This window comes from Hemiscyllium ocellatum, chromosome 1 (assembly GCF_020745735.1).
Source record: "Hemiscyllium ocellatum isolate sHemOce1 chromosome 1, sHemOce1.pat.X.cur, whole genome shotgun sequence".
Classification (NCBI taxonomy): Eukaryota; Metazoa; Chordata; class Chondrichthyes; order Orectolobiformes; family Hemiscylliidae; genus Hemiscyllium; species Hemiscyllium ocellatum.
In genome coordinates this window covers 139,992,724-140,064,812 of record NC_083401.1, presented here as the reverse complement: position 1 = coordinate 140,064,812, position 72,089 = coordinate 139,992,724, and positions in this window count along the sequence as shown.

Genomic DNA, 72,089 nt, shown 5'->3' with positions numbered 1-72,089 from the left:
AAATGAATGAACGTTGCAATGAACTGAATTTGAGTTTTTCATAATCGTAGATCATTGTTTGTAAACACTGTGCTTAAAAACACTATTATTAATCCCATGCCTTTTCATCTGGCTAATGTAATTTGAGTTTGTGCCAATGGGTTAACACATTTTATCAAGTTTCTCTTTCTTTTCATTGATAGCAATTCTTAATTAAAATGGTTGATAAATTAATTTTTCTGCCAATTTTTGAGAATGTATTCACTGTCACCATTGCACAGTGCAATTTTAATTCATATTTATCTGATTGCTGTACCCAAGCTGACCAAATATCCAAGTGTGATGGATGGAGACATGAAATAACTGATGGGAATGGTTTATTATCCATATGTTTCTTTAAACTCACTGGTGCACAAGGATTAATAGTTCTTCAGGAAACAGTGTGCTTGAATATGAAATTAGATGGAGAAAGTGAGGTCTGCAGATGTTGGAGTATCAGAGCTGAAAATGTGTTGCTGGAAAAGCGCAGCAGGTCAGACAGCATCCAAGGAGCAGGAAATTCGACATTTTGGGCATAAGCCCTGAAATTGGATGGGAAAGGCAAGTGACGATCAAAGGACAGGGCTCTCCCCACATACTTTGGGACCCTCCCATTGGGGTTAAATGATGGCCAGAAGCCTGTACCATTGCCCCTGAATCAGACGACTGGTGGGCAGGAGCAGGCTTGCTGCCCAATGAAGAATGATGGGAGAATGATGGCGAGCCAATGGAAGATCCTCCAACTTGGAAGATTCTACAGGTAAGAAAGAATTTGGGTGCCTCAAGGTGGATGTGTCCTTCCCCAATTTTAAACTTTGATACAAAAATTAGGATTAGCAGTCAGACATTAATTGTGGATTCAGACAGGGTAGCCCGTGGCTGCACTTAAAACTAAGCAGGGAGGGAGGATGGGCATTACAACCTCCTTGAAGCACTGGTCAGCCTCTGACATTAAGTCTTTAGAGACCTTTTAACAAATTTATTTGGCTATTTAATGCTTGGCCAAGGGATGGTTTCAGAAAACACATCCCTCTTGCCTCTGAGGTTGCTCTATTTGGATCCAAAAATCCTTGCTAAATAATCCAAAAGTTTTGTAGAGCATGCCATTCTTAATGTAACCATAGACTGATTTCTGCATGACGAGACTTTTGTGCATGAAAGAAATTGTTAGAAAAAGTATACATGATTGGGGTGGGGAGGAACAAACATAAATTCTAACGAGATTTGGAATATATTGGCTTGACTTGGATTGAGCATCAGGCAGAGGGATGTTATAAACCAACAAGGGGGTATGCTGTACTAGATATAGTGATGAACTACACTTACTTTAATAGCTCAACAGTGAATTAACATTTATCAAAATCCTTCATGTGTGTTTGAATCCAATGTAATGTTTGAAGTTGCTAAAACTCTATACTTAGGTAAAGATGATGTGAAATGCCAATAACTGTCCAAACTAAATTGGGTAGATCTGTCAATAGTTAAAATGACAGAATGTCATTGAAAGGTGTTCAAAGAAGAAAAAAATAAATGTGATGTAAAACCAGAGCATATTCCTAAGGGGCAAGGGTTCTACTTACCAAGAACAGCCACAGGGGACTAAAGAAGCAAGGGATAATATAAAACCTAAAGGGACAAAAGAAGAAAACTGCAAATAAAACATTTTTTGGCAAATGAGAAATATTAAAGCACAGTAAAGGGGGGGGGGGCAAAATAAAAAGGTGAGATCAATGTATAAAAATGTGCAATGACAGTGGCAAGAGAAATCAAAAACATTGTTCACAATTATGTTAAGAAGTGAGTGGTCAGAAGCAATGTGGGAATCCCTGACAATCGATAAAGGCAATATTGTTAACAAAGATAAGGAAATAATGGACATGCGCAATAATTACTTTGCATCAGTGCTTATGGTTGAGGAAGGAGTCAGCATATCAAACATTCCAAATATTCAGTCAGGTATAGAGATTCACCAAATTGGACTTAAGCAAAAAGACATCACTGGAGAGAATATTGGCGCTAAAGTGAGAGAAATTCCTGGGACCTTAAGGTTGCCAACACAGACTTTTAGGATAAGAATAGTGCAGGTACTATAACTAAAGTTCTCCAAAGTTTTCTTGATTTATAATTCATTCCTGAATTCCAGAAAATTACTGTGCTGTTCTGTTATTTACAAAAGTTGAGAGAGAGAAACTTGAGAGTTATAGACCGTTAGTCTGTCTTCAGGAAGTTACTAGAATCTGTACTTAAGGATAGATTGTCTGAGTGCACATCTTGCGCATTTTTAGCTACTCAGAGGATTTGTAATGGATAAGTCATGCCTGACAAATCTGATTGAATTTTTTAAAACATGTCTAAAGTGGTGCAAAAGAGAATGTCTAAACAGACATCCACAAGACTTTGATAAAGTTTCTCTGAAGAGGCTGTAAGTTCAATTCCATGGACTTCAAAGCAAAATAGCAAAGTGGCTGAGGTTCAGGAGCCAGAGAGGAAGGGGTGTTATTTTGTGTGCTGTGTCCTCCACTGTTTATTAACCACTTAGTTGATGAGTTAAAAAGCCAAATATCCAATTTTGCCATGACTCAAAGATTGATTACAATGTTCTCTATGCAGTTGGGAGCAGACAGTGTCAAAAATATATTTATAGATTAAATGATTGATTTAGCATCCTTCCTCCAATGAAGAATGATGGTAATAGAGCTTCAGGACTTATTAAGCTGCATAAGGCCAGAAGTTTTAAGATACAGGAGCAGAGTTAGGTTGGTTGGCCCATCAAGACTGTTTCACCCTTCTATGGCTGATAGGTTTCTCAACCCCAAAGTCTTACCTTCTTCCTGTGACGTCTGATTTCTTCACTAATCAAGAACCTGTCTTAAATATACTCAACATACTTGGTCTCCATAGCCTTCTGTGGCAATGAACCACCCCATAGCTGAAGAAATTCCTTCTCTTCTCTGTTCTAAAGGTTTGTCTCTTCACTCTGAAGCTGTGCCCTTAGCCCTTGTTTCTCTTTACTGGTGGAAGCATCATCTCCACAATCACTTTATCCTGGCCTCTTGGTAATCTGTAAGTTTTAATGAGATGTCCCCTCAGTCTTCTAAACTCGGGTGAGATCATCTGCTCCACTTTAAAGACAAAACTGAAAGAGTCTATTTTATCTTGGCTCTTATAGCAACATAGAACTTAGACACTGGAGTGGAATATTTGACCCTTTGAGCCCTGTTACACCAATCATTAAGATTGTAGTTGGTCTTGTTCTTTTCTAAATTCCAATTCCAATAACATCCTTGCTCCCTTTTCAATCATTTAGTACTTTGATAATCATGTCTTGAGCACACTTTTTCTTTAACATTCAAGGGTCTTTCAAGTGAGCATCACATCATCCAGCTTTTTGCATTCATTCTTGTTTGACTACCTGATCTCAAGGTTTCAACTCCTAGAGGGACTTTGACATTCCAAATTTGTCTTTTCACATAAGTAAAAAACTATCACAGACATTCTTCAAGGTATCCATTGTTAGCTGTAATAAGCTGCTTAAAACATGACATAACCTCCCAGAATCCCTCCATCTTAATATTTGTTCTAAACTGCATCCCATGTGCTACTACCAAAATATGCTTCTAATTAACTTCTATGTTAAGAATAAAGTTAGATTTTAACAATGAGTATTCTGATTATAAGCCAATAATCTTTCACCAACTCATTCCATTACAGATTAGAACAATACAGTTGGAAGATTCCGATTTCTCATCAAATGTTTTGTGCAGTTGCTGGAACACTCTAACATCCTTGTTTTGAATCTTTATCAGTAAAAGAGAAGAGCTTGTAATAATGTCTTTCACAATTCCAAAATGCCATCAAGTTGCTATCAGCCACTGAAGCCCTTTTCAAGTGTGATGTTGGAAATGCGGTAGCCAATTTGCACACTGCATGCTCAACAAATAATTTGTTAATGACTGGATAATCTGCATGTTGTACTGATTGAATATTCACTATTAGCTGGGGTACTGGGAATAATTCCCCTTTTTTCTTGAGAGTGCTGCCAAAGAATCTTTTGCACCTATCTGACAGAACCTTAGTTTTAGTCTAACCAAAAAAAAAGCAGCTCAAAGTACTCCCTCTCTCTGCATTGGACTGTTAGCCTGGATCTTTGTTCAGAGGTTTCTGCAGTGAGTCTTGAGCCTTCAACCTTTAAACTCCCTGTGGATAATACCACTTTGACATGATAAATTTATAGGCAATATGTTGGATTTTCCATTATGCTACCATTGGTGCTCATGGCTTTAGCTACTGAGGTTCTTAAGCTCTGAAATGTCTATATTAAAACTCTTTTTTTTTCCATCCTTCTCTATGTTCATCCTCACAATCTATCTTGTTGATAAATCTTTTGTTAATCTAATAACCTCTTGTGTGGCTGGTGTCTAATTATAACATGCCTTTGAAGTGCCTTGGATGTTTAACTATGTTAAACATGCTATATAAATGCAAGTAGTTATTACTGAAATAAATGAGTAATCCTAGTAGTATGGCTGAAAATTAGTTTGAATTAGATGATAAGTTGCCAGGCCTTATTTTAAACTGTTGTTCATGCCAGAGAAAGCTGCTTTGGTTAGTTGCTGCAAAATATTTGGAATATTATAGGGTCCTTTCCGTTGTTCAGTTTTTGCTTTCTTTTGTACGTTCCACACTTCAGCAATCCCTAATAATCAATTATGTTCAACCATGATTTGTCCCGAGCAACATGAAGACTAAATAGGCTTTATTATGAATGGGTTGTTTGTTATAATCTTATCCAGCTCTGCTTCAAGTGCACTAAAAAGGAAACAAGTCCATGGCAAGTTCTGACTTGTCTAAGGCACCCCATCCATTAAAACTAGACAGAATGAGGGAGGAAGGACATAAAAGTCAAATAAAGACATCAAGTAAAAGTAAAACAAAGAGAAAATTAAAATGAAAACCAAACTAATTTTACAGGAGCAATGAAGAAACTAAATAAATTGGTAACAAACAAATGTGGTAAAATGGGGGAAAAAAACATAGTTTTATTTCAGAATTCCAGCAATTAAGAATTAGAAATAAACATTAGGCCACTGGGCAACATGTTGGTGAACAATAGGCTAACATTGTGGGGCCCTTCATTAGGATGTGAGTTAGAAATAATAATGATCAACTGTCTTTTTTCAGATGCTGACTAAATTAAAATAATTTTATTAAAAGTAATGACTAAACTAAATTAAGGTGCTGACTAAGCAGTAGTGGATCTCGAGAATTTTGCGCATTTTGTTTCCCATTGTAACCAATACTTGTGAAATGAAATTAAATTAAATCAACCTTTATTTTGTTAAATGCTTTGGTTTTTCTTAATACTTCTCTTTCTGTTGTACCTCCCTTCACCAATTGATATGAATGTTTAATTCATCCCTGGTGCATCATAATAATTTATTTCAGATTTGGAATTGATTAGCTGGCATTATCTCTACCAATAATTTTCTGCTAAACAGCTGAACTATTCTGACAAAAGCTTTTTGGACCCAAAACATTATCTCTGTTTCCATTTGCACAGGTATTGTTTGTTGAATATTTCACAATTTTCTGTTATGTCCCATTTTCAGAATTAAAATGGTGACAATTTATTTAGATACAAAAAAAATCAGAATATTTAAGTATTCAGATATGCCAACAATATGTATGGATAGACTACTATGGAAAAAAGAGGATAGAAGGAAGAACTATATGATGAAGTTGAACAATTTCAGTGTGCATGGAGCGATGGTAGAAAAGTGAAAGGTAGCTAATATTATTTTGATCTTTAATAAAAGGTCAAAAACATAATCCTGGGAATTAACAGCCTTTAATTTTGACATCTGTAGTGAGCCAGGGGAAGAATGTCAGTTTCTATTAAATGAGAAGCAATTTAAGAGCATGTAGTAAAAGCCATGCTAAATTGCCCGTAGTGTTAGGTAAGGGGTAAATGTAGGGGTATGGGTGGGTTGCGCTTCGGCGGGTCGGTGTGGACTTGTTGGGCCGAAGGGCCTGTTTCCACACTGTAAGTCTAGTCTAATCTAAAAAAAAAAGCAAAAGCAATAAATTCACACTGACATGTAGTTTATGAAAGGCAGGCTATGCCTGAAAAGTTTTAATGCAGTTCTTTTGATATAACCAGGTTAGTTGAATGGAATGTAACTAATATATAGTTAACATGCATTATGTATTGGATAAACAAGACATCACTAACTCAAGTGAAAGCTTAGTGAGCAAATCCAAAGTTATAACTGTGCTCACCAATGAAGTGTTGATTACACAATGCTGCATTCTTGAAAAGGATTGCAATAGTAGCTGAGCCACTTTAGGACATCGGATGCTTAGCCATTTCTTTCTGATGTGGTAACCTCCACTTTTGTATTAAGTTAGCAAAACAAAATCCTGTTTTGAGCACATTAAAGGTCCCAGATTTACTGCAATAACATTTAGAACATAGAAAAAAATACAGCGCAGTACAGGCCCTTTGGCCCTCGATGTTGCGCCAACCAAAGCCTACCTAACCTACACTAGCCCAATAACCTCCATATGCTTATCCAATGCCCGCTTAAATGACCATAAAGAGGGAGAGTCCACCACTGCTACTGGCAGGGCAATCCATGAACTCACAACCAGCTGAGTAAAGAATCTACCCCTAACATCTGTCCTATACCTACCACCCCTTAATTTAAAGGGGTGTCCCCTAGTAACAGCTGACTCCATTAGCGGAAAGAGGTTCTCACTGTCAACCCTATCTAAACCCCTAATCATCTTGTACACCTCTATCAAATCTCCCCTAAACCTTCTTTTCTCCAATGAGAACAGCTCCAAGTGCCTCAGCCTTTCCTCATACGACCTTCCTACCATGCCAGACAACGTCCTGGTAAACCTCCTCTGCACTCGTTCCAGTGCCTCCACATCCTGCCTATAGTATGGCGACCAAAACTGCACACAATACTCCAGATGAGGCCGCACCAGAGTCTTATACAACTGCAACATGACCTCAGGACTCCGGAACTCAATTCCTCTACCAATAAAGCCCAGTACACCATATGCCTTCTTCACAGCACTATTTATCTGGGTGGCAACTTTCAGAGATCTGTGTACATGGACACCAAGATCCCTCTGCTCATCCACACTACCAAGTAGCCTACCATTAGCCCAGTAATCCATCTTCTTGTTACTCCTACCAAAGTGAATCACTTCACACTTAGCTACATTGAACTCCATTTGCCACCTTTCTGCCCAGCTCTGCAACTTATCTATATCCCGCTGTAACCTGCCACATCCTTCTTCGCTGTCCACAACTCCACCGACTTTCGTGTCATCCGCAAACTTGCTCACCCGCTTTCAAGCCCATCCTCTAGGTCATTTATAAAAATGACAAACAGCAATGGTCCCAAAACAGATCCTTGTGGAACACCGCTAGTAACTGCACTCCAAGATGAACCTATACCATCAACTACTACCGTCTGTCTCCTTCCAGCCAGCCAATTCCTAATCCAAACCTCTAATGCACCCTCAATGCCATACCTCTGTAGTTTTTGCATTAGCCTACCATGGGGTACCTTATCGAACGCCTTGCTAAAATCCATATACACCACATCTACTGCTTTACCCTTGTCCACCTCCTTGGTCACCTTCTCAAAGAACTCAATAAGGTTTGTGAGGCACGACCTGCCCTTCACAAAACCATACTGACTATCCTTGATCACATTATTCCTATCCAGATGTTCATAAATCCTATCCCTTACAATTCTCTCTAAGACTTTACCCACAACAGAAGTGAGACTCACTGGCCTATAGTTACTAGGGCTATCCCTACTCCCCTTCTTGAACAAGGGGACCACATTCGCTATCCTCCAGTCTTCTGGCACTATTCCCGGAGACAATGACGACATAAAAATCAAGGCCAATAGCTCCGCTATCTCCTCCCTAACTTCCCAGTGGATCCTAGGATAAATGCCATCAGGCCCAGGGGACTTATCTATTTTCATCCTTTCCAGTATTCCCCAGATCTCTTCCCTACATACCTCAAGGCCATCCATTCTAATCACTTGTGACTCAATATTCACATCAGCAACAGTGTCCTGTTCCTGAGTGAATACTGACGAAAAGTATTGATTTAGTGTCTCTCCAATCTCCTCCGCCTCCACGCACAACTTCTCACTACTATCCTTGACTGGACCGATACCTACCCTAGTCATCCTTTTATTCCTGACATACCTATAGAAAGCCTTTGGGTTTTCCCTAATCCTACCAACTAAGGACTTTTCATGTCCACTTCTCGCTGCTCTTAGCTCTCTCTTTAGATCCTTCCTGGCTACCTTATAACTCTCAATCGCCCCAACTGAACCTTCAAGCCTCATCTTTACATAGGCTGCCCTCTTCCCTTTCACAAGGGATTCCAATTCCTTATTAAACCACGGCTCCCTCACAAGACCTTTTACTCCCTGCCTGTCTGGTACATACTTATCAAGGACACCCAATAGCTGTTACTTGAACAATCTCCAGATATCATTTGTGTTCTTCCCTTGAAGCCTATTTTTCCAATCCACGCATCCTAAGTCATGCCTCACCGCATCATAATTTCCCTGCCCCCAGCTATAACTCTTGCCCTGCAGTGCACACTTATCCCTCTCCATCACTAGAGTAAAAGTCACCGAGTTGTGGTCACTGTCCCCGAAGTGCTCACCTACCTCCAAGTCTAACACCTGGCCTGGTTCATTACCTAGAACCAAATCCAGTATAGCCTCACCACTTGTTGGCCAGTCTACATATTGTGTCAGGAAACCCTCCTGCACACATTGGACAAACACCGACCCATCTAACGAACTCGAGCAATAGCTTTCCCAGTCAATATCTGGGAAGTTAAAGTCCCCCATAACAACCACCCTGCTACTTTCACTCTTCTCCTGAATCATCCTTGCAATATTTTCCTCTACTTCTCTCGGACTATTAGGTGGCCTGTAGAAAACTCCTAACAGGGTGACCTCACCTTTCCTATTTCTAACCTCAGCCCAAACTACCTCAGATGGCAAGTCTTCCTCCATCGTCCTTTCCACCGCTGTAATACTATCCTTGACAAGCAATGCCACACCACCCCCTCTTTTACCCCCATTTCTGACCCTGCTAAAACATTTAAACCCTGGAACCTGCAACAGCCACTCCTGTCCCTGTTCTACCCACATCTCTGTAATGGCCACAACATCAAAGTCCCAGGTACCATCCCACGCTGCAAGTTCACCTACCTTATTTCTTATACTTCTGGCATTGAAGTATACACACTTCAAGCCACCTTCCTGTTTACAGGCACCCTCCTTTGAGATCAATGCCTTGTTCCTAACCTCCCTACACTCAAGGTCCTGTACCCTAAAGCTACAGTCCAGGTTCCCATGCCCCTGCAGCGTTAGTTTAAACCCTCCCAAAGAGCACTAGCAAACCTCCCCCCAAGGATACTGGTGCCCCTCAGGTTCAGGTGTAGACCATCCTATTTATAGAGGTCCCACCTTCCCCAGAAAGAACCCCAGTTGTCCAGAAACCAGAATCCCTCCCTCCTGCACCATTCCTGTAGCCACGCATTTAACTGTTCTCTCCCCCTATTCCTCGACTCTCTATCACGTGGCACGGGTAACAAACCAGAGACAACAACTCTGTTCGTTCTAGCTCTGAGCTTTCAACCTAGCTCCCTGAAAGCCTGCCTAACATCCTCACCACTCTTCCTACCTATGTCGTTGGTGCCAACGTGGACCACGACCTGGGGCTGCTCCCCCTCCCCCTTAAGGACCTGGAAAACACGATCAGAGACAGCACGTACCCTTGCACCTGGGAGGCAACATACCAATCGTGAGTCTCTGTCGCCCCCGCAAAACCGCCTATTTGTACCCCTCACTATTGAGTCCCCAATAACTATCGCTCTACCTTTCTCCACCCCTCCCTTCTGAGCAACGGGGAGAGGCTCCGTGCCAGAGGCACGGAGGTAATTTTGCTTGATTTGCTCTTTGGGTACAAGAGTTCTGAAATAATTTTGGAAGGACTTATTTCCAAGATTTTCAGTAATATTTTGCTAAAAATGTTTTCTCTGGGTGCGATCCTAATGGCAGTCACGGAGGGTCCACTCATTGGATGACTGTATCACTGTTAGTTGTAATCCACTTCCAGAAGAGGTCTTTTAATTGGCGAATTCCAACAAACAGGCATTAGAATCAAAACACTTGAAAATTAGACAATTTCATCTTCTATTTCTGGTATCAATGTACAAATCTTAAAGCCCGGAAATTAGTCCATAGGTTCAAACTCCATGCTAAACAGGCCAAATGGACAAAAAATTAATGCATCCTTGAATCTCCTTTTTCAATATAGGCATGTGTACCTGCTGCTGGCTCCACCTTAATCACTAGCTTGTGCAAGGATAGACATTAGTGTTGACCCAACTCTCAGGGAAATTGCCAGATTGGGATGAAGGGCGGGGAGCTGGAGCATGGATTTTAGTGGGTTGGTATTGCGTTGGCAACCCCTGTGAAGCAAGAGAAGCCTAATGCTCCTGATGTTTCTACAAAAAGTCTCAGTTTATTCTTATAAACTATATCTGCCCATTGACTCATTACTCAAAGAGGGTGTCCACAAACAATATGCATTTACTATTTTGTACATCTAGGGCTCTACAAATTCTGTGGTGAGACTAGTTATACACTTGGCACATTTGTAATATTGTTCTTTTACACCTGAAACTCGGTGCCGCAAATTCTGTGCTTAAGCATAAAAAAAATGCAATTTTGATGCTGTTTTTATGACCCTTGTCAGTTTTTTCCATTTCCTTGCTGTTGCTGTTCTGGTTATTGTGTCAGATTTACTGCCATTGGCAACTCAAGTGGGTCTCCCAGGTTGGGTAGTAAATATAAATTAAGAGATCTCTTCCCTCTACTCTTCTCCATCAGTCCCCTTCATGAGATGAATATTAACAACTAAACAAATGTTTACAGAAGGTTTACATGTTGCAAAAACAAGCCATTTAGCCCGACCAGCCCATGACGTGCATTGTAAAAGTAAAACTGTCTCTCTTACTGTCTCCACCTCCACCCCCACCTCCCCGATCACACTGGCTCCATGTTTAAAGGAGGTGAGGCAAAGAACAGGAATACCATGAACTCTCAGTGGACAGGCTGATTATTTAAATATTAGGATATGTCTGGCAGTGTCACTTTAAGTTGTTAAATAAAGGCAAAACACTGCGGCTGTTGAAAATCTGAAATCATCAGAGCATGTGAGACAAACTCAGCAGGTCTAGCAGCGTCTATATAGAGAGACTTGAAATGTTAGCACTATTTCTCTCTCCACAAATGCTGCTAGTCCTCCGGAGTTTCTCCATCATCCTCCTGTGTTTGTTTCAATTTTAAGCTACTTTACGGGTTTAACCTTGACCAACCATTTTTCCCAGGCTTCTGGAAATCTATTAGCTGAAGGAAGGTGAGGGCAGTTTTGAGGAGAAACAAATTGCCCTTCAACACAGTTTGTGCTTACATGACAACCAGGAATGCTTTGGTCCAGAACCCCAAGTTCTCTCCTATCTCCTCTCTCTTTCTGAAATGTGGGTTGAATGGTCCTAATTACTTGGCCAATCAGTTGGGCTGACCTCTGGTTAGAAATGCTTTCAAAGAGAAACCTCTTGTTTAACCAAATAGATGGTTTTATGGTCTCCAGAAATAGCAGATGAAGTTCAATCTGGATAAATGTGAAGTGATGCATTTTGGAAGGTCAAACTTGAATGCTGAATATAGGATTAAAGACAGGATTCTTGGCAGTGTGGAGGAACAGCGGGATCTTGGTATTCAAGTGCATAAATTCCTCAAAGTTGCCACCCAAGTGGATAGGATTGTTAAGAAAGCATATGGTGTTTTAGCTTTCATTAACAGGGGGATGAAGTTTAGGAGTCGCGAGGTTTTGCTGTGACTCTACAAGACCCTGGTGAGACCACACTTGGAATGTTATGTCCAGTTCTGGTCGCCCTATTATAGGAAAGATATGGAAGCTTTGGCAACAGTGCAAAGAAGATTTACCAGGATGCTGCCTGGACTGGAGGGCTTGTCTTATGAAGAGAAGTTGACTAAGCTTGGACTTTCCTCTCTGCAGAGGAGGAGGAAGAAAGGTGACCTAATCGAGGCATACAAAGTAATGAGAGGCATGGATAGAGTCAATAGCCAGAGACTTTTCCCCAGGGAGCATTGAATGGCATGAGGGGTCACAGCTTTAAGGTATTAGGAGGAAAGTATAGAGGAGATGTTGGAGGTAGGTTCTTTACACAGAGAGTTGTGAATACATGGAACGTGTTGCCAGTGATGGTGGTGGAAGAAGAGTCATTAGGGACATTTAAATGACTTCTGGACATGCACATGGAGTTCACTGGGGCAGTAGGTTAGGTTATTTTATCTTAGATTAGGAATAATCCGTGGCATAACATCGTTGGCCGAAGGGCCTGTTCTGTGCTGTACGTTTCTATGTTCTATTTTCTATTACAATATTAATTTGGAAATAAGAGTATATTTAAAATTCCAGTTATTGTGGCTTGATTCAAAATTGGGTCTCCAGAACTTTGCCCAGGCCTCTGAATCAACAGTCCAGCTCTCAGCCATTGCCTCCTCTGTGATGTTGCCTATTCATGTTAGTGTCCAGGTCTTTCTGAATTTCAGATAGTAATTTTGACTTTAGTTTTTTGTTGTAAATCAGCAAAATTGATTCAGCTGCCCATTATGCTTATTTCTTAATTGAGATGACCACAGGTTGAGGGGACCTTTTAATGAAATTTTTCAAAACAATGAGGTGTCTCAATAAACGTAAATGTTTTTTTTGGGCAGGAAGGTTGATAATCCAAAGGCACAGATATGAGGTAATTATGGAATGAACCAGAGACGAGATAAGGAGTTTTTTTAAACATAGCAAGTCGTCATGATCTGGAATAAAATTCCTAAACAGATGGTAGAAACAGATGAACTAAGAACATTCTGAAGGGAATCGGATAAAGACTTGAAAGGGGAAAAATATGGAGAAAGAACCGGAGAGTGAGACTAATCAGATTCTAGAATCACTTCTTTCAAAAATCTGTAATGGGCAGAATGGGTGGAATTGGCTCATTTTTTATTGCAAGGTTTTATGATTCTCTGCATAATGGGGCAGTTGATATGCTACTCCTTGTTATAGCCCCAAAGTCAAAAATGGTCTCGCTATTTTTGCCACTGTTACTGCATGTCACTGGAGCTGTCAGTTTCTCGTATAATTACTTTGTCATGTTCCTTCCAATGTATGTGTTGTAAAACACTTTGACACTGCCCCAGTGAACTGCTAATCTTTGCTTCCTAATGCTCATGGAAAGTAACACACAAAAGGTATTTGTACCATTGATTTGGCTGTGTTGCAATCAATATCAGTATTTTACTTGTTTGTCAATTACCCTTTTTCACAGAATGCAAAGAGCAAAATAAAATTAACGCAAACTATATATTTCTGTTGTTTGACTACCAGCAATTGTTTCATGAAAATCCCAGAAGAACATAAATTCTACTTTTTTTTGTTAAAAGAAAGTCTGCATTGTATGCAACACATTAATAAATCTGTTCTGTCTTAGTTAATGATGTGGAAAATTTATGTTTTTTTGACTGAAAGAGTAAATCTTCTTTACAATTACCATAATGAATGTTTTGATTGGCTGCAAGATATTTTCCTGCAGAACAAACATTCATAATTCCTTTTCAACAATTTGCACCTCACCTACTCCTCTGGCCAACTGTCCCCACTCACCAGCCTGGCTCTGCCCTATTACATAGGTGCTGATATTGAAAACAAGTCAAAGCTGGTCAATTACTTCCTAAAAACTGATAAGTGTTCAAATCAGCTTGTAATTCAAGAGCAGTTTAGAGTGTGACCCTGGTCGCTACCCCACAATTAGATTACTTTAAATTACTTTAGATTAGATTAGATTACTTAGTGTGGAAACAGGGCCTTTTGCCCAACAAGTCCACACCGACCCTCCAAAGAGCAACTCACCCAGACCCATTCTCCTACATTTACCTCTTCACCTAACAGTACGGGCAATTTAGCATGGCCAATTCACCTAACCCGCACATTTTTGGACTGTGGGAGGAAGCCGGAGCACCTGGAGGAAACCCATGCAGATACTGGGAGAATTTGCAAACTCCACACAGGCAGTAGCCTGAGTCAGGAATTGAACCCGGGTCTCTGGCACTGTGAGGCAGTAGTGCTAACCACCGTGCCACCCATTAATGACTACAATGACTAAATAAGTGGAATTCTGTTTGAATAATGGATGTGTATATAATGTTTGGATTGTGTTTTGGAATCATATTCTGCAATATAGTAATAAGACAATGGACATATTTATAACATGCCTAAGCAATCAATTACACAAGGGTATAGCAGAATATGACTTCCTTTTAGCTCAGGAGCAGTACGTATTTTAAAAAAAAGAGAACTTTCTTTTGGCGTAGAGAATAAGGAGACAGCAGCTTTATAATTAGAAACTAATGTAGAATGAATTCAGGAAACAGTATCTTACACAAGGATTTTATAAATCTAGATTCATCTCCATCAAACAGCAATGGATGGCGCATCAATTAAAACTTTCAAGGCTGAGATCAACAGAAGTTAATTGGGTGAGGGTATATAAGACACAATCCTTATTTAACAGTCAGAATAAACGAAAAGTAATTATAAGTGCCCGATACAAAAATTGTCAATAAGTCATGTACTTGTCAGAATTTTGGGAGATCACAGAATCCCTACAATGTGGAAGCAGGCCATTCGCCCATCCAGTCTACACAGACTCTCCAAAGACTATCCCATCCAGATCCTCCACCCTCTAACCCCATTTATCCCATGGCTAACCCTCCTAGCCTGCACATCCCGGGACATTATAGATAATTTAGCATGGCCAATTCACCTAACCTGCACAATTTTGGACTGTGGGAGAAAACCGGAGCACCCAGAGGAAACCCACGCGGACACTGGGAGAATGTGCAAACTTCACGCATACAGTCTGGAGGCTGGATTCGAAACTGGGTACCTGGTGCTGTGAGGCAGCAGTGCTAACCACTGAGATCAGCCTTCTTTTATTCTAAATCAGCTAACAAATCAAGGTGGAGTTGGGTGGAGAGTTGTGCACCCTGATTGGGTGGGGGGGGGGGTGAAGTGGAAGTATTTGGGAGGAGCACCCTTCAGTTATTGATCCTACAGAAATCAGAATTAAAAAAAAAGGTTAATTCTTCATAATCTCCGAGGACCACTGATTTGGTTGTTCAGTTTCAGAGGGTACATCTTACGTAATTAAGATCTTGCAGTTATTATAAGGTGAACAGGGCACAACATCACGATGTAGTTACTAGATCTATAATTCTGTATATTTCTGTTTTGTTAAGCTGGATTTCCATGTTAATTCTGTTCATGCATGCACAGGGATGATTTGATTTTTGTAGATTTTGTGCATTTTACTTTTTTGCATGTCACTTGGACACTCCTGACCATACTCCTGCAAGTGCTCATGCATTCCCCTTTGAAGACCATGGGTTGCATATTAACTTTTTCTGCTGCTTGAAAAACTGGTGGTAGTACCTCAGCAACGTATTAGACACCCAATCAATATTCAGTTCCCTTCAATGGAAAGGAAAATCAAACAGATTGTTTAACAGACAGCTAAAGCCGCTGCCACCAGTTTTCCATCTGGTGATGACATTTCCTGTTTTTCCATGATCACTGTTGCACTTTACATATTGTGTATGATTTAATATTTTAGATTATAAGATTTGAAGTTTGCCATGCATTTTTTTTGTTTTGGAAAAAAATGTGATTTGAGCTTGGTTAATTGGTAATCATGAAACAGGAGACCCCTTTATTGTATTAGAGCAAGCAGTGTCATTTACTGACCAGAAAGGATGTTAAAATTGCATTTATTTCATTTAGAAATACTTTCTTGTCTATTTAGTTATTAATAGTGAGGAGTATTTTGGACGTTTCTGGATTGTTTTAGTGCATTTCTTTTGGCCATGTAAATAATATTATCATCATTTGTTAGATATTTGAAAATTTGATTTGAGTTTTTTGCTTGCTTTTACAAGATCATTCCTTATCAATTATTGTATTGTTAGCTTTGACTTAGAGGGTACATTCAGCTTCTACTCCAGGCCTTATATTAAGCTGATGCTTCAACAGAGAACTAAGCACGGTCTCAAATACTGGAGGTGGTGCCCTTCAGTTGACCTGTTAAACTGCCTGTTCATATGGATGAAGATCCTATGGTTCTGTTTAGAGGAAGAATTCAATTTTCAGAGTATCCAAGATTGTTATCCCCCCTTAACCATTCTCAAGAAAAAAAACCTATAATTCTGTTCTCATTTGTTCACTCAAATTGTTTGTGAAGAATATTCTGGGTGTTTGAGAGATGTGATAAAATTGCTCTTTTTGATGATGCAAATTAATTGCATATATTTCTTGTAGCACAGAATTCCTCTCTGATATTAACAGCTGATTTAGAAGACACTTTTAGCCAATCATTTTCCCACACTGTTTTTAGCAACATAACATATGTCGACGAGGACCGTTTTTATGTATTCTATTTTAACTTGTTAATTGTGAGAATTTTTGACATCTCATTCCAGATGTGATAATTCCATTCTTAGAATGCGAGTGGCATGATGGCTCAGTCATTAGCACTGCAGCGTCACATTGCCAGGCTCCTGGGTTCAATTCTACCCTTAGGTGACTGTCTACATGGAGTTTGCAAATTCTCCCTGTGTCTGTGTGGATTTGCTCTGGTTTCTTCCCACAGTCCAAAAATGTGCACTATAGGTGGATTGAACATTCTGCAGTGTCCAGGGATGTGTAGGCTAGGTTGGCTAGCCATGGGATATGTGAGGTTACAGGGATAAATAGAGGCTTGGATCTAGATAGGATGCTCTTTGGAGGGTTGGTGTGGACTAGGTGAACCAAATGGCCTGCTTCCACACTAAGGATTCTGCGATTGCACTTGGCAAGTCCAGCATTTTTAAAAAATCCATCCCAAAATATCCTTGAAAAGGTTGTAATGAGCTGTCTTCTTAAATCGCTGGAATATTTCCTTCACAGTTTGATAATTGACTGATTGGCAGTAAGAGTCCAACACATTTTTATGGATCTAAGGATGGTAGATTTCATCCGTTGAAGGGCATTTGTGAACCAGCTGGGTTTTATGACAATCTGTTCATTTCATGATCGTTAATAATGAGACTAACATTTTATTCCAGTTATATTAATTAACCGAATTTAAACTCCCCAAGGTGCTGGGGTGGGATTTGAACTAGTCTCAAGAGCGTTATCCCAGAAACATTACCATTACATGACTGTCCTGCCAGTATATGCAGCCAATCCCCACGTGTGTCTTATTTTCTATTTTAGTTAAATGCATGTACATTACCAGACTTAAGATGTTAACAACAGTAAACCATTCATCACAACTTTACTTCCACTGCTTTGTAATGCATTATACTCCCTCACAGGAAAAGTAAACAAGCCTAACCAGCAGTTTTATACACTGGTGGTACAAAAAGCAATATCACATCAAGTATCACTGATATTATCCTGAGGCTTGAGTTTGAGTTTGTTTTTTGAGAATATACTGAACCACAATGTGTGCTGCCTGCTCTTGTAAGCCATAGCCTGGGATATTTTCTGAGATAAATTTAATTAAAAGTTGTGAAGTTTGTTTTATTTAATTTGGAATACATTTTTTAATTTTTCCAGTTGTAGATTTTATGAAAACTTACATTTATAGGAAGTTAAATTCAGGTGTTCTGAAGGAAAGTAACATCCGCTTTTATTTCACATTGGAAGCTAATATTTTAACTGATTACATTTATATAGAATAAGTGTTCTAGTACATTATAGTAATATATTACTGTATCATTACGTCTTCATACTCATTACAACCTATTCATCATTTCCTACTGTCATCTCATGAATAGTAGGCCCAGAAAACAAGACACTTAGTAACAGATAAATCCAATAACTGTATCCTTTTTGATAGAAGAAACCCCACCTACTGACCACAATCCTTAATACACTGTCTGTTTAGAAATTCATCTCAATGTGTGTCGTGCATCTCCATTGGAATGGATAGCAAGGCTCTTGTTAAATTATTCAACTGAATGCAATCCTCTTCTGTAATCTTTCTAAATCTTATCTCATATCTTGAGTATCTCTTGGCTATCACACCAACAAGGGTAACAGTTGGGAGTTTAAAATAGTTCTTTGAACCCACTTTTAATCAGGGTGACAGACATTCGATACTTGAGGAACACAGTGGGGGATAGCACGGTGGCTCAGTGATTAGCACTGCTGCCTCAGCACCAGGAACCCTGGTTCGATTCCAGCCTTGGGCGACTATCTGTCTGGAGTTTGCGTATTCTGCCTGTATCTGCATAGGTTTCTTTCAACTGCTTCTGTTTCCTCCCACAGTGCAAAGATGTTCAGGTTGGTGGATTGGTCATGTTTAAATTGCCATAATATCTAGGGATGTTATGCATGTAATGTTAGCCATGGGAAGCACAGGTACAGGGTAGGGTGGTGGGTCTGGGAGAGTTGATCTTCAGAGGATTAGCATGGACTCAATGAGTGGCATTGGCCTACTTCCACACTCTAACGATTCTATGGAAGGTATTAGTCAGGAGTTTAAAATAGTGCTTTGAGCCAGCTTTTAATCTGATTGAGGGATATTTGATACTTGAGGAACACATTCATTAGTTGTGAAAGATCAAAGAAAAAAAAAATCAGAATTTATCAAGCAAAATAAGAATGAGGGGCCAAAACTTTGATTGTGCACTGCAATTACACAAAGGATCCCTCTTCTGTGCTGGGATTGTGGGGTGGGAGGGGAAGGTGTTGTACAGATTCATGAGTTCAGCTTCGCAGAGAAGAAACTCTGTTCTGTAAGAAAAATTCTCTATGCAGCCTTTGGGGACTGTGTAATCTATGTTTAATTACATTTTCTTTGTGGCATTAGACCATGATCTGGAGCTTGAGGCACAAGTTGATCCCCACTTCCAATTTTGGTGCATCATTAAAGCTGGACTCCTATAGCTTTTCCAAGTCTAAGTTCCTCTGATGGTAAGCAGTGCAAGTTGTCTTTTCTCAGACCCTCAACCAGATGTGAAGGTCCATGCCAGAAGTGCTGGGCCAAGAGTTAATGGGTGGCAATTTGAAGTCCTTTTCTGCAGAACTCTGAGGGGAGCGTGCAATAAAGACTTTACATATTTGGCTTATAGCTATTCAATGAAGCCTTTTGAATTCAATCAGTTTCCAGTTTATCATTAAAAACAAACAAAAAATGAAAGGGTTCTCATTATTTAGATGGTAGTTGTGAGTAATCACTTGTAAGGGGATTTATTGCTTGTTAAATTTCTTGTTAATGACCCATTCACCTCACTAATATTCAGCTTCCTATCTCAACAAATGCTCTGAACAAGGCAGACATCAAGAAAGCTGGACATGGAAACTAGGCTGCAGTACCTGGTAGATTCAGCATGCACTTCGATTTAGACACCAAACACCAGCATGTCAAGGTATGCTGTGTGGACAGCAGCCATTTACATCCCACATCCAAGAACTTTGGCATTCAATTTGTGCCATCCTGTAAGAACCCTCATGGGGATCTCCAATCCACTTATAAAGCACTTTTGCACTTTGTCTTAGACTGCACTGGCAACTATCATTGTGATACTGCTGCAAGGACATAGTGCACTTAGGGATATGCTGCCAGCTAATGGACTAGACCAGGCTGCAACTTTGATCACTCTCATAGTGCTCACTCACTTTCAGCCCACTTGGATTCTCACAGCATCCCTGCCTTACATTGCTCTGTTTTGTCCTTTTGTACCTTGTCCTTTCAGCCAGAGATACTTCTGCCTTGCCTTGATATTTAGCACAGATATAAAAGGAGGAATCTTGCCATGGATGTCAGTAGGCCTCAGCCAAGCCAAGGGGATAACATTCAGTCCGAGGGTCTGAGCTCAGTAAGTCAAGGTCTGCTTCGATATCAGTCTAAGGGCTTGGACATATGGTCAGGTAGCTATTTGGGGTATCGGTCTCAGGAGGCTTCCACATAATGGGAGAGGAGCTGAATGTTGGTTAGCCAACCACCTGTCTTGAGTTCTTTTGCCCTATTAGGCACTGTTTTCTTGCTGGAATGAAAGAGAGGCAGATATTACAGTGGCAGATGGAAGTGGGAAATGGAAGCTAACCAACTGTTAGCTTTGGAGAGGTGACCTGAGTGAGTATTTAGGCAATGCCAAGGATATGCAGTGGTGTCTATGATGGGGGTGGGTCAGAGTCAGTGAGGGAAGATGTCGTCTGTCATTGTGAGAGTGCACATTATGAGCCTTGGTGGGAAGTGGGTACAGTAGTAGACTAAGAGAGTGTATGGTGTTGGAGAGCAGATGAAGGCACTTTTGCTGGTGGAGCGGGGAAGGTCATTGCCTTTCTTCCTACAGTGCTGGGATTTCCTCTGGATGGCTGAGACTGCATGAGTCTGGGTAGTAACCTTGAACATTGCTGGCATAGTCTGGTATTATGGTCTCAGCTACTGGAGGAGCAGGAAGTCCTGGCTCTGCACCACCTCATCCAGTAGGACCTTCAGGTCACTGCCTGTGCAGCAGGTCACTCACTTCCTCCTATCTGCCATGATTGGGACAAAAATCAGAAACTGTGCAGGGCAGCCTCAGACTGACAGTGCACCATAGGCTTTTAAAGATGATACAGGTATCATGGCTACCAGTGAAGTTTGGGACATCTTTTGAGCAGTGAATTGGTACAATACAATCCTCTGAATCTTGCAGAAAGTGGGTTTTCATTGATTTACATTCCAGATCAAAATATATATTTAAGTAGTGGGCTAAGTTCAAGATGCAAGTATAACTTAGTTCACAAAATCTTTTAACAATTAATACCTGGATCATAACTCCATATAAAAATGGTTGTCCCTATTCTTTGGACTAGATCCCTGACCAATACTAAACGGCATGGCAATTTTTGAAGCATTCAAATGGTGTATGCCAGGCTGTAAAAAGATAAGTGTTGGGAATTGTGAAATTTTCAGTCCCACATCTCTGTCCTTTCCTGGCGAAGGTTGCTGCCTATTCTCATGTCAGGGAAGTGGGTATGGGCTGAAGATGGGTTTCCCACTTCTAGAATAAGGCCCAAGGTTGCAATGGAGGTAGTTAGGTAGTAAGTCAGACAAGTTAGAAGGCCCATGCAAATTATTGGGACGATAACTAAGTAGTAATCCTGGTTGTTAGAATTTCTAGTCTGCTTACCCTCTCCTCCCCCTCCAACTAACCAAAGACTACTTATCTACACGTGAAACTCCATGTTCATCTTATTTCTCATGCTCCAATTAACTTCTATATCTCCCATGCCCTTCCATTTTCCTTCATATTTTCATGTTTTACCCATTACCCCAATATGCTCCTTCATATCTCCCATGTACCCCTAAAGCTACATCAGATTTCCCATGTCCCTTCCATTTTTTTCTCGTATTTCCCATGTTTCCAAATCCTGTCTGTGTCCACTTGCCAAATATGCTCTAGGCTCACAATTAATAAACTATGCAATAGCACTGCCAAGTTTTTGAAATGTTCAGAAAAATAAAAATTTAAAAATTCGTTTGAAATTGATGGTCTCCTTAATTTCTCATAAAGCTATCAATCAAACATGAACATTGGAAGCCCCATTGAGAAAAGCTTTAATCCATTAGGATAATTCATATCTCTTTATCTTGTGCAAAAAAAAAGGCATTGACAAACCTTCTCAAAGAAATTGGAATTATTGCAAAGTAATTAAGTCCATTATCAATTCTTGGAACTCACCAAAGCATTCACAATGAGGGCATATTGAGAAATAGATGTCTAGCCATCTGCTGAACTTGCTCATATTGATACTGTTGCCAGATGGTCTTATTATGAATACTTGAATGAATTTCAAGAATGTCTAATGAATACAACTCAGCATTGGTTTATTTATGCAGTTGTACAGGTTACTGCTAGCTTTGTTTAATTGACATCTCTGTGATATTTGAAGAGGTTTCTCAATACCCATGTGTTCCCTTGAAGAAGATTAAAAGATGTGAAGTGGCTTAATGCTTTTCTTCGTGAGGTTTTCAATGCATATATTTGATTGACGACTCCATCAGCAATGTTTTCAATGGAAATATTGCATGTACAATTCTTTTTGAGTTTCCAAAATCTAGACTGGTTGCAATTCCATTAGGAAGTTAAGGACCATATCACCTTCAGAAACCAGCCAAACTCAATTGAATTATGGAGGTCTGAAATGTCTGTGCGTGGTAGTGTTGCATGCAGACTGATCCCATGCTGGTAAGAATTGCTAGAAACATTAATAGGGGTGCGAATCCCAGAATTGGGTTTTGTCAGATGTTTTTCAAGCCATTCCACCTCTGCTCCAACATGAATAGTGCCTTGAAAAATCTGGGCTTTGACTTCCCTTGAGTTGTGAATGACCAGTCTTGCTCTTCCTGGCCCCAATAAAGACCATTTTTGAATCCATTAAGGTAACCTGTTCTTCTTTCAGAACTGTACTAAACAGGGCACTTTACTTCAGGTAATGCCATTGGAGACCTATAAATGTTATTGGACTTCTGTATTGGGCAGGTTGCTCTCTGCCTTCCAAACAAAAAAGGCCCAGTTATGATGAGCAGTGAGAATTAAGTAAGAATACGTCAAGTGATTGCACAGCAGTTCTAGCTATGTACCTGCTTTTACAGGTGTATAACAAAAGAAAAATGTGCATGTATTATTTATCATGATCATTGGAAATCTTGAAACACTTGGCCCTCAATGCGAAGTACTTCTGCATTGTAATCACTGTAATAATGTATGAAACAATACAGCTAATTCTGCAAATTCTCACAAACAGCCATGCTCTCATTTGTTGTCTTGATTTTATCTAATGGATAAATATTTAATAACTCTTCAGTTCTTCAGAATAGTGAACTCTCATGCATCTGACCAAGGAAGTAGATTTGAAAGTCAACGTCTTTTGAAGGAATATCACTTCTTCAGTGTGTCAACTTTGAACTTCGTGTTCAATCCCAGGAGGGGCACTTGAATCTGGGACCATCTTTCTCCAAGACAATAGTGTTTCCAATTGAGCCACAGTTGGCAAATTGGCTGAGCTGGGTTAAAGATCTGCCCTTAAATACCAGAATAAATCCTTATTTCATTTTGTTGTTCAATTTTCAATTGGCTTTCAATTATGTGAAAATTGAACATGTGTCAAAATAATTATGGTTTCATTAACTACAACAGATTGTTTTATTAAAGAAATCTGACGAGAAATCTTTATGTTGCTGTTTTTTGTCTACTGCCCAATTTTTGACGTCATGTCCCCTTCCAATACCTAGATGGTAAAGTAACCCTATTCAAGCTGCTGTACCAAGCAGAAAGAAATATACCATACTATTGGCTGCAGTGTGACTTACCCTAAACGATTGGAAAGCATGATCTGTTCCTTTTTTTTCTATTGAAAATAAGCATTTTACTCATGAAAGGAAATCTTTATGTACACAGTTAATAAAGCCATTCATATCTATACCACCTTTACGTAGGATAAAACAAACATTGGGATTTGGCTTTCTCTATACTTACAATTAACCTAAAGGTATTTATCTGAGGCATCAGGAGGGTCCAATAACTGAACAGACTCCTGTTTTACTTTGGCACCCATACCTTAAACAATGGCCGAAGCATGTTTGGCTCCTTAGTTCAGAACAAGCAGTGGCTATATTTTTGAGACTTTTTTTTGGCTTTCTCTGCCACTTTCACTGTAAACTAAAGAAAGGCACTTTATTAGCGGATGGTCAAAAAACTGACAAAACCCATTGCAGTTTATGTGATCAGATCTGACTTTCAGACAACCATGGGATTCAAATCTGACACTTCAGGATTGTAAGGCATACAGCTCTCAGTTAGATTGAATGACTGTCTGTTTGATAATAAAAATGTTAAATGCAATAAATATTCAGTAGGTAAGGCAAAAGTGAAGATTGCAGATGTTGGAAATCAGAGATTCCTGATGAAGGGCTTTTGCCCAAAACATCGATTTTTTTTTTCCTGCTCTTCGGATGCTGCCTGACCTGCTGTGCTTTTGCAGCACCGCTCTAATCTAACTTATTCAGTAGGTAAGGCAACCCTGTGGAGATAATCGAATTGATGGGCAGAATCTTCCAATGTGCAGTCTTAAGTTAAGAAGCAAAACCAGAAAAGTAGATTTTTCTCATTCTTGATGAAGGGCTCTGGCCCAAAACATCGATTTTCCTGCTCCTCGGATGCTGTCTGACCTGCTGTGCTTTTCTAGCAAAACACTCTCAACCCCGATCTCCAGTATCTGCAGACCTCACTGTCTCCTTTTCTCACTGGAAGGCAGGTCAGCTCACCTCAGCATATTAGTTATAGAGAGGCAGGTAAAATGGTGACTCCCATGATTATGCTGGAGGATGTTGTCAGCCTACTGCTGATTCACCAAATCCAAGGTCTGGGCAACATACATAAGAGATGCCCCATCTAGAAATTATTGCCCCCTCTGACTCAGGATTACCTCTGCTGCTGTAACCGGAACCAGAACCTCTTGACTTCCTTATACATGTGGAAAAATATCTGTCACTTTTGTTTGATACCTCAGACCAGGCCGTGGATGGCCCCTGGGCTCAGTGATGCCTCGCTGCAGGCCTTCGAATAGGAGATCAGCAAAGGTGGGAAGTGATTTTTTTTTCCCCCCAGTGATACTCAGTAGAAGACCTTTCCAGCCCAACCAAGACAGATGTGAGAACAGAGATTTGGGAGAGCCTTTTTTCCACTGTTGTTCCAATCACTCCAACAGTCACAATCTAAAAGTAAATGTTTTCTCCAGTTACTGAAGTGGCAAATTACATTATATATGTTTTCGCTATAGTAGTTTGAGAAAAGAAAATAGAACTGTGTTTCTTTAATATAAACAACCATTTTTTAAAAAATTGTTTGAAATAGGAAAGTGTGAGTATTTAGTCTTCTAAATAAACTCTACAGAGAAAGTTTGGGTTATTTGTAGGGGAAAAAAAAACTTTTTTCATTAATTTATGTAGGAAAAAGGATAGTTATGAAATGTTCAAGGTTGCTTTCAATCAGCATCCTGGCAGTTATATTACTAATAGAACAAATATTACTAATAGAAGCAGTTACCACAGGAATCTTTGCAGATGCAGTTTATTCAGGAATCAAAGGTTTTTTCAGGCAAACAATTGGATCAGTGATTCTTTAATCGTATTGGACTCTCAAAAATGTTTCTGATCTGAAAGATCAAAGAGATGAATTTGGTACCTTCTCTCCCTCCAAACATGAATCCTCGATAAAGTGTTAATGATAAAGCATCTCCGTGAGGAGATGGAGTTGACAGAGTAGCTCATTGGCTCTGCGACTCTCATAATTGGTTCCACTGCCCCATAGAGTTAAACATCACCACTAAGCGAGTAGGGAATCAAACATTTTTGCAAATTGGTCCTTGGATTTTCCTTCTGAATTTTTATTAACAAACTTCCTGGGCAAACCGATGTGCAGTTTAAGGAGTTTTGCCTCTGAATCACTAAGGTTGAGGTTGCACTGTGATATATCAGGGAGCAGGAACATTCCCTGGACATTTTGAACTAGAAAGTGGTCACATTTGTTAGAATATGGTCTTTTAATTTGGTCAGTGGTCAGCGACAGGAGAGTGTGACCACAGCTGAAGCAGGTTAGGAGACTTGGAAGAACAAAAGCCTCAGTCTTCCTAATTGTCCAACAGGTGTGAGCAAAGTAGATGAAACAACTGACCATGGTACCTTGAATCAAGAAACCATCATAGTCAGAGAAGCAGAAAGGTATGTAGTGGTATAGGGGACAGTGTAAGGGCACTGACTCGTCTAGATGGCTAGGTTGCCTGCCTGATGCCAGGGTTCAGAATATCTGCTGGAGACTGAAGAGGAACCTGGGGGGAGGTTTCAGTCATCACAGTTCACATAGATAACAACCAAAGTTATGTTATCATAGTCCCCACTGCATCATAGGACCGCTGTCTCATTCGAGAGAAACAACTGGTGGTAGTTTAACCTGAGAGTCACCATGCCTCAAGCGAGGAGAGAGGTTGAGAAGGAGAGTCCATCGTGATAACCTCAGCCGATGTGAGAATTGAACCCACGCTGCCGGCATCACTCTGCATCACCCATCAACTTTGTTAGCAGCAGCAACAACAACACGGCCACCATGGAAAGAGGTTCTGCATAATCAATATGAGAGCGAGGCATCAAATTCAGAAGCAAAACTTCAAAGACAATATTCTCTGGATTATTACCTGAGTCATATGCAATTGACATTGGGCAAATAAAATAGAAAAATGGCTCAAAGACTGGTAAAGTCATCGTAGTTGTGGGGTACTAGTGTCTGTACTCAGTCAAGTGGGGACTGTACCATCAAGATAATAGAAGCTTAACTGTGCTGGGACTAGTGTTCTGGTGAACTGCACAACTTGAGAAGTGGAGATGGTTTGAAACTAAATAGTGGGTTGAGTTTAGGAGGATGTGGTATATCAAAGAGTAGAGACAAGGCAAGAGAGGAAGGTGTTAATATAGGAAGTGATAAAAGATCAATAAATAAAGAATAGAGATTACAAATCTTACCACAAATCAGTAGATAACTATAGAGGTAACAAAAATAATAAAATGACTAAACTAAAGGCTCTGTATCTGAGTGCATGTGGCATTCAAAACAAAACAGGTGGTGAAATTGCGAGAAAAAGTAAATAGGTACAATTTGATGGCTAATACGGAGACATGGTTGCAGGATGACACATATTGGGAGTTGAATATTAAAACGTACATGACATTTAGGAAAACAGGACAAGGTGAAGTGGTATTAAACATGAATGGTCTAAGTTCAGGGTATGATGGGAAACCAGTTTGCAGACGTGGTCTGCTTCAAGTTGAGAAATTATATCAACATGAAGTCATGGGTGGGAATGATGTAATGGCCCTGTGACAATAACTAGATGGTAACATGAAGGAAAGGAAGAAATGATGGGAGCTCACGAGAAAGACATGGTCACAGTTGTGGTGTATCTTGATCTACATATAGATTGGAAAAGTCAGATAGAAAAAGAAAGCCGACGTGAGCAATTCATAAAATTTTATTTAGAGTAGTTTCTTAGAACAATCTCCTGGAACTAACCAGATAGTGGTTTATTCTAGATCTAGTGTTATGCAATGAGACAAAATAATTAATGACTGCACAGGTGAAGGTACCCTAAAAGCCAATATGATTAAATTTTACATTCCGTTTAATGGAGAGAAGAGTGGGTCCAAGATGGGTAATTTAAACTTAAATAAATGCAGTTGTGAGATCGTGAAAGCAGAGCTCGCGAAAGTGAACTGGCAAATTAGGTTGAAGGATGATAAAGATGCAGAGGCCGATATTTAAGGAGATATTTCAGAATACACAGAACAGATATATTCCAAAGAGAAGACCTCCATCTGTGATTTGCTAAAATTAAAATGTTAAATATAGAATCAAACTTAAAGATGGAAAAAAAATCCCATAATTTTACATACATGAATGAGATATTAAGATTGGAGAAGATAGAAAAAAGGTTTAAATGTTAATATGGAGAGAAAGCTAGCTGGCAAGATAAAAATAGTAAGTGTTCTATAGATATTTGGAAAAAAAGTCAACAAAGTGAGCATTACATCATGTAATCTGGGGAATTAATAATGGAAAGTTCAGCTCCACGTAACATTCCAGAAATAGATATAAATTAGGAAATGAAAGAAAGAAACAAACTGAGGACAATTACAATCATCAGGTACCAATCAAATTGCTCAGACTGACCAGTCTTCGTGTTCTGACAAACACAAGCTCAGATCTTAAATGAAATGGTTATTGGTATAGTTGATATGTTTGTTCTCATTTTCAAAAGAAGTTCTGGATTCATGAATGGATTCATAAGATTAGAATATAGCAAATGTAACTCCAATATTCAAAAAGGAAGCAAGACTGATACCTGGAAAATACAGGCCAGTAAGCTTAACAATTCTCACAGGAAAGGTGGATATTATTAATAATGATGTTGTAACAGCGCACTTAGAGTAGAAGCTGATCAGGTAGAGTCAATATGATTTTGTGAAAGGGGAAATCATGTTTAATCAATCTTGTTATTTGAAGCGATAAAGAGAACCAGTGGATATAGAGCTGAAAATGTGTTGCTGGTTAAAGCACAGCAGGTTAGGCAGCATTCAAGGAACAGGAAATTCGACGTTTCGGGCCAGAGCCCTTCATCAGGAATGATTCCTGATGAAGGGCTCTGGCCCGAAACGTCGAATTTCCTGTTCCTTGGATGCTGCCTAACCTGCTGTGCTTTAACCAGCAACACATTTTCAGCTCTGATCTCCAGCATCTGCAGACCTCACTTTTTACTAACCAATGGATATAGTGTACTTGAATTTCAAGACGGTACTTGATAAGGTGCCACACCAATGGTTATTACAGAAAATAAAAACTCATGGTGTGGGGGCTCTAAATTAGCATGGATATTGATTGGCTAGTTAAAAGAGAAGGGATAGAAGGGTCATTTTTTCAATTTTCAAAATGCAACGAGTAGTATGCCAGTGTTGAGCCTCAATTTTCTTTTATTATTTATATGGATAATTTGGGTAAAGGAACTGAATGTATCTTCACTAAATTTACTTAAGGCACAAAGGTAGTCAAAAAAAGTTAGAGTTAAGGTGAAGAGGAGCTAAGGAGTTTAGAGGGGCATATGGATGGTTTAACTGAATGGTCAAAGATTTGGTAAATGATGTGGAGAAAAATGAAATGGTCCATGCTGGCAGGAAGAATAGGAAAAACAGATATGTTATCTAAATGGTGAGTGAGTACAGAGCTCTGAGAATGCTAGGCATTTTGGTGTCATAAAGGATGGAATGCAGGTAAAGCAAGTAAGAAGAAAAGTTATTAAAGTGGGAAAATTAAATGCGAAAAATTAAGTTTAAAAGTTTGGAAGTTATATTTCAGTTATACGTTAGTTTAGTGTGACCACAGCTGGAACACTGAACAATATTGGTATCCTTATTTAAGGAAAAATATTAATGCTTTGGAAAGTGTTCAGGGAAGGTTTAGTGTAGGAATATCTGGAATGGGCAGATTGATGAGGAAAGCTTGGGCAGGCTAGGCTTCTATCAGCCAGAATTTAGCGACCATTGTGAAAGCATCTTAAACTAGGGAGTCACTGTCTTAAAAATAAGGGGCCACCCTTTTAGGATCAAGGTAAGATTTTTTTTTTCTCACTGAGTGTCAGGAGTCTTTGGAATGTCTTCCTTCAAATGATTGTGGAAATGTACTTTTTGAGTATTTTAAAGCAAAGACTATTGATCCTTGATAAATAAGGGCATGAAAAATTGTGAAGTTTGGCAGGAATGTGGAATAATCAGATCAGCCAAGATCATACTGAATGGTGAAGCAAGCTCAATGGGGTAAGTAGTCTGTCTTTGCACTTAAAATATATGTTACTGTGTTTAAGTTGCTTTGACAATTACTGTTAGATTGTGGGACTCTCCAAGGTAACCTGGGATGGCTAGAAACTCTTTCCTTTGATCATATTTTCCTTGGTCACACTGCTTGCCTTGGCCAGACCCATCCTTCATAATCTACCTCTCTTAGACAGGCTCCTTGTCATGGATACATCCCTTGGGAGGCTTCTATGACTTATGCTGATCAGAGTGCCCATAACGTGACCAAACTGGAAAATGGCCTAGCTTTAACAAACACTGCAAAATGGAATGAAAGTGGTACATAATCACCAGAACAAACAAGTGAATGACCATTGTATGTACTGTATGCCACTTACATGCTGTTAGTTTTCTGATAGCTCAAATTTGCAGAGAATTTGTTAATTTAGAAGGGATATTTAATTCTGGTGGCTTGTCCTTTTTATGAACAATTATAATCGTAAATGATTTCCCTCGATTACTGTGGAGAAACTTGACCCACCTTTGGTCAGAGAATTTGATTTTTAAAATTCATCTTGTTGATTTCTACAATCTTGGTATTTATGATAATCCAATTGTTGAATGATCATGAATATTAGTGTACTGATTCATCTACAACAGGTACGAAGTTAGGTGGACAGGCAGGTAGTACTGAGGAAGTGGGGAGGCTGCAGAAGGATCTAGACAGTTTGGGAGAGTGGTCCAGGAAATGGCTCGTGGAATTCAACATGAGCAAATGCGAGGTCTTGCACTTTGGAAAAAGAATAAAAGCATAGACTACTTTCTAAACAGTGAGAAAATTCGTAAAGTCAAAGTACAAAGGGATCTGGGAGTGCTAGTTGAGGATTCTCTAAAGGTAAACATGCAGGTTGAGTCCGTGATTAAGAAAGCGAATGCAATGTTGTCATTTATCTCAAGAGGGTTGGAATATAAAAGCACCGTTGTGCTACTGAGAATTTATAAAGCTCTGGTTAGGCCCCATTTGGAGTACTGTGTCCAGTTTTGGTCCCTACACCTCAGGAAGGACATACTGGCACTGGAGCATGTCCAGGGGAGATTCACACGGATGATCCCTGGAATGGTAGGTCTAACATACAAGGGATGGCTGAGGAACCTGGGATTGTATTCTTTGGAGTTTAGAAGATTAAGGGGAGATTTAATAGAAACGTACAAGATAATACGTGGCTTAGAAAGGGTGGACGCTAGGAATTTGTTTCCGTTAGGCGAGGAGACTAGGACCCGTGGACACAGCCTTAGAATTGGAGGGGGTAAATTCAGAACAGAAATGCGGAAACATTTCTTCAGCCAGAGAGTGGTGGGCCTGTGGAATTCATTGCCGCAGAGTGCAGTGGAGGCCGGGACGCTAAATGTCTTCCAGGCAGAGATTGATAAATTCTTGATGTCACAAGGAATTAAGGGCTACGGGGAGAATGCTGGTAAGTGGAGTTGAAATGCCCATCAGCCATGATTGAATGGTGGAGTGGACTCGATGGGCTGAATGGCCTTACTTCCACTCCTATGTCTTATGGTCTTATACAAAAATTACATTAAGGAAACCCAAGTGGCGAGAGTTTTGGATACAATCAATTCAGAATTAATTATTCCTCCCATGCATCCCACAATTTCCTTGTGTCATTTCCTTTCTTGTTTGTCTTGCATGTTTACTACCCTCACTCTGTTGGTACATCCATTGCTATGTCTCTTACTTTAGCCAAAAGGATCCAGGCACGTTTAGGCCATAGATCTCTTCACAGCACTGGCCAGTACTGACACACGGTACACATTTACGGGAAGGGAATCAATTGTCTTACTCTTCTTCTCTCATTGACCTGAAAGGTTTCATCTAATGGTACAGACACTGAGTCAGAGAAGCATGGCTATTGCAAAATATGACTTTGATTGAATATTGTCTGGTTTTAGCTGGTGCCATTATCTTGCACCACAGGAGTTAACAGTTAATTCCTAACAGGGTCAATACCTTTTGATTGTGTACAGCAATATTAACAGCCAATATGTCTGGGAGTCTCCATTCAACCTAGTCTATAAAATCAAGTTTAAAAATCAAAAAAGACCTGCAAGCATCTTACTACAAAGAAAAAGCTTGAATCGATATTTCGAGGAAAGTGGCTATATTTTACTGTTTTAAGCAATACTTCCCAGTTCCATAAACATTAGGAGCTTTCACTTCATAACATTAAATAATTAAATAAGTACTTATTGCAGTATGTTCGACATGATGACCCTCACTTCAGACATGCTGCACTTGTATTACTTCATTCTGCAACTGCATGATTTAAATTTAATTAAAAGTTAAGCTTTTACACTGACTCTTTGTCAAATACTTAATAAAAATTTTTGTTTGACAGCGACTGAATGAGTCATTCAAATACCAGAGATTATTGAGGTAGACGTACGACAATTGATACGTCAGCACTTTTCAGCTCAATAGGTTGATGCCTCTCTGCTTTAGATGGATTCCATTTATTTGTCAAACAGTGATATATATTTATAACATTAGTCCTGAAATTTCATCTCATCATATTTTCCTCAGCTGTGGTGAGGATTGTCAATGACTTAGAAAATAGTGTGTACTGGTTGTAAGAGAAAAGATAATTTGTGGAAGAGATTTGTTGAGCGATTGTGTAGATGTATGCTGATGCATTTCTCTCGTTCACAGTAGATTTAAAATATTGTTTGTGTGAAACCAAGAGAATTACAAATAGACAGGAGATGGGAACATAAAATTGGTTTTCTTTTAACGAAAAGGTGCTGAAATAGGGATGATATTAATCTTTCAATGTCAAGTTTTATGATGCAGCCATTATTTTTATTCAGGAATATCTTTAAGAGTAAAAGATAGCTCTGAGATATAGTGCCAGAGGGTAATGTACATTTGCAAGATGGATGACAGAATTGGTTTGGATGAAGAAAGGTGTCAGCCCAGTTTATTTCATTTGTCCGGATTATTGTTCCCACTTTCTGCCTATTATGGCATCAAGTTGGCTTTAAAATGCATCCAGCTGCCCTTGGATGACTTTTAACTTCCAGCTGCCTGTTTCTTGCCTGGAAAACAGTCAACTGACAGTGCTTTCATGCTAATGTCCCTTTGATTCAATTTTTCAGTAGGTTTTAAAAAAGAGTTCCAGCGTGCCCACTCAAAACAGCCACTACAGTGATTAAAATTGGAAAGTGGGATCCTATGTCACCTGGCAGAATGTAAGAGCAAGATGATGATGCTCAGCTTAGAGTCCTGGAGATGTACAGCACAGAAAGAGACCCTTCACTCCAACTCATCCATGCTGACCACATTTCCTAAATTATTCTAGTTCCATTTGTCAGCATTTGGTCTGCATCCCTCTTAACCCCTTCCTATTCATATACCCAATCCAGGTGCCTTTTAAATGTTGTAGTTATACCATTGTCCACCATTTAATCTTGCTAGACTTCAGCTGGAGCATTGTGTATATTTCTGGGTGTCACATTATTAGAAAGTTGTGAATGCATTGGACAAAGTGCTGGATCAATTTACAACAATGGTTCCAAGGATAGAAATGCTCAGTTATGAGTAAAAGGATGAAGAAGTTAGGACAGTTCTCCTTGGAGAGAAGGCAGCTGAGAGGAGATTTGATTGAGGTTTTCAAAGTCATGAGTGGCGTTGGACCGAGTGAATAGGGAGAACCTGTTATGGCATGTAAATGAGAAATGAACAAGAGGGCATAGATTTGAAGTGATGTGTAAATGAAGCAAGTGTGATGTGAGAGAAAGACTTTATCATGCAGTGAGTAATTTGGGTATGGAGCGTACCGCCTTGAAATGTGGTGGAGGTAAATTCAATTGAAGGCAGCCAAGAGGGCATTGGATGATTATTTGGCAAAAAGTGGTGAGAGAGGTATCTGGGGAAAAAGCAAGAGATAGGCACTCGGTCATAGAACTGGTGCAGCCATAACAATGCTGTGATTCTATTGGGTCCAATTGTAATTTTCTTGTTTAGATGGATGAAGATTGCACCCTGTGCATTTGGCAAACTTGTACTATTGATCAGCCTACCCAAGCAATTATTTTACCAAATGGTTGCTCGAGGAAATATTCATCATGGAAGGGCTCTTTAAGTTTATTTGTGAGATCATTCAGCCTCGTCCTAATCCTGTTAAGGTTGTCTAGCCATTTGCTTGCCTGTTCTCTCCCTCCAGGATTGACTCTTTCCTTTAATGAAGGTATCTGTCATCTTTATCAGGTATGGCCTAAACCGGACCTCCAGACCCAAGGCAATGTATTTGACTCTAATCCATTCACAAGTTCCAGTGACATCCACATTCTATCTACAAATAATAATAAACACCAGCATAAACAAGTTGAGCCAAATGGCCTGTTTTTCTGTGCTACAAATTCTGAATAATTAGTTTATTTGCTAGCCAGCTCCATAAAGCCTATTAATAGTTACTGGAGACCACTTGAGATTCCTGGTTATGCTTCAATGAAGCAGGAACCTGACATGGTTTGAGCTTCAGGATACTGATTTCGGCTCCCACAGGCACCACGTGCACGATGGCTCAGTGGTCAGCACTGCTACCTCACAGGACCAGAGACCAGGGTTCGATTCTAGCCTCAGGCAATTGTCTGTGTGGAGTTTACACATTCTCCCTGTATCTGTCTGGGTTTCTACCAGGTGCTACGATTTCCTCCCACAATCCAAAGATGTGCAGGTTAGGTGAATTGGCCATGCTAAATTGTCCATAGTGTTCAGGGATTAGATTAGATTAGACTTACAGTGTGGAAACAGGCCCTTCGGCCCAACAAATCCACACCGACCCGCCGAAGCGCAACCCACCCATACCCCTACATTTACCCCTTACCTAACACTACGGGCAATTTAGCTTGGCCAATTCACCTGACCCGCACATCTTTGGACTGTGGGAGGAAACCGGAGCACCCGGAGGAAACCCACGCAGACACGGGGAGAACGTGCAGACTCCACACAGTCAGTCGCCTGAGTCGGGAATTGAACCCGGGTCTACAGGCGCTGTGAGGCAGCAGTGCTAACCACTGTGCCACCGTGCCGCCCATAAGTGTAGGGATGTGTAGGTTAGGTGCATTAGTCAGGGGTAAATATAGAGTCGTAGGGTAGGGGAATGGATCTGGGTGGGTTACCCTTGGGAAGGCCGGTGTGGACTTGTTGGGCCAAAAGTGGCCTGTTTCTACACTTTGGGGATTCTATGATCATGCCTGTTTATGGTTGAAAAGTTACAACCCAGAGTCTTGTAGGAATTCTTGTGGCATAGTGCAACCTTACCTCTGGACCAGGACTCCCAGTTTCAGTCCCATACCAGGACTCAATGGTCATGGAAGTTGTGTTTTATAACATGTTCTAGCAGATTGATTATCAGTCTGTAAATCCTTCCACTGTGTCTGACTGCAAATGGTAAGAGAGGGAATGTCTCCTCGTCTGTCATTCTGCAGGAGGCAATAATAAACCATTGCAATACTTTGGAGTCAATGTGGATCAATTCACTGGTATCCCTGGCCCAAAATTCTGGAATGAAGATGGGATAAAGGACAGACAGACTGATGCACTCAGCTCACCATCTATTTCAAGTGTTGATCATTTGTTTAAATGAAGAAACGTTTGTTGCATCCATTCAGTTTGCAGTTCAACCAGAACCCTTGCTGTCCTGTTCTGCTTCTCTGGTACGTCTGAAAGTATTGTTTCAAATTTCCTATCTCTCTCCCATTGAACTTTTTGTCCTTTGAAGCCTTTCGACATTGATTTTGTCTCTGAAGTGAGGGATCTCTCTGTTGCTATTTTATCATATCAGTTAAGAAATGGGAGCAAATGAGACCATACGGTCCACTGAGATTGCCACTGAATGGCTGATTTTCAGTTTCAGCTCCATTTATCTATCCACTCCTCTTAATTCTGACAGATCAAAATTTCAGTTTTAAATATCGACAATGATGGAACGCCCACAGTGTTCTGGGGTGGAAAATTCCAAAGAATCACAGTCCTCGAAGTGAAGAAATTTCTTCTCATCTCTGTCTCAAATAATCATCTCTTTATCCTGAGACCTTGCCCCAGGTTCTCTGCGCTGCCTCCAGAGCTTAGAGGAGCCCCTTGTATCACAGCAAGACAATTGCAGCCTGACCAAACAACTGTATAACTTCTGTGCGACATCTGAAGTTGGTTTCACAAATGATATTGTCATCAATTCCAACATCCAATTTAATTTTGTTTACTGCCGCTTGAGGTTATTAAATTCAGTGGACAATAAATTAGCTGCCACTCGACTCGCAGAATCCAAATGCCTCCTGTTTTTACTTTCAATATGAAGTACCTTATATTTGTTCTTGTTTCACATTGTTTGCTACTGATCAGCCTGCTGTTTGTGTATTGTTTACAAGGGAATTGAAATCTTAAAAGACTCCCTATTATGAGTGAAATGAATTGTATTCCCATTTCCAACCAGTGGTTATGATGCTGAGGTGATCAAGGAGTTGAGTAACTTTCCCCTCCTTCCCAAGAAGATGCCTGACACATGACTGGCTCAGAAGTGAAAGTAAGAATCACCCCAGAAAAGTGGTTGGGGGTTCAAAACAAAGAAATCCATGGATGTCTAAACCGACTAAACAAAATCAAATCCAGATTAATTTTCAAGTGGGAAAGAAATTCCCACTGTAGAATGAAGCATTTAATTGGACTTGGTTTAATAATCTCTTACAGCTACTTGCAACTTTATTTCATTTGTGGGATATGACCATCACTAGTGTCACATTTATTGTTTATACATAACTAACCTTGAGGTGGTGGTGGTGATCTGTCTGCTTGAATTGATGCAGTTCATTTGCTGTAGGTAGACTCACAATGCATTAGGGAGCACCTACCAGAATTTTGACCCAGCAACACGGAAGGAATGATGATATATTTCCGAGACAGGATAATCAGTGGTTTTGGAAAGATCTTGCAGATAGTGTTCATGTGTAACTGCAGCCCTCGACATCTGGATGTAATGGATTTAGGTTTGGTGATTGAAATAGCCTTGGTGAGTTTCTGCCACATATCTTGTATGTACCACACGCTGCTGCAACAGTGCAGTGTAGATGTTTGTCGATGCAGTGCCAGTCAAGCAGGTTGCTTGTCCTGGACTAAGAATCCTGCAACAAATAACTCTCACATCTTGACTCCCAAAGCCTGTTCACAAGGCACAAGTTAGGAGTATAATAGAATATTCCCCAGTACCTGGATAGCGTAAAACTGCGTGAGTGTTGTTGCAGTTGCAACCACCCAAGCAAGTGATGAGTATGCCTTAATATTCCTAACTTGTGCCTTGTGGACAGGCTTTGGGAATTTAAGATGTGGGTTCTTTGTTGCAAGATTCTTAGTCTCTGGCTTGCTCTTGTAGCCACTGTATTTATAAGGCAAGTCCAGTGTAATTTCTGATCAATGGTAACTTCCAGGATATAGATAATGCAAAATTACGTAGTGGTATGGTTAGATTCACTCTTGATGGAGATGACTGGGGATCACTTGTCAGCCTAAACCAGGATATTGTCCAGTTCTTGCCAAATAATGCCACAGGCTGCTACAGCATTTGAAGGGTGACGAATGGTGCTGAACTTTGTGAAATCATCAGTGAACATAGAAACATACAGTACTAAACATACCCTTCAGTTCAACTCATCCATGCCAACAAGACATACCACTCTAACCTATTCCCATCTGACAGCACTTCGTGCATATGACTCTAAACCCTTCCTATTCGTTTATGCATTCAGATGTATTTTAAATGTTGTAATTGTACCTGCCTTCGCCAGCAACTCATTCTATACACACACCAACCTTTGTCAGAAAAATGTTACCCCTCAGGTCCTTTTTAAATCTTTCCTCTTTTAACTTAAACCTTTGCCCTCTAGTTTTGGTTTCCCCCACCCTAGGAGAAATACCTTGGCTATTCAACTTAACCAAGCCCCTCATGCTGTTATAAACCCTTTAGTCTCTGCTCTAGAGAAAAAAAAGTCCCAGTCTATTTAACCTCTCCCTACAGCTCAAACCCTCCAGAGTAGGCAACAACCTTATAAATCTCCTGTGCATCCTTCTCTAAGCCTAACACATCTTTTCGACAGCAGGAAGACAAGAATTGTATGCAGTATTTCAAAAGTGACCTCACCAATGCCCTGTACAGCCACAACATGGCATCCCAACTCCTATACTCAATGTTCTGACCAATGAAGGCAAGTGTGCCAAACACTGTCTTCATTACCCTGTCTATCTGTGACTCCACTTTCAAGGAGCTGTGAACCTCCACCTCTAGGTCTCTTACCAAATTGCAACACCTCACATTTATCTAAATTCAACTCCATCTGCCACTCCTCAGCCCATTTGCCCATCTGATTAAGGTCTGATGTATCTGAGATAATCTGCTCCATTGTCCACTACACAACCTATTATGGTGTCATCTGCTATTTTACTAACCATTTCTTCTTCTGACCTTATGATAGAGGGAAGGAGATTGATGATGAAGCTGAAGGTGATTGGGCCTAAGGCAGGTCCTCAGGATACTCGTGCAGCAATATTTTGGAGCTGAGACGACTGACCTCGAACAACCAGAACCACCTTCCCTGGGCAGATATGACTCCTACACACAATAATTTCCCTCCTGATTTCCACTGACATTGTTTGTTTCATCTCCTTGATACCATACTCAGGCCGATGCAGCTTTGGTATCAAGGGCTTTCACTCCCATCTTGCCTGTTCTTTTTTTATTTACAGGTCCACCCTTTGACATTTGGTCTTCCACTGATTTGTTCCCTGCTGAGACCCTTACCATGATCTTCTAGTTCATTGCCTGGCACAAATGTTCCTTCTTTGGAATAAAGGTGCTTTGTTACCTGATGCAGATAACTAATATCTTCTTCATTCTATTTTCCTCTTGATATTCAGCAGGCTTTTTTGTCCAGACTGCCTTGTTTTCTGTGTCTTTCTCAAGCTGCAACTATGAACGCAATATGTAAAACCAGTCAGAACAAAGGGGTGTTGTTCAGGACAAGGCTATCTTGACAAGAGAAAAGGAATCCAGCTGAGTGGAATCCTCAAGATGAAGCTGCTGTTGTGTATCTGTTAACAGTTACAGAGTGACATACATAAGGATTTGAACTATGTCTAATATTGTTGTGCTCAGGGAGAGGATGATGTGTATGGTAGGGTAACAATTTGAGAAGAGCCTGAAGGCAGTGGACTAAACCTAATCATGAAAAATACGTAACCAGCAACGTCAAATGAGAAACTGCAGTTCAGGAGAATAGTGACCTATCTCTAGTCAGTTACCTTTACTTACAAATCAGGAATTTCTTTCTTATTTTTAATAAGCAGTTTAGATGACTGGAAAATATATTTGCATTCCCCTAAGTTTAACTCAGATTTTTTTTAAAAAAGGAACATTTACATTTTTGTCATACCTTTCGTAATCTTACCATATCGCAAAGCATTTACAGTCAGGTGAGGTACTTTGTCATGCGGAGCTTCTGTTAAAATATACTTTGAGATAAAGGAATAATAGTATTCTGAAGTATGGTTGAAATACACATATCGGCAATATCATTGAAACATTATCTGGAGAGTATTTTTTTTGCTTTCAGGAGCTGAGTCCATGTGTGTAAATGACACAGAGGGTGGAGAATTATGCAACTTAACATAAGCAGGCAATGATCTCTTAGCACTGCAGACTTGGTCTTTGGCTCAAAGCAACTTCCTCTCAGAAAGAATGCCAACTAGGGGTCAAGAGCAATCATGCATTCACTTGTAATTTTGTCTGTATGTTGCAGAGGGAATACTTTTTCTTCTGAATCTCCCGAATATGACCTTAAAATGGAAACCACAGCAGATTCCTAAAAGATTGCAATTTATGTGGATTAAAGCCTGGCTAAACTTATAACTTGGATTGGATGATGCATTATGAATGTGATGGTGGTGAAATCTGAATGGGGTCAAAGGATTGTAAAATTGGATTGAATTTCTTACACAATGAAGTAGAATATCAGGAGCTATCACTTATTTATATAGATAATGTGCTCAAGCCCTGAAGCTAATCTCTTGCATGTTTAAATTTGGTAATATTTTATTGCGTGAGATGTATTTGCTTATATAATGTGAAGCATTTTCCACTGAAATTAATGCATGGCTCTGACATTAACTTGGAGATATGTGGGGAGGCTGATGCATGTTGGATTTTTTGAGAACCTATAAGTTACATTCATCAGTTAATGGCTTCTAACTTTGAAATCTCATTTGCAATTTAATTTTGGATTTGGCAGAGATAGCAGCGGAACAACAGGGTTGGAGTGGACCCATTACAAGGGTCTGAAAGGATTAATGTTTAGAAGTACCTTAAATAGCATTGACTACAATGATGCTATCTGGGTGCTCCTCAGAGCGTGTGTATGAATGTCAATCCCCAGAGTATTTAGCTGTTAACAGGTGATAAACTACATTCTGAGTATTGCTGGTAAAAGACATTTTTCAAAGTTTTTTTTGTCTTTTACTCATCAGGTCATTTTGCAGAAATATAAATTCAAGAAGAAAACCAAAGTTTGCATTACATATGAGAACAATGCTAATTGGTTGGAATGTGAATTCTGGTAGAGACATTGCCATGAAGAGTACTTCCCATCAGCACTCTCCTCATGCATTCTTTAGAAATGTCCTGATGAGTGCAAGATGAAAAGCTTTAGAAAAACATGTCATTTTGTTTCAGCAATATTCAAGATCTGCATTACCAAATGACTGTAAACTATATCTGGTTAAAGATCTTCTCATTGACGAAAAAGTGGTTTTCCTCTGCTGCTTCATATCAACCCCATCCTGTAGACCTCAACAAGTGGAATGTCACAGCAAACCTAGCCTTAGGTGAGCAGAAGTGTGGACAGCATTATACAACATCATGGTCTGTGGTGAGTTTTGCCATTTTTAAAAAAAGACCAAGAGTAATCCTCCCTAAGGTTTTCATAGTTGGTCACAGATACTGTACCCGAGGGGATATCAGTAAAAAAAAAAGTCACTGAGAACCAGCAGCGAATATGCAATGAAGTGACAGTCCTCCCAAGCATACTGTCCATAACTGTAGAAAGAATGGAAACATTGGCCGAATGAATGAGGGGGCAGATGTTGCAAGCAATAGAGATTACTGTTCTTCTGTAGAAACAAGGGCCTATTTTGTGGATCAGTAAAATATTCACTCCGATCAATCATGCATACATTGACAATTGGCTGTGCCAGCATTTTAAATAGACTTCAGCTATCTTAGCTATGGCCTGACAGTGTTCCACAGCACAGTATTTAGTGCAATACGACTGGGCCGTGTGAAGGGCAGTGGTGTAAGGAGACATGAAAACATGAGCGTGAATCGTCCAAGCAACGACAACACTGAGTGATTTTCCCAAACTAAAGCTGCTGCACATTTCTTCTGAGATTACCTAATCTGACATGTCAGGGAGGCAAGACCTCATTTATCAACAGTACCTATGGTCTGATAAGTTTGAAGGACCATCCTTTTCATTCATGAATGAGTGAGAGATTAAGGTAGGTAGGTAGTTTTGTGGATAGGTAGGTGAGTAGAATTAGGGAGTAGGTTGGTAAGCAGGCAAGTGAGTAAGGTGTGTCTGTGAGGTGGGTATTCAGGTTTGGGCAAGTGGAGGAAGTAACTAGGTCTTTCTGGGGTGGTCAAGAAAGATCAGGGCATAGTTGAGCTATATACAGAAACAAAATAGAACCCTTCTACAAAAATACCAGGCACATTTCAACACTTCTAATGGCAGCAACTGTATGGAGCAGAGATCAGGTTTGGAAAAGCAGTCAGATGGGTAATGGGTTGGTTGAAGTGGTAGTCAGGTGGAGTTTGCAGTCGTCAGTTTGATGTGGCCAGGGTGGGTCCTGGGTAAGGGCTGTTGGTTAGAGGTTGTGTATGAAGTCTTCAAAGGTTTTGACAAGGTTATTAATCTCTCATTTACTGGGTACGTCTCCAGGGTTCATGCTGCAGGTTTATCTGAAGTCCTTTACTCCATTCATACAGGGTCTCAGTGTATTTGCCCTCCAGAAGTTTAAACTTCCTGAATGATTCCCTCAGTGTGTGGGGCAGGACTTCCATAGGATTGCACAATTGTTAAGCTTCTGATTGGTGTCATTAATCAAATCGGCAATAAGTTTACGTTATGTTCTGGCGGGCGCCAACTCATGACCTCATGTCCAAAGACATCTAGGCATTTGAATTGAAGCAATTGGCAGCTCCATGAAAATCTTGCGCATGTCAACAGACATATACTTTGCTCAAGAGTGTTGGTGGTATTTGAACTTTTGGTTGAAAAATATTTTGGTTGTTGTGGGTGTGTACTGATTGCTGTTTGATGATACCATGTCACTGCAGGAAGCCAGCTAGAGGTGCTAATGTGATGATCCACTCATTCGGACTGATGTAGTCACAGGCCAGGGTCACCACCTCTGGAAAAGGAGGCAAGTGGGCCACTGACTGGTTATGACTGCAGCAGAGCTTTGAAACCATGTGAAGGCTACATTGTTTGCACTGTTGATGATTTGAACAGCCACTGGTAATTTACCATTAATGAGCAGCTGGTTTTCCACATGTAGGCCACAGATATCAGTCATTAACTGAAGCTGTTACTGGCCATATTAGTTATTCAATGACCAGTGTCAGACATTGAGTGTTTCTTACCCTAATGCAGTTCAGCAAATCTGCAAAGTGTAGAATGTAAACTCTCAGTTAAGGTATCATGAATAGGTCGCTTTATGTTGAGCAGGTGAAAAAGCAGTGTTGCATACTGATTGCTTTTCGCAGTTTTTCAGTAGTTTTGATTCATGCCATAGTGTAACTACATTTCTTTGTCTGAGGAGTTCCAGAAGCCATGGGTGTTTCACATTTTAGGGTGTGGTATTAAATATGGCGATGCTAAGTGTGATTTAGAAGATGTTAATAGGTGCTGCACCTCTTGTGAATATGTTGCAGTAAGCACTCAAACACATGAATTAACCCAGAGATTGGTGGATTAGAGCCAGGACGGGCTAACACCGAATGAAAGTGGGGTGAGGGTTGAAAGCACAGAGTATTGTTGAATCAGCAGGCATGCTCACTCTTTCTGAACTGGCTAGTTACTTAAACTTCTTGCTCTCTTGCATTCATAATCTGGATTCAAAACTCCATCTACTTATCTCCTCAGCTACTTCCAACCAAGTGTTCTAGCAGAACATTCCCAACCAATCATTACCACGGGAAATTGAGATCCTCCTCTTCCACCTGCCTGCACCCATAGTGACTGGGCATCAGTTAATCAGGTTGCTGTCTTTACTTTGTTTTCTCCATTCATCTCGAATAGCTGTCCCTTTAAATAGTGCTCAGATCTCATTATGCAGAAATGCATCATATCTGTTGCATAGTTAGGATATTTGAAAACTGCATGACAAAATTAATAGGCATAATTGAGATATGACCAGAGATACTGACAGAGTTATCTTTTGGGTTTCCCCCTTGAAAATTCATCCAGACCTCTCACCCTTGCTGCCAACTGAGAAGATTTAATCAAATTAATCTAGTTGCTCATTTTCTATTTGCCTTTGTTCTTGTGTATTCTAGGTAATTAAATTATGGCTTTTTGTACACACAAGATGTTAGTTCCCATGTTCTTGAAATTTTGGAATCTTTTTTCACATTCTTTTTACTACCTTAAAACAGTTTTTAGAAACCGTTTTGCAATTGCATGCCTGTGTGTTTTTATTTTGTAGATTAAGCTAGGTATAATCACGTCAATCTTCGGTGTACAAATCGCCTCATTATATAGAAGGTACCCATGGTAATACATATAAGTGTCAATTGCTGCAACCAGAGAACTAGAGCACCCAAATCTGGTGCCGTAAGGGTTACAGAAGGAAAATGAGTATTACCCTGGAAACAGGTCATAAGCAGGATTTTTCAGGGGAGGATTAACAAAGTGTTTCAGAGTTGAGTGGTGAACCAAAGTCTTTTAATGTACTGTACGGAGTCATTGTAATCCTTGAAACAGTGTGATATCCCATCAGTGAGATAGCACTCCCCCATGGATAAGATTCTTTTCATCCAGGTGCTCAGCATGACTGCTGCACGGATCATCATACTTCCTAATGCACGAACTTCTGTTTTTTTTAAAAAAAGTCCAAAAGTGCATTAAAAATAAGAAGAATTGAGAAGGCAGTAAATTTGTTTCCCTTTTTTCATTGAGCTGTTCTCTCTTTCCCTCTTATAATCTTTCTATTGATGTTAATTCTCTTGTAGATATTTTCTAATTAACTTGTTCAAAGAAATAATGACACACCTCTAGAGTATTTGGGATTTGTACCCAGGACTCCTGGCTCAGAAGTAGGGACATTGCCATGGTAACACATGAGCCCTACCATTTTTATGTAAAAACAACTTTTTTTTTAACTTCAATCATTATTATTTAAGTTATCTTTCTTTCATAAATATTTTCTAATCAACCTGATCAGATGTGTTATGAGACACCTCTGGAGCAGATGGGACTTGAACTGAAGCCTCCAGGCTCATATGTAGGGACTCTGCTAATGCACCACAAGTATTCTTTAATTCTCTTCTATAGTGAGTGTGTTGCTTTGATTAATCGCTCTCACACCTATCAGATTATTCCAGACGTCCACAATCACTGGAGTTCCACTTGCATCTCTATAGACTGGCAATTTGTTTGGCTAAGCTGCCCAAAATTCCACATAGAAGCAACCTAAAGCAATAGCCTCACTTCTAATTTCACCCAATCAGCAGGAATGTTGCAGATTCGATTTGATGGCCATTTTACATGTGACTCAATGTTTAGATTCCAATGAAGTCAGCAGCATGAGACTACAATGATTTTACTGTTAAACTTCCTGCTGGCCTGTTCCTTATTAAAAACACCATCTGAGCATTTTCCAAATTCCCACAATATTCACTCTTTATCCAGTTCTCTCTGTCTGAGAAAAGATATTACTTGCAACAATCCATGTATTTGCATTGAATTGTTGGATTTTCCTTGCTCTCCTACATAGGGCTGGTTCTCTTCTACAAAAGTGAGTCTTAGAGGTCAGGGCTGACCTCTCTGTTCCTTCAGTTGATCAAAGTTCCACTGCTGGAGTAGGTAGAGTCTTCACTGAGGGGCTCGCTTTCTGGTGTGTGCTTTTATTCTCCCTCACACCAGACCTTTCAGAATGTCATGTCACCTTTGGCAAATGAGGTTGTGAGCTGGGTTCAGATCGTCCACTTGGATTTAGATTAGATTCTCTACAGTGTTGGAACAGGCCCTTTGGCCCAACAAGTGTACACAGCCCCTCCGAAGAGAAACCCAACCAAACCCATTCCCCTACCCTATATTTACCCCTGACTAACGCACTTAACACTGTAGGCAATTTAGCATGGCCAATTCGCCTGTCCTGCATATCTTTGGATTGTGGGAGGAAACCAGAGCACCCAGAGGAAACCAGACACAGGAAGAATGTGCAAACTCCACACAGACAGGCGGGAAATGAACCCAGGACCCTGGTGCTGTGAGGGAGGAGTGCTAACCACTGAGCCATCATGCTGCCCCTTTCACAGTTGCTATTCCGGGAGGTGTTAAAGTGCACATCCTCAGGCGATCAAGTTCCCAGAACATCTGATCAACCATTCTCCAACGCACAATCCTTGGGCTGATTGTTACTGGTTCCAGTTGAACTTTTGTGACCTCTTTGACCTTTTGTTTCCACTGTCCTTGGTAGCCGATAGCTGCTGGCTGCTGTTTAATGTAGTTTGGCCACTTTTCGGTCAGCTCTGACTACTCTGGCTGTGGGTCAATTTACATTTGTTCAATTTTGGGCATGTGGTTGCTTGTCTGCATTATGACAATTGTTTTATTCTGCTAAGTCTTTCTTAGCAACTGAAAATGTAAATATCTAAAATGTTTTAAAATATCATGCATTCATAGGAATAGGACGATTTATTCATAATTTTTAAATGTATTTTCTTGTATTAATCTAGGTCCTCAGATTAAGCATGTCTGAGGCTGAGACTTAAAGAAGATGTTCAACTTGTGCTGTACAATGTTTCCTGATGGAAATGATGTAGAATAACTGCGAGAAGGTGTTGTTATAACATAATAAGCTTACACCGGAACTCGGCATAATAAATGTTAACATAAAAATCAGGACTGTGCCCGTGACTTGATATAAGGATTGAATTAAATTAGCAATTATACCACATATTTGAATCCTGCTCCACCTGATTATCACACTTTGTTTTGAATTCCAATGGTTCTATGTAGTTCTCCAAATCACCCATCATAACATTGGCAAAAGTCTCATAGAAACTTTGGGAGAAAGTGAGGACTGCAGATGCTTGAGATCAGAGTTGAGAGTGTGGTGCTGGAAAAGCACAGCATCTGAAGAGCAGGAGAATCGATGTTTTGAGCGTAAGCCATTCAGGAATTTTGGGAAATGGAATAAACTTAGTTTCCCTTCCTCTGAGGTTAAGGCAGATGAACAATTAAATATCTATAAATATTCACCTTCCCCATGTGTAGTGCAATGGAATATTAACTATATTTACATAACAATATGAACAATGGTCTTCATCTACTTTCATTTGTTATGATTTGGAGGTACCAGTATTGGACCGGGGGTGTACCAAGTTAAAAATCACACAATACTAGGTTATAGTCCAACAGGTTTGTTTCGAAGCACTAGCTTTCGGAGTGCTGCTCCTTCGTGAGGTGGTTTTGGAGCAGTGCTCCAAAAGCTAGTGCTTCCAAATAAATCTTTTGGACTATAACCTGGTGTTGTGATTTTTAACTTCACTTGTTAAACTTTGCTGACTCTGGGTGTTCTAGCACACATTTACAGCCAAACATGTCTGGGGAGTTGGTCCCAAGTCAAGGACTAACAATGGTAGCAATCTCTGTAATAGGTCTGTGTGCTCACATTTTCTGTAACATTCCTCTGTTGATTGTATTCAGCTTTCAATTCCCATGCAGCCCGGTTCAACAGCAAGTTGGCTAGAATAAGCAAACATAAAAGGAGATCTACTGTGGGATATTGATTTTTGGCTTGTGTTCGAGATCTTTGGTAATTGCCGCAGTGTCACCGACTGCAAATTAACTTGACTAATTATCAGGCAGATTTCCTGACGATTGTCAGACGATTAGACAGGAGTGATTAGCAGCATCAATTAAGGAGGGTAAAGTATTAGTGTAATTGAACGCCTGAGGTGTCTAATGGCATTGCTGCACTGTTAGTGATTACATTGTGTATCTGTATGTCCAGAGAACGAGAATATATTTCACTGTTTTAGATCACTTAAGGCTTTTACTTAAATCTCATTTTGATAAGCCACACAGATCTATTTAGCTGAGGAAATGTGGGAGGATAAAAACAAACAGCTAATAAAAACTCTTGTATAAATCTCGAGTTTCTTTTAAATGCTGGTAAATGATATAACAAATCATTTTACTTCATTTTAATTCTATCTTCTCTTGAGTTTTTAAACTTATTAAACACTACTGATGGGTTTTCATCTTTGTCACTGAAGGTTTATTTTCTTCTACCACAATCACATCAACAATCATCATGTTAAGTGTGTTTTTCATTTTGTATAAAGTATTCATGTAATTTATTTGTTGAGCAATTTTTTCAGGATTGTACCTTGCAGCAGGTGGAATCTCTTGATTAGAGAACATGGGTTTAGTCTGCTAGGTGAATTTTGATGGCAGTTTATTGACAATTAGAAAGTCTGTCAATTCTCATGTCTAAAAGATTTGTTCCAACAATATGTCTCCCAGATAACACTGGATGGTTGAAATTTTATCGGGGGTGAGGTGGGGGCTGCACTCTGTCATGACCTGATGAGTGGGGCACCGGCAAGACTCTGCAGGAAGTGGTAGAAGTTAGAATGCTGCCTTTTCTCTGATCATTCTATGAATATTTCAGCAATATTATGATCAAAGATTGATGGATCATCCACTGAACTATCCAGTGCAGCTTTTTAAGTGAATGCTCACTCTGTGCCCCATGTCATTAGGTTTTAATTATTTCTAATTAGTTGAAAGGTATTTGAATGGATTGTTGATACTTGAAGAGCAGTTTTCCATTTGGATGCTCATCCACTGAGCATATCTCAGAAATTTGGATCCACTCTCTTTGCATAATTTTCCTATCAGTTTTCGAAAGCCATTTGCTTATGAACAACCAGTGTGTGATATGCACTGCCTGAGGTTAAGGATTTCACATTGAAATATTGCCCCTTTCATGTTCTGGCTAGTAGAAATCCTTTCGGCAGTTCTACTCATGTGAATTTATATAGTGCACATGATATAGAGCGATCAAGTCATGCAGCATGGAAACCGATCCTTCGATCCAACTCATCTGTGTCAATCAGACATCCGGATCTGACCTAGTCCCATTTGTCAGCAGTTGGTCAATATTCCTCAAAGCCCTTCCTATTCATACACTCATCCAGATGCCTTTTAAATGTTGTAATTGTACCAGCCTCCTCCACTTCCTCTGGCAGCTTGTTCCATACGTGTACACACACACACACACACACACACGAAAAAATTTCTCTTTTAAAACTTTCCCATTTCACCTTAAAATTATGCCGTCTAGTTTTAAACTCCCTATCCTGCGGAAAAGACCTTGACTTTTAATTTTATCCATGCCTTCCATGGTTTTATAAACCTCTGTAAAATCATCCCTCAGCCTCTGATGCTGTAGGGAAAAAATATCCAGCCTCTTCAGCTGCTCTCCATAGCTCAAACCTTCTAGTCCTGGCAACAACCTTGTAAATTATTTCTAAACCTTCTCAAGTTTAATAATTTCCTTCCTATAGGATGGTGACCTGAACTGTATGAAGTATTCTAAAAGTGGCCTCATGGATATCCTGTACAGCTGCAATGTGACGTCCCAACTCCTGTACACAGTATTCTGACTAATGAAGGCAAGCATGCCAAATACTGCCATCACCACCCGGTCTACCTGCGACTCCACTTTCAAGGAACTATGCACCAAGGTCTCTTTGTTCGGCAACATTCCCTGGGGTACGATCATCAACTGTATAAGTCTGCCCTGGTTTGCCTTACCAAATTGCAACACCTCACATTTATATAAATTAAATTCTGTCTGCCACTCCTTGGCCCATATGATGTGATCAAAGTCCTTTTTACTCTGAGATGATAATCTTCACTGTCCACTACACCACCTAAATGTAGCATCTCCAATTTTGTAGACAACAGAAAACTGGGTGTGCTGTGAGAGGGATGCAGAGATGCTCCACTGAGATTGGGAAAATTTAAGTGAGTGGGCAAATGCATGGTGGATGAAGTACAACGTGAATAAATGTGAGGTTATCCACATTGCTATCAAAAGCAAGAAGGCAAATTATTATCTGAACGGCATTAGATTGGGAAAAAGGGAGATGCAATGTGAGTCGAATGCCTTTGTACAGCAGTCACGGAAAGTAAGCATGCAAGTGGAGCAAATGATGAAAAAGGCAAATAGTATATTGGCCTCCATAGTGAGTCCAGGTGCAGTGATATCTAGCTACAATTGTATAGGGCCTTTGTGAGACCACACTTGAAGAACTATGTGCAGTTTCGGTCTCCTTATCCAAGGATGGATATTCTGGCTGTGGAGGGAATGTAGCAAAGGTTTCCAAACTGATTCCTAGGATGACTTATGAACAGAGTTTGGATCAGTTAGGACTATATTTACAGACATTTAGAGGAATGAAAGGGAAATCTTATTGAAACCTGTAAAATTTTAACAAGACTCATTAGGATAAACATAGGAAGAATGTTCCAGATGATGGGGCAGTCCAGACTAAGGATACATTTAGGACTGAGACAAGGAAAAATTATTTCTCCCAGAGAATAGTAAGCCAGAACATTGAATGTTTTCAACAAGGAGTCAGATATAATTGTTAGAGCTAAAGGGATCAAAGGGTTTCGGGAGAAAGTGGGGACCGAGTATGGAGTTGGACAATCAGCCATGGTCCAACTGAATGGCAGAGCAGGGTCAAGAGGCTGAGTAGCCTACTCCTGCTCTTATGTTCTATTTCTTTTAATGTTTCTCTGTTCTGTTGTGAATTCTGCCGTCTCACTTTGTACAGGACCGACACTCTCTGTTTTTAACTCTTTCTTTGTTTAAGTAATTGTGGAAATATTTTAAATTTCTAGCTATCTTTCTCTCATATATTCTAATGTTTCCCTGCTCATTTTTTTTGTCGTTTTTTAATGTTTGGTCCAATCTTCCAATCTGTAACCCATCTTCACATGTAGTATAAAACTTAAAGAATATTATCTTTAAGCATTCCACTTCCGGCTCCTCCACCCTTGAGTCCCGCCCCTCCAATCACCACCAGGACAGAACCCCACTGGTTCTCACCTACCACCCCAACAACCTCCATATACATTGTATCATCCATCGCCATTTCCGCCACCTCCAAACGGACCCCATCACCAGGGATATATTTCCCTCCCCTCCCCTAGCAGTGTTCCAAAAAGATCACTCTCTCTATGACTCCCTTGTCAGGTCCACACCTCCCACTAACCCAACCTCCACTCCCGGCACCTTCCCCTGCAACCACAAGAAATGCAAAACTTGCGCCCACACCTCCCCCCTTATTTCCCTCCAAGGCCCCAAGGGATCCTTCCATATCCACCACAAGTTCACCTGCACCTCCACACACATCATTTACTGCATCCGCTGCACCCGATGTGACCTCTATATTGGGGAGACAGGCTGCCTACTTGCGGAATGTTTCAGAGAACACCTCTGGGATACCCGGACCAATCAACCCAACCATCCCATGGCTCAACACTTCAACTCCCCCTCCCACTCCACCAAGGACATGCAGGTCCTTGGACTCCTCCATCGCCAGACCATAGCAACACGACGGCTGGAGGAAGACCACCTCATCTTTCGCCTCGGAGCCCTCCAACCACAAGGGATGAACTCAGATTTCGCCAGTTTCCTCATTTTCCCCTCCCCCCCACCTTGTCTCAGTCAAATCCCTTGAACGTAGCACCGCCTTCCTAACCTGCAATCTTCTTCCTGACCTCTCCACCCCCACCCCCGCTCTGGCTTATCACCCTCACCTTGACCTCCTTCCACCTATCGCATTTCCAATGCCCCTCCCCCAAGTCCCTCCTCCCTACCTTTTATCTTAGCCTGCTGGACATACTTTCCTCATTCCTGAAGAAGGGCTCATACCCAAAACGTCGATTCTCCTGCTCCTTGGATGCTGCCTGACCTGCTGAGCTTTTCCAGCAACACATTTTCAGCTCTGATCTCCAGCATCTGCAGTCCTCACTTTCCCCTATGTTTGGTCTACCTTGGGACACTTTGACTATGGAATTGTTAATTAACCTTATCTTGGTCCAGTAAAGGCAGGTATTTGTCAGCTTCATGTTGTTCTTAAAGAAAAAAAGACTATCCTGAAAACATTTATGAATCACGTATGAACTGTCTTTGCCCGTCCTGATTTTTTTCCCAGTTGGTTAAGTACTCATGATTACGGCATGGCTTTCTGACAAGCTCTCATTCCTACTTTTATTCTCCACCATCCCATTAGTTGCTGTTGTGTTGCTTGTACATCACTCCCAAAAGTGTACAGAGGAACCTCGATTGTCCAAAGGACACAAGTGGGAGTATTTTGTTCATTTAATCAAATTCTGGATAATTGATTGCCGGATAACGTAGTTTAGCTGAGCATCGGGACCTTGCGATCTTGCTGAATAATCTGATATTCAGATAATTGAATACTAGATAATCAAGGTTCCTCTGTATTCTTGGATTTATATTTATTGTTTCTCCTTTTTACCCAAACCATTTCTGGATCCTGGTCTTGTGAACTTGGGTTAGCTTTTTTATTTTGCTAATACCATCCAATGACTGACAGAACCACACTTCCACTTTTCCTGAGATTCTTTTCCTCCATAAATGTCCTGTAATCTTCAAGGTTCAGATCTCAATTCATGTCAACTTGCAGCCATTACTCCATAATAACAAAAAGATTGTACTCATTTCTGTCTATTTGTGCGCTTAGTTGGTTTTGTATTTTTTTGTAAGATACAGAGCAGTTTTAGTTTTCCTGTTTATTCTTTTTGTAAAGACTAGTTTTCTCTGTGGGTTTTAGATTTGTACTCTCCATCACTTCATGTCAGGGTCTGTTTAACATTTTTTGTATTAATATCTTGCTTCACACTTTGTCTTATCACATTGCGCCAAATATCATCTGTTACCTCCACTGTTTTGTTCAAAACCTTCTGTACATCCTTAGTTACACAGCTCACTAGGACACTGATCTCAGCATGGCTCAGGTGGAGGCTGTTCCATTGGTTTGGATTCCACATTCCCCAGTAATGGTACAAGTGACCCATGAACCAGAACCCAGTTGTCCCCCATCAGTCTTTGATCATTCATGTCTCTCAGCTAATTTGCCCTCTGCCAATTTGCACGTAACTCACGTAATAATGTTGAGATTATGGCATTTAAGGCTCTGCATCCTTATTGAGCATAAACTCCCTGTACTGACTTTATAGAAACATCTTTGTCCTACTTCTGTTGTTTGTGCCTACATGGACCACAATAACACAATCTCTTCCACAAGCCCACCCCTAAAAAAACAATCCTGGTCCCATTACAGTGCCCACTCTCAATGAGCAGATGTTCCACCAGGGCTGGGAATACAGCCGTCAAACCCATGTCATTAGCAGCGGAGAAGGGCTACTCTCTCTCATGATACTGCCTCCTGTTACCATTACATACTCTTTTGCTTCTCACCACCACCTCGCGTAAATGGCTTCCTATATCTTTGTGCTAAGTCAGTTAACTCATCGACCCTGTGGCCCTCAGTCTCGTTCAGACCTGAAGCTGCCTGAAAGGACCTTGTACGTACTGTGCCTGATTCTGTTCTGTGACCTATTCTTGCAGGCTTTTACATTTGCCTTGCAGCTGGCCTTTGAGTCAAACTAGTTATCAGATGGAAACCTGAGGAACAAGTGTAAAAGCTGTCGGATATTCGGCAAGCCCATGCTCTTTTGAACAGAGCCAGACAGTCATACACCCACAGAGATGTACAGGACAGAATCAGAACCTCTAGTTCAACTCGTCCATGCCGGCCAGATATCCCAAGCCAGAATTGAGTGTATTGCTAGAAAAGCACAGCAGGTCAGGCAGCATTCGAGGAGCAGGAAAATTGATGTTTTGGGCCGGATCCTTTCATCAGGATTGAGGGCAGGTACCGAGGAAGGAAATGTGGCTGTGGTAGTGAGTCTGCTTGAGGATGTGGCTGAAGAGCTTCAGGGTAGTGAGAGGGACTCTCAGATCTTTGTAGAGAGAGGAAGAGAACTTCAAGGTAGGCATCCGTGGAAGAGGCCTTGCAGTAAGGCTGAAATCAACAAGGAGACAGTAAGGTCTGCAGATGCTGGAGATCAGAGTTGAGAGTGTGTTGCTGAAAAGCACAGCAGGTCAGGCAGCATCCGAAGAGCAGGAAAATCAATGTTTTGGGCTGGCGCCTTCATCAGGAATGAGGACTCAGGCTGGAGGCCTTCCTGATGAAAGCCTCCAGCCTGAAACATCGATTTTCCTGTTCTTTGTATGCTGCCTGACCTTCTGTGCTTCTCCAGCAACACACTCTCAATACTGATCTCCAGCATCTGCAGACCTCACTGCCTCCTAGATATTCCAACCCAATCTAGTCCCACCTGCCAGCACCTGGTTCAGATCCCTCCAACAGTTCCTATTCATATACCCATCCAGATGCCTTTTAAATGTTGCAATTGTACTCGCCTCCACCACTTCCTCTGGCAGCTTATTCGACACATGTACCACCCTCTGAGTGAAAACGTTGCCCCATAGGCCCCTTTTATATGTTTCCCCTCCCACCCTAAACCTATGCCCATTAGTTCTGGACTCCCCCACTTCAGGGAAGAGACTATCTATTTATTCTATCCATGCCCCTCATGATTTTATAAACCTCTATAAGGTCACTCCTCAGTTTCTGATGCTCCAGGGAAAATAGCCCTAGCGTATTTAGCCTCTCCCTATTATTCAAATCGTCCAACCCTGGCACATCCTTGTAAATCTTTTCTGACTCCTTTCCGGTTTCACAAAATCCTTCCTATAGGAAGGAGACTAGAATTGCATGCAACATTCCAAAAGTGACCTAACCAATGTCCTGTATAGCCGCAACATGACCTCCCAACTCCTGTAGTCAACACTCTGACCAATAAAGGAAAGTATACCAAACACCACCTTCACTATCCTATCTACCTGCGACTCCACTTTCAAGGAGCTATGAACCTGCACTCCAAGGTCTCTTTGTTCAGCAACACATCCGAGGACCTTACCATTAAGTGTATAATTCCAGCTATGATTTGCTTTCCCAAAATGCAGCACCTCACATTTATCTAAATTAAACTCCATTTGCCACTCCTCAGCCCATTGGCCTATCTGATCAAGATCCTGTTGTAAAAGGAGGTAACCTTCTTCGCTGTCCACTACACCTCCAATTTTGGTGTCATCTGCAAACGTACTATTTATACCTCTTATGCTCACATCCAAATCATTTTTATGAATGGTGAAAAGTAGAAGACTCAGCACCGATCCTTGTGACATTCCACTGGTCACAGGCCTCCAGTCTGAAAAACAAACCTCCGCAACCACCCTCTGTCTTCTACCCTTGAGCCAACTCTGTATCCAAATGGCTAGTTCTGCTCGTACTACATGATATCTAACCTTGCTAACCAGTCTCCCATGGGAAACCTTGTTAAATGCCTTACTGAAGTCCATTTAGATCATTTCCACCACTCTGCCCTCATTAACAATCTTTGTTACTTCTTCAAAAAACTCCAAGCTTGTGAGACATGATTTCCCACGCACAAAACCACGTCGACTATCCCTAATCAGTCCTTGCTTTTCCAAATACATGCAAATCCTGTCTACCATTGATGTCACACTCGCCGGTCTGTAGTTCCCTGGCTTGTCCTTACTACCTTTCTTAAACAGTGGCACCATGTTAGTCAACCTCCAGTCTTCCAGCACCTCGCAAGTGACTACTGAAGATAAAAATATCTCAGCAAGGGGCCCAGTATCACTTCCCTAGCTTCCCACAGAGCTCTAGCGTACACCTGATCACGTCCTGGAGAGTTATTCAGCATTTCCTCTTCTGTAATATGGACATTTTTCAAGATATCACCATCTATTTACCTATATTCTGTATCTTACATGTCCTTCTCCACAGTAAATACTGACGCAAAATACTTGTTTAGTATCTTCCCCCATCTCCTGTGGCTCCACACAAAGGCAACCTTGCTGGTCTTTGATGGGCCCTATTCTCTGCCTAGTTACCCTTTTGTCCCTTTGTAAAGTCCCTTTGGATTCTCCTTAACTCTATTTGCCAAAGCTATCTCATGTTCCCTTTTTGCCCTCCTGATTTCCCTCTTAAGTATACTCCTACTGCCTTTATGTAAGTTTATTTGTTATGTATGTAGCTATGTGTGCAGGTCTAGAAGTTTATATGTTGTTATGTGTCACCTGTGATAGTGAAATTTCAGGTATTGTGCATGAGGTGAGTGCGCACTGACCTTTACACCGCTGAGGCCAAACGCCAGCTCGCGGACGCCTCCTCTTATCGCCTCCTTGACCACGACCCCACCTCCCACCACCAAACCATCATCTCCCAGACCATCCATGACCTCATCACCTCAGGGGATCTCCCATCCACCGCCTCCAACCTCGTAGTCCCACAACCCCGCACCGCCCGTTTCTACCTCCTGCCCAAAATCCACAAACCTGCCTGCCCCGGCCGACCCATTATCTCAGCCTGCTCCTGCCCCACCGAACTCATCTCCCAATACTTCGACACGGTCCTGTCCCCTTTAGTCCAAGAACTCCCCACCTACGTTCGGGACACCACCCACGCCCTCCACCTCCTCCAGGATTTTCGCTTCCCTGGTCCCCAACGCCTTATTTTCACTATGGACATCCAGTCCCTGTACACCTCCATCCCCCATCACGAAGGACTCAAAGCCCTCCGCTTCTTCCTTTCCCGCCGCACCAACCAGTACCCTTCCACTGACACCCTCCTTCGACTGACTGAACTGGTCCTCACCCTGAATAACTTCTCTTTTCAATCCTCCCACTTCCTCCAAACTAAAGGAGTTGCCATGGGCACCCGCATGGGCCCCAGCTATGCCTGCCTCTTCGTAGGATATGTGGAACAGTCCATCTTCCGCAACTACACTGGCACCACCCCCCACCTTTTCCTCCGCTACATCGATGACTGTATCGGCGCTGCCTCGTGCTCCCACGAGGAGGTTGAACAGTTCATCAACTTTACTAACACCTTCCATCCCGACCTGAAATTCACCTGGACTGTCTCAGACTCCTCCCTCCCCTTCCTAGACCTTTCCACCTCTATCTCGGGCGACCGACTCAACACAGACATCTACTATAAACCGACTGACTCCCACAGCTACCTGGACTACACCTCCTCCCACCCTGCCCCCTGCAAAAACTCCATCCCATATTCCCAATTCCTTCGTCTCCGCCGCATCTGCTCCCAGGAGGACCAGTTCCAACACCGCACAGCCCAGATGGCCTCCTTCTTCAAGGACCCCCCCAGACATGATCGACGATGCCCTCCACCGCATCTCCTCCACTTCCCGCTCCTCCGCCCTTGAGCCCTGCTCCTCCAACCACCACCAAGACAGAACCCCACTGGTTCTCACCTACCACCCCACCAACCTTCGCATACAACGTATCATCCGCCGTCATTTCCGCCACCTCCAAACGGACCCCACCACCAAGGATATATTTCCCTCCCCTCCCCTATCAGCGTTCCGCAAGGACCACTCCCTTCGTGACTCCCTCGTCAGATCCACACCCCCCACCAACCCAACCTCCACCCCCGGCACCTTCCCCTGCAACCGCAGGAAATGTAAAACTTGCGCTCACACCTCCACACTCACTTCCCTCCAAGGCCCCAAGGGATCCTTCCATATCCGCCACAAGTTCACCTGTACCTCCACTCACATCATCCATTGCATCCGCTGCACCCGATGTGGCCTCCTCTATATTGGGGAGACAGGCCGCTTACTTGCGGAACACTTCAGACAACACCTCTGGGCCGCCCGGACCAACCAACCCAACCACCCCGTGGCTCAACACTTTAACTCTCCCTCCCACTCCACCGAGGACATGCAGGTCCTTGGACTCCTCCACCAGCAGAACATAACAACACGACGGCTGGAGGAGGAGCGCCTCATCTTCCGCCTGGGAACCCTCCAACCACAAGGTATGAATTCAGATTTCTCCAGTTTCCTCATTTCCCCTCCCCCCACCTTGTCTCAGTCGGTTCCCTCAACTCAGCACCGCCCTCCTAACCTGCAATCTCCTTTCTGACCTCTCCGCCCCCACCCCACTCCGGCCTATCACCCTCACCTTGACCACCTTCCACCTATCCCACCTCCATCGCCCCTCCCCCAAGTCCCTCCTCCCTACCTTTTATCTTAGCCTGCTTGGCTACTCTCTCTCATTCCTGATGAAGGGCTTATGCTCGAAACGTCGAATTCCCTATTCCTGAGATGCTGCCTAACCTGCTGTGCTTTAACCAGCAACACATTTTCAGCATGAGGCGATTTAATACACATTGGAATTTGAAGATCTTTGATGAATAATTTTGAAAAAGTCAAGGCAATTGGATAACATGGGATCGGAGATGAACAATGTAGCTAGTGAACAGAAAAATCTATGACACAGAGCGAGAGAGAAAGAGAGAGGGAGACAGAGACCAGGAGAGGTGAGGCCAAAGGCTTCCTTGTGGACCTGGGGTACTGGAAGTTTGCCTGCTCTTTCTGGTCCAGAAGAAGTGTGCTATTCACTTCTGCAGCATACAGCTCTTTCTTTTATTGATAACAGCTACACTAAAGTCAAGCTCCCAATTGCACTGCAGGATTCTAAATTTAAATCTATCAGTAAAGCACTTCACTGCTCCAAGGTGGGATATTCACAAGGTAATACTGCTGTCTGCTGTGGAAAAAAAAAGACAGCAACCACATGTGTCAAACTGAGACCATATCTTATATTTATAAGTACTTAATAATTTTCTCTCCCCCATCTTACCTTGCCCCTCACAGGGAATGGACTTTAGTATTGAGGTCCAAGACAAATTCTCTATTTATCTCAATTGCTCTCTGTCTGCTCTTTCTCTTGAATTCTGTGTGACTTCAATTCCATACTGTCTCGCATGCTTGCACAAACAGTTTTAGTCATGCTATTTTACCATAATACTGCAGTGTGTCAAACGTGAACTGTATCTGTTATTCACAGATGAGTAAATGGGTGTTAACCCAGTAGATGCTGTTGCTGGAATGTAAAAATGAGTGTCACACTTTTTCAGCTAAAATATAGCTTTACAAAGTTAATAATACTTTTCCTGGGTGGAGTTGGGTTAGGTGAGAGTGTGAGGCAGTATCAGTACAATCCTTTGTCCTGTCCACAGGAAACTGAACAAAACATTCAAACTTGTATTGCTGACAATGTACACTCCATCTGTGTGGTGTTAACCTGATATGTCCCACTCAAGCCATGTACAGGTTGTCCCCTTTAAGTTACCATGTATGCTCAGCTGTGCAAATAAATATAAAGAGCATAGATTAGTAAATGGATCAGACATATACCCTCTTTCTTTTGTACTCTGGACCTTGCTGGAGCATTTCGTTCCTAGCTGTTGTTCCTCCCAGGTTTTTAGCCTGGCTGAGGCCACTACTAATTCTCCAAGAAGGTCCAAGATTGAAATAATAGTTTGGGCCCTTAAGACATTCTCTGTGTTTTTATTTAAAGATGGCTCCATTTGTTTATCATCAAGACAGGAAAGCTGTGGGTTGTATAATGGACCAGACCAGACCCCGTCAATATATTTTAAAACAGTAGCCTCGACCCTTTTTCTAACTTTAAAGGCCAGTGTGAGGTGCTGTGTTCCATATGCAATGTGATTAGTCAAGCTGTTTGATGTTAAGCAAAAATACAATAAATTTAAACACTATAGTTAGAATTCAAACAAAAGAAAGAACTTAGAATAACTTAAATCTATTGGAAAACTTAAGCAAATAACAGTAACTGTTACTAATTAACTATTCCACTGTACTAATATCCCATAAATGCACACCCCTTGGTAAAAGGACCAGTTTAGGCACAGATTCTCACATGCAGTTTTCCAATGCAGGAGGAAGAAACAGCAAGAGAAATTTCAAAGGGAGGAGCAGCTGGGGGACATTTACTGAAGCTTCCAACTCTGTTGGGAACCCAACAGCTTCTAATGCTACGGAAAAATCAAAACCCTAAAATCCAGATCTGTGAGAGCTAGCCACACACATTCAGGCTGCTTTAGGAAAAATGTCCAAGACCTCCCAAGCAGTTTACATTACCCCGGACTGGTAGGCACTCTGCCTTACAGTCTCTCTCCAAAATAAACACTTAAAGCCACAGCATCGTCACAGTTGGGCACAAGGCCTGGTGTCCATAAAGGGCAATTTAGAGATTGGCAGCAAATCCTCAGACTTTATTACCACACACAAAAAAACAATTATTTGTACACTCAGTGAAATGGGCATCTGTGCCTTTATCCTTGAAGCTTTGTTCACATCACTGAAGTAATACTGACCTATATTGGCCGTGCATCTACAGGAAAGCTGTCAGTTTGATATCAGTTTAATTGTCTGATTCTCAGGTGCATCAAAGTGAGAGATGTAAAACAATAGAAGATAACAAGACTTCCTAAAATATAACACCAGTCCAATGCATAGCTAGGAAACTGGAACAGGTAGGTCAGTGTGTCTGCATCTGGTATAGCAGAACTCCACTCTGAATAATTTAGGTGTAAGGTGCAGTCACTGATATATCTTGAAATTTGCTCAATTACATCTCACTACACAGATGTCATTCACAGATCAGTATCTAAAGTGCTCCTTGAACTGCCTGGTATCGTAAAAGCACACACTTTACTACAAAATTGCTTTATCTAAATATCATTGCCTACAATAAAATAAATGTTTTACGAATTCACATTTTCAAACAAATGTTAATCACAGACAAAACCCAGTTTTGACCTAACAAGCCTGAGGAAAACAGGCTAATTTTAATTTCTTATATGTTTACATCCCTCATAATGTTAGAGTCCATTAAAATCAGTGTTGATATCATCTTTAATGGACTGTCAGTAGCCTGAGCAACTAGAACTCTCCTCACTTTGCTGGGTGAGTGAGGTAAAATACTGTAATAAGTCACCACTTTATCCTTGGAAATGTGGCTGTGAACTTTCTTGCAGTTGCTGGCAGGGCTGTTAGGGAAGAGGGGTCAGACGTGGGATGAATATCAGACTAAACCAATGGGACGTGGCCTTTGGGGCAGCTGCTTGCTAATTGGGGCTCTTCAAATGATGCTCCTCAGTTCTCTGGGATGTGCTTCAGTAGTTAGTTATGTTTTAAGCATTCTGGGCCACATCAATCATACTGCTCTTCTCTCTCCAAGCCAATTCATACTTCCTACCCATCATAATGGCTCCTATTGCCTCCGTGCCAATTAATCGCACTCCCATGGGCATCTAACTGGGAGATAATCAGTATAGAACCAATAAATCTTGTTAAAAATTAGAGCCTTAGTGAAACTACTTCAGAAAAACTATCCATTCATAATTTTCTTTAAAAATAAATCTGCTGTTGCTTCAATTCTAGTATTGTGTCATCAGACCACACATTAAAGTTTCAGTATCAAAACCTGTAACTATATAACACCTTTCTTTTTTATTTTATGCAAAATTGAGCTATCGACAGAAGAGATCACAGAAAAACAATTGATGACAACATTATAAGTGGCAATCGAGCAAAGTTTTCTCTTCTCTTTACCCATGTCAACAAAGGAATAGCTATTAGCTAGTGGCTAGGCTCAATTATTTTAAATCCAAAAGTGTGTTGCACCTGATGGGGTCATGCTTATGTTATTGTCTATAACACAAAACAATAGTATTGAAGAATCCAACAGATAGATATATTACAACAATATAAAAATATATTCATCAACCAAAAAATATTTTGAATGATGTGGGATTGTTTCACCATGTCACATTGGATGAATGATACAACTTGGGAAATGAAAAGTTGCTGAACAATCCTGTAGCTGATTTCCCATTGTCTTCTCTGGGTATAGATGGAACAGCAGACGTAACAAATACAGGCCAACTGACTATCTGCATTTGTGGAATCTCAGCAGGTTTCGAGTGTAGAGAGTACTCCCTTTTTTTTAGCACCAATGCATGACACCACCAAAGGGGAAGACATTTTATGAGAGGGTTATTTCAAAAGGACCTATGCTTCAGTAATCATTTGAAAAATGAAGTGGTCTTATGACTGATGGTTGGACCTTGGAATGGATTAAGTTGCTCTAGTCAAGGAAGAAGTGGATCAAGTCAACCTTGATCTGAATAAGTTGATTGTCTGCCTCTGTTTTGTACATCTAGAGAATCTGTGCACACAGTCCGTGCAGTTGAACAACGCAGTGTCAACAGCAATATCAAGTGCTAATTTTGTTAAAAGTAGAGCTTTAAACAGCTGCGTGTTTACAGAAGAAGTGTAAGGTCTTTAATCAGAACACAGTGATTTAGTTTCAGTGAGCTGGCACAGCCAAGGGACTATGCTGATGTGGTTTTATGAAATGAGGAACAAAGTGAAAATGTTTCATGCAGACACATGGGAAACCTGTGGTGAAGCTGAGTGAGCTGTGAGACTTGGCATTCATGGATGACATTACACAGTACCTATCTGCACTTGACATCTAATTGCAAGGCACTAAACAGGTTCTCACTTTTCTTCCTTCAATTGGGAAACAACTTGAAACCATATTAAGGCTATGGCAAACAGATTGGAAAAGGGCAACATATTTTTCGATTTCCATTCATTTGTATGAAACAAGACAAACCTGAGTAAGAGATCCCTATTTTACGCACAAGTTAAGGTGAGTGTAAATCAAGTTTTGTTTTTACAATTTGTAACTTTGATTTAAGAAATATTATAGTGGGAGCTCATCTTGCCCACAAAACTTGGCTATGGCCATGATATGTAAGGGTTTTAAGACACTGGAGAAATTTTGTAATGATGCTACAGAGCTGCTCCTCACTGGGCATAAAGAGCACAGAATGGGCAGAAAAAAAAAGAATATGGCAGCAAAAGAAGAAATAAGCAGAAGTCTGACACTGATTGTAATTAGGCAGTAGTATTCTGTATTCACTTATGTCTTTACCAAATCAGAAAATGGTGACAGTTGTCTGATGTGAAAATGTGGGTATTGAATAACTGAACAATATGGTGATAGATAAAGAAGAGGTGCTAAACAAGCTAGCAGTACTCCAGGTGGAGAAGTCACCAGGCCCAGATGAGATGCAGGAGAAAGGTAAGGGAGCAAATTGCGGAGATGTTGACAGAGATTTTCCAGACCCCTCTGAATACAGGATTAGTCCTGGAGAATTGCAAATGTGACACTGTTGTTTAAGAAAGACTATAACCCAGGAAAGTACAAATTCATCAGCATGACAGCACTGGGAAGAAAACTGATGGAGGCCATAAGAGAAGATACATAGGCACTTAGAGAAAAGTAATCAAATGCCAGACAGTCAACATGGTTTAGTCAATGGCAGGTCATGTCTGATAAAAATAATTGTGTTCTCTGATGAGGTAACACAGATAGTGGATGAGGGTAGTGTTATGGATGTTGTATATTTGGATTTTTACAAAGCATTTTGATATGGTTCCACATGGCAGATTGGTGAGCAAATTAGAAATGTTTGGGATTGATAGGTCCTTGACAGCATGGATTAGAAGTTGGCTGAAGGATATGAAACAGTGGGTAAATATAGATGGGCTTTTTTCAGACTGGAGCCAAGTTGAAACCGAAGCCCCTCCAAGAATCAGTATTGAGACCTTTTGCTCTTTCTGATTTATATAAATGGTTTGGAGACGGGTATTGAGGGCAAAATCTCTCAATTTGCAGATGATGCTAAGGTAGGGAGAATATTGAATTGTGAGAATGATGCTGAGTGACTTCAGAGGGATATTGACATTGTTGGCCAAATGAGCAGACACGTTGAAGATGAATATCAAAACAGAGATATAGCAGAAGAAACATGAATAACAAATACATGCTCAATAGTACAACAATGCGGTAACATAGGAGCAGGGATATCTCTGGATTCATTGTACACTTCTCTGAAGGCGGCCAGGCAAGTTGTAAGAGTTGGTAAGAAGGCTTTAGGATCCTTGGGTTTATAAATAGAGGCACAGACTATAAAAGCGAAGAAATGATGCTACACCTCTGCAAATCATTGGTCAGACCACATTAAGAGTATTGTGATGAGTTCTGGTCACCTTTATTTAAAAAAAATGTTAAAGCCCTGGAGAAGAGACCGAGGGAGATTTACAAGAACAATACCAGGAATGAGGAACTTTAGATACAAGGGAAGATCAAAAAAGACTGAGCTTATTTTTTTTGGAGCAGAGAAGATTTAAAAGATGACCTTTTTTGAACATGGTTCAATGGTATTTCAGTAGCTAGGGGTTCAGGATTTCAAGATTGTCACCAAGAGAGCTAGGAGAGAGATGAGAAACCTCTTTCCTCTGAGAGTTATTAGGATTTTGAATAAGAGGCTGGAGAGAGTGGTGTATGCAGATTTCATTGGATGTTTCGAAAGAGAGCTGGATATATATTTGAAAGTGATGAATTTGGAGGACAGCAGAGATAGGGCCAGAGAATGGTACCAGCTGGGTCACTCTTTCAGGAGTTGGTACAGATATATATGACAACATTATGGCTTTCTGGTCCAAGCCAATAAAGTAAACGGCTTGTGAGGCCTTGGGTGTTTTTTAAAAAGTTGGAGCAATGGGAGCAGCATTAGTAGATGGAGTCAGACTCCCACAGAGGCAGGGCTTTAGCTTAGATTTCAGTAGTTTGTTGGAGTTTTGATGTTGGCTGTGAAAGCTATCTATCTCTCCCTGCTACACCTGGGTGCTCTCTGTCAGAGTTTTCTCTTGACATTCTTTCCTCCTGGACTGGAGAAACATTGCATGCATGACAATCTATTTTGCTGAATTTGCCTTTGCTATGGGTGTGTTTATGGGATGATACTATATTGGAACAGTTGCTTTAGTACTTAAATTACCTACTATTCTCTTAAGTTTTCCAATAGAGTTAAAATTATACCTTTTTTTAGTTTGTATTTTAACTGCAGAGTAAGAATTAAGTGTGTTTTGCTTAAAGCCGAGTAATGTAACCAATCAAATTACATCTAGAACACAGTCCCTTACACTTTAAATAAAATAAAAATGAGGATCTAGGCTATTTCATTGATCTACTTGAAGGGGGCTTGGTCTGCTCTATAACACTCAGTCGGTCGAATGCCCTCCTTCTGTAAAATTCTATGACTCTAGTGTTTATGGAATAGCCTTTCAATGATAGAGCTGTACCATTCAAGCGTGGTAGGTCTGTGAACACCATGTATGCTAATCTTAAACTTAGTTCTGCAGAAGGGTCACTGGACTCAAAACGTTAACTGTTTTTATCCCCACAGATGATGCCAGACCTACTAAGTTTCTCCAACAATTTCTGATTTTGTTTAAGCACCGTTATACGCATTGATTAATATTTTTAAATGGAAGGGTAAAAAGCCGTTCTACTCTATTACACTTTGGCGTTAGTACTTCTTGGAGGGTTTGCAGTTGCAACTAAGCAAATGACTGTAACAAACAAAAACACTTCATTTTAGAAAACTCATGCAACTCCAGCTTACATTTATGCCACAGTTGTCAACTACATCCCAAGAAGAAATACCAATATGGTTACTAGCCAGATCTCAAACCACTGAGTCACAATTCTTGGCATTGCCTTAATCAAATTTGTTTTTCATGAAAATGATGAGAGATAATTGAAATGATCTGTCATTTGAAGGGTGCTAAAATATCTGAAAGAGGAAATTTAAGCCCCTTTAATCTCATGAGACAGGCAACAGACCACAGTAAAAGCCTTACCATTTTTGTTGCTTGACTCCAAGATTAAGCAAATTTGACAACACTAATCCAGGCTCACAATAACATCATTATTTTGATGAACCACATTCCATCCACACACCCAACAAAACAATCATGAGCAAAATACTGCAGGTGCTGAAAATCTGAAACCAATACAGAAAATACTAGAAAAACATCAGCATCTTTGGAGAAGAGAGTCTTTTTCAGAAAACTCAGGATGTTCACACTGTCTCCATAGATGCTGTCAGACCTGCTGAGTTTCTCCAGCACTTGTTAGTTTTTATCCTGGCAAAACAAGATTGCCAAGGTCCAAAAAGTATTATTGATATGTGTCTGCACTTTCCTTGGTGATTTACAATCCATTGCATTGTTCTCAATGAACCAGTCATAGATAAGTACAGCATGAAAATGGACCCTTCGGTCCAACCCGATCATGCCGTCCAGATGTCCCAACCCAATCCAGCACCCGGCCCATATCCTTCTAAACTCTTCCTAGTCATATACCCATCCAAATGCCTTTTAAGTGTTGCAATTGTACCAGCCTCCACCGTGTCCTCTGGCAACTCATTCCATACACATACCACTCTCTGCATGAAAACCTTGCCCCTTAGGTCTCTTTTATATCTTTCGCCTCACACCCTAAACCTATGCTCTCTAGTTCTGGACTCCCTCACCCCAGGGAAAAGACTTTACCTATTTATCCTATCCATGCCCCTCATAATTTTGTCACCCCTCGCCACCGCGCTGCAGGGAAAACAGCCCCAGCCTGTCCCTATAGCTCAAATCCTCCAACCCTGGCACCATCCTTGTAAATCTTTTCTAAGCATTTAGTAGGCTTCTTCAGCAAAGGTTTCCTTTCTTAGTTTCCTAATTTTTCATCGCACGTAATTATTGCTTCTTTTGTATCCATGTCTGTTTTAATAATGGGTATGTTGTATTCATATTAGGTTTAGACAATCCTTTCTTTATTCTCATAAACCATAAGTGTGTGAAGACTAGGCCATTTGGCCCATCTTGCCTGCTCTGGTTTTCAATTAGGTTATAATTGATTTTCAATCACAAAGTTGCAGGAAGGTAGAAAAGCAACAAATACATTTAGATGCATGGCTTACCTCCAGGAAAGGGAAGAGAGGGAGGTACTGTGGGAGTCTCCTGTGGGTAACCCCATCTCAAACAAGTATGATGTTTTGGAAAATGTAGGGGGTGATGAAATCTCAGGGAACGTAGCACTGACAGCCAGGTTTCTGGTACAGGGACTGGTTCTAATGCAACAATGGGTAAATCAGGTTCCAAGTACCTCCCTAGTCAGAGGCACAGACAGATGTTTCTGAAGCTGACAGTGAGAAATCAGAATGGTGTGGTGCCAGGGTCAAGGATAGCTCAGAGAGTGTAGTATATTCTCAAAGGGGAGAGGGAATATCAGGAAGTCTCTCACAGATTATTGTAAAGATTAGATTTGATTCCCTACAATATGGAAACAGGCCATTTGGCCCACCATGTCCACACCAATCCTCTGAAGAGCACCCACCCAGACCCACTCCCCTATCTTATATTTACACCTGACTAATGCACCATAACACTATGGGCAATTTAGTATGACCAATTCAGCTGGCCTGCACATCTTTAGATTGTGGGAGGAAATTGGAGCACCCGGAGGAAGCCCATGCAGACACTGGGAGGATGTACAAACTCCACACAGACACTTTCTCAAGGCGGGAATTGAACCCAGGTCCCAGATGCCGAGAGGTAGCAGTGCTAACCACTGAGCCACCAATGCTGTCCTGTTGTACACTTTGGAACTAATGACATAGGAAAGGAAAAGAATGAAGTTCTGAGGAGAGAACAAATTAGGTAGGAATTTAAAAAGGAGATCCTCAAGGCTATGAACTAGTGATGTTAGGAATAGGAAGATAGAGTAGATGAATGTGTGGCTGAGGAGCTGGTATAGAGGAGAAGGAGTCACATTTTTGGATCATTGGTATCTCTTTCAGGGTAGAAGTGACCTGAATTGGAATGAGTCAAATATACTGGTGGTAAGATTTGCTAGAGCTGCTCAGGAGGATTCAAACTAGAAAGGTGGGGGGAATGGGACTCAGCGAAATAGTGAGAAAAGAGATCAGTCTGAGACCGGTACAGTTGTGAAAAGGAGTGAGTCAAACAGTCAGGGAGACACGAACAAAGCAGAGAATGAGGTAGGACTTATGAATTAAACTGCATTTATTTCAATGCAAGAGCCCTGACAGGGAAGGCAGATGAACTCAGGGCATGGTTGGGAACAGGGGATTGGTATATCATAGTAATTGCAGAAACATCAGGGATGGACAGGACTGACAGCTTAATGTTCCAGGATACAAATACTACAAGAAGGATAGAAAGGGAGGGAAGAGAGAATGGGGAGTGGCGTTTTTGATTAGGAATAATATTATGGCTGTACTTAGAGGGGATATTCCCAGAAATACATCCAGGGTAGTTATTTGGGTGGAACTGAGAAATAAGAAAGGGATAATCATCTTACTGGGATTGTACTATAGGCTCCCAGTAGTTAGCGGGAAATTGAGAAACAAATTTGTAAGGAAATCTTAGTTGTCTGTAGAAATAATAGAATTAATTGGTAGGGGATTTTAACTTTCCAAACATAAACTGGGACTACCATAGAGTCATAGAGATGTACAGTATGGAAATAGACCCTTCGGTCCAACCCGTGCATGCTGACCAGATATCCCAACCCAATCTAGTCCCACCTGCCAGCACCTGGCCCATATCCCTCCAAACCCTTCCTATTCATATACCCATCCAGATGCCTCTTAAATGTAGCAATTGTACCAACCTCCACCACTTCCTCTGGCAGCTCATTCCATACAGGTACCACCCTCTGTGAAAATGTTGCCCCTTAGGTTTCACCCTAAACCTATGCCCTCTAGTTCTGGAATTCCCAACCCTAGGGAAAAGACTTTGCCTACTTACCCTATGCATGCCCTTCATAATTTTGTAAACCTCTATAAGGTCACCCCTCAGCCTCCGACGCTCCAGGGAAAACAGCCCCAGCCTGTTCAGCCTCTCCCCATAGCTCAAATCCTCCAACCATAGCAACATCCTTGTAAATCTTTTCTGAACCCTTTCAAGTTTCACAACATCTTTCCAATAGGAAGGAGAACAGGATTGCACGTAATATTCCAACAGTGGCCTAACCAATGTCCTGTATAGCCGCAACGTGACCCCCCCCAACTCCTGTACTCAACACTCTGACCAATAAAGGAAAGTATACCAAACGCCACCTTCAGTATCCTATCTACCTGCGACTCCACTTTCAAGGAGCTATGAACTTGCACTCCAAGGTCTCTTTGCTCAGCAACACTCCCTATGACCTTAACATTAAGTGTATAAGTCCTGCTAAGATTTGCTTTCCCAAATTGCTGCACTTCGCATTTATCTGAATTAAACTCCATCTGCATAATGTTAAGGACTTGAATGGAGAGAAATTTGTTAAGTGTGTACAAGAAAATTTTGTGATTCAGAGAATGAGCAAAACGTGACCTACTGTTGAGAAATAAGGCTGGGCAGGTGACTGAGGTGTCAGTGGGGGAGCACTTTAGGGTCAGCGACCATAATTTTATTAGTTTTAAAATAATGATGGAAAAGGATGGACCAGATCTAAAAGTTGAGGTTCCAAGTTGGAGAAAAGCCAATTTTGATGGTATTAAACAGGAATCCGGATGGCAAGAAAATGCAAAGCCTTCAAAAAATGAGATAATGAGAGTCCAGAGACAATATGTTCCTATTCGAATGAAGGGCAAGGCTAGTAGATGTAGGGAATACTGCATCATGAAAGAAATTGAGGCTTTGGCCAAGGAAAAGAAGGAAGCATACTTCAGGTATAGACAACAGGAATCGAGTGAATCCCTCGAGGAATATAAAGGCAGTAGACGTATGGGAAGTGAGGAGGACAAAAAGGGGGCATGAGATAGCTTTGGCAAATAAGGTTAAGGAGAATCCAAAGGGATTCTCCAATACATTAAGGACAAAATAGTAACTAGGGAGAGATTGTGCCCCTTAAATATCGTCAAGGCTGCCTTTGTGGAACTGCAGGAGATGGGGAGGTACTAAATGAGCATTTTGCATCAGTGTTTACTGTAGAGAAGGATATAGAAGCTACAGAACTTGGGGAAATAAATAGAGATATCTTGAAAAATGTCCATATTATAGAGGAGGAGATGCTGGATGTTTTAAAATGTGTAAAATGATAAAATCCTGGGACCTTATCAGGTGTACCCTCGAACTCTGTGGAAAGCTAGGCAAGTGATTGCTGAGCCTCGTGCTGAGATATTTAGCAGTTTAGATTAGATTATTTACAGTGTGGAAACAAGCCCTTCAGCCTAACAAATCCACACTGACCCTATGAACAGCAACCTACCCAGACCCATTCCCCTACATTTACCCCTTCACCTAACACTACAGGCAATTTAGCATGACCAATTCACCTAACCTGCACATCTTTGGACTGTGGGAAGAAACCGGAGCACCCAAAGGAAACCCATGTAGACGCAGAGAGAATGTGCAACCTCCACACAGACAGTTGCATGAGGCAGGAATTGAACCTGGGTCTCTGGCGCTGTGAGGCAGCAGTGCTAACCACTGTCATCGATAGCCACAGGTGAGGTGCCAGATGACTGGAGGTTGACTAACATGATGTCACTATTTAAGAAAGGTGGTAAGGAAAAGCCAGAGAAGTATGGACTAGTGAGCCTGACATTGGTGGTGGGCATCTTGTTGGAGGGAATCCTGAGGGATTTACATGAACTTTGAAAGGCAAGGATTGATTAGGGATAGTCAACATGGCTTAGTGTTTGGGAAATCATGCCTCACTTACTTTTTCTGAATAAGTAATGAATAGGATTAATGAGGGCAGAGTGGTGGACATGATCCATATGAACTTCAGAAAGGCATTTGACAAGGTTCTTCATGGTAGACTGGTTAGCAAGGTTAGATCTCATGGAATACAGGCGGAACTAGCCTGGTGGATACAGAACTGGCTCAAAGGTAGAAGGCAGAGGGTGGTGGTGGAGGGTTGTTTTTCAGACTGGAAGACAGTAACCAACCAGTGGAGTGCAAAAGGATCAGTGCTGGGTCCACTACTTTTCATCATTTATTTAAATGATATAGAATGTGAACACCGGGGGTATAGTTAGTAAGTTTGCAAATGACACCAAAATTGCAGATGTACTGGACAGTCAAGAAGGTTCTCTCAGAGTAAATGGGACTTTGATCAGGTGGATCATTGGGCCAAGGGGTGGCAGATGGAGTTAAATCAGATAAATGTGAGGGACTGCATTTTGGAAAGCAAATAGGGGCAGAACTTATACATGTAATGGTCAGGTCCTGGGAGCATGCTGAACAAAGAGACCTTGGAGTGCAGGTTCATAGCTCCTTGAAAGTGGAGTCTCAGGTAGGTAGGATAGTGAAGAAGGAATTTGATATGCCTTCCTTTATTGGTCAGAGCATTGAATATAGAATTTGGGAGGTCATGTTGCGGCTGTACAGGACATTGGGTTGAGCATTTTTGCATTACTGTGTGCAATTCTCATCTCCCTCCTATCGGAAGGATGTTGTGAAACTTGAAAGGGTTCAGAAAAGATTTACAAGGATGTTGCCAAAGTTGCAACCTTTAAAAGGCACCTGCATGGATATATGAATAGGAAGGCTTTGGAGGAATATGGGCCTAGCGCTGGCAAAAGGGACTAGATTAATTCAGGATATCTGGGTGGCTTGAACAAGTTGGACCGAAGGATCTGTTTCCATGCTATATATCTTAATGACTCTCCCTGGTATGGGAAGGATGTTGTGAAACTTGAAAGGGTTCAGAAAAGGTTTACAAGGATGTTGCCAGGGTTGGAGGGTTTGAGATAGACTGGGGCTATTTTCCCATGGAGTTTTGGAGGCTAAGGGGTGACCTTTATAGAGAGTTATAAAATCATGAGTCGCATGGATCGGATAAATAACCAAGGTCTTTTCCCAGGGTGGGGGAGTCCAAAACTAGCGGGAATAGGTTTAAGGTGAGAGGGAAAGATTTAAAAGCGACCTAAAGGACAACCTTTTCACAGAGAGGGTGGTGCATGTATTGAATGAGCTGTCAGAGGAAGTGGTGGAGGCTGGTACAATTGCAACATTTAAAAGGCATCTGGATGGGTATGTGAATAGGAAGGATTTAGAGAGATATGAGCCAAATGCTGGCAAAAGGAACTAGATTAAATTAGGATTTTGAGGTGGCATGGTTGAGTTGGACCAAAGGATCTGTTTCCATGCTGGAGAGGTCTATGACTCTGTCACTCTATAAGTTGACCTTTCTGCACTTTAACTCCATATCCCTTAATTGTCTCCATGTTCAAAAGCTGTTCATTCCTGACCTGAATTTCCTCAGACTCTAAAATATGTGAAATATGCCAGTTGCCCGCTATCTTTGAAAATAGTTTGTGAAAACAGACAACTTGTGAACAAATACAGCATTTCACTGAAATGGCAAGAGCACACTCTGAATCTGCCAGAATACTTTAAAAGCAGACATTGATAAAAAGAAAAGAAAATTTTAAGTTATTAGGAAGGAGCTTCCTTCAACAATATGTGGGAGTTGATTTAGAAATGCCACTAGATTTTGGATGTAAGTAGGGGAGCAGGATAAATATAGAATACAGTCTGTGTATGAGGGGATTGAGTATTTTAATTGCTAGAGCTCCCTTGTACGCTTGTGATGCCTGAAGCAAAAGTCAGCTGGCAATACGGGTGGTACGGTGGCACAGTGGTTAGCACTGCTGCCTCACAGCGCCAGAGACCCAGGTTCAGTTCCCGCCTCGGGCAACTGCCTGTGTGGAGTTTGCACATTCTGCCCGTGTCTGCGTGGGTTTCCTCCAGGTGCTCCAGTTTCCTCCCACAGTCTAAAGATGTACAGGTTAGATGAATTGGCCAAGCTAAAAATTGCCCGTACTGTTAGGTGAAGCGATAAATGTAGGGGAATGGGTCTAGGTGGGTTGCTCTTCGGAGTGTTGGTGTTGCTCTTGTTGGGCTGCAGGCCCTGTTTCCACACTGTAAGTCATCTAATCAGTTACCTTCTGGGTGGAATGGGTGATCATGTGGTTAAAGATGACAGGGCAACACCAAACCACAAAGGAAAGTTTGTCAGCAAGCAGGTATCTTGTTCTTGACATCAAGTAAGAAACAGTTCACCTTACCTTGAATCTCTTTGGCCATTCTGCCTCTCCACTCCCCAACAGCTGTAGATGTGTGGTTACCTGTTAGAAACTGAAAGTGGCCTCATGCTGTGGTTGGATTAAAATGCAGTTGAGTCATGTTAATATAACAA